This window comes from Lactuca serriola, chromosome 6 (genome assembly GCF_051521515.1).
Source record: "Lactuca serriola cultivar US96UC23 chromosome 6, Lser_US96UC23_V15, whole genome shotgun sequence".
NCBI lineage: Eukaryota > Viridiplantae > Streptophyta > Magnoliopsida > Asterales > Asteraceae > Lactuca > Lactuca serriola.
Window position 1 is genome coordinate 45,932,797 of NC_136413.1, and position 62,118 is coordinate 45,994,914.

At 34.4% G+C, this 62,118-nt stretch overlaps 3 protein-coding genes across 4 annotated transcripts; 2 read left to right on the top strand and 1 right to left on the bottom strand.

Annotated features, from left to right (window-relative positions):
- Window positions 1-41,335: 41,335 nt before the first annotated feature.
- On the top strand, window positions 41,336-43,548 carry LOC145058134 (soluble inorganic pyrophosphatase 4-like). 2 transcript variants are annotated; one of them, XM_079006050.1, is made up of 9 exons: window positions 41,371-41,467; window positions 41,599-41,650; window positions 42,161-42,305; window positions 42,382-42,410; window positions 42,499-42,564; window positions 42,639-42,746; window positions 42,840-43,026; window positions 43,115-43,196; window positions 43,288-43,548. In XM_079006050.1, exons 3-9 carry the CDS (start codon window positions 42,170-42,172, stop codon window positions 43,328-43,330), a joined length of 651 nt encoding a protein of 216 aa, XP_078862176.1. In that variant the 5' UTR covers window positions 41,371-41,467; window positions 41,599-41,650; window positions 42,161-42,169; the 3' UTR covers window positions 43,331-43,548. The 2 variants fall into 2 exon arrangements, with proteins under 2 accessions (XP_078862175.1, XP_078862176.1); XM_079006049.1 differs by lacking the exon at window positions 41,599-41,650 and having other exon boundaries at window positions 41,336-41,467.
- A 1,617-nt stretch (window positions 43,549-45,165) lies between these two features.
- On the top strand, window positions 45,166-46,525 carry LOC145058133 (uncharacterized). The gene is made up of 2 exons (XM_079006048.1): window positions 45,166-45,924; window positions 46,300-46,525. The coding sequence occupies exons 1-2, from the start codon at window positions 45,281-45,283 to the stop codon at window positions 46,319-46,321; spliced, it is 666 nt and encodes a 221-aa protein (XP_078862174.1). The 5' UTR covers window positions 45,166-45,280; the 3' UTR covers window positions 46,322-46,525.
- A 2,886-nt stretch (window positions 46,526-49,411) lies between these two features.
- Window positions 49,412-51,550, bottom strand: LOC145058611 (uncharacterized). Its single transcript, XM_079006493.1, has 3 exons — window positions 50,881-51,550; window positions 50,049-50,279; window positions 49,412-49,969 (listed from the first exon to the last, which is right to left on the bottom strand). Exons 2-3 carry the CDS (start codon window positions 50,262-50,264, stop codon window positions 49,676-49,678), a joined length of 510 nt encoding a protein of 169 aa, XP_078862619.1. The 5' UTR covers window positions 50,265-50,279; window positions 50,881-51,550; the 3' UTR covers window positions 49,412-49,675.
- Window positions 51,551-62,118: the final 10,568 nt, after the last annotated feature.

Below are 62,118 nucleotides of genomic sequence, written 5' to 3' on the forward strand. Positions count from 1 at the left end.
GCGTACTCGGAGCTCTAAGACTTCGGCTCGAGTTTCAGCTAGTGTTTGCAGCAGGGTTTCATGGTTTCTCTCTGATCTCTCGTGAGCATCTTCTAGATGAATGGTGTGGAGGGTATGCATTCTCGCATCGGCGACAACTTCGGTAATCTGATATAGGGCTATCCTGCCTTGAATCTCATTTTGGCCAATTTGCGGACCAAGATTGGCAAGACCCTATCTGCTGAGCCCCCATTGCTCAAGTCGTAAAAGCTTCGGTCGCCATTAAATGGCATGGGTTGATCTTGTCTTTGGCTCCATGTTTCCAAGCATTCCACTCACCCAGGGTCGGGCCATGAAAAGCCGGACAAGGGTTAGGAATTTGAAAGGAAGCTGCTTGGGGTAGGTTCTCAACCTCTGTTTCGGAGTTAGCATCATACGAAAGGTCTTCATCATGGTGATCATTCCAGGGGATAGGATGATCATTCTCTGGTTCTTCTCCAAACCAACCAGCTATGACTTCATTCGGAAGATACTGGTTGTTGAGGGGATGGAGTCCAGCTACGTTTTCTATGCGAGAATTTAGGGTAAGAGAATAATTATTAGACGAACTATCTAGATAATTATTTAGAAAACCTTCATTAGTTACATCGCTATTTGTGAAGTGCATACCAGCTATGTGTAATCTAAACAGGATAGACCTTCGAATAAGTGACCTTAGTTCCAAATTCACACAGAATAGGGGTAAGGCAAAATTTCCACAAATTCTAAGTCTATAACATCCTGATTACATGTGGCTTTAGTGTATCCACTTAGCAACTATCAACTTATTAATGAAGATCCCGTTTTAATTCTCAAGTATAAAGTACTTATAGTAACGACAAATACTCCTATAGTATTTTAATTTTAATGTTATGTTCTCTTGTTCTCATTGTGGTAGGGTTGGTAAGATTTTAGCATTGTTGCAACCACACACTTAAACTTAGGCACATGCTAGTCAACCCTCGGATAATATAGGTGATCAGGCTATATCTTCCCAGTTTTGACCATATGTCTCTAAGCCCACTTGTGTTGCCCAACAATCTTAATTCTTTTGTACTGTCCTAGTGACACTGATTTTAGTATGAATGCAGCACGTATACTTACTTAAATATTTTACTATTTAAAGTATAAACTCTTGGTCAGAGTATTTTTAATCCCTTATATATTTATAGTTAGTATATCTTTTATGGGTTGATATACTTAATTCACTATAAACAATGCTCTGATACCAATCTGTCACACCCCAAAACCAAGAACGGCAGAAACGTTCTGGGGCGGAGGACGTCATGTATAATATCAACAACAATGTAAAGTAGTAAACAAGCAACAACATCATCCATTGCATTAATAATATAATTATTATACAAATGTGTTCTGTCAAATTTTGATAAACACTAAAGCATAAATCAAAATGAAAGATAAGTCTTGAACAAGCTCCATCTTCCTTTCTCCTTGCATCGATACCTGTCTATGATGACCTGAGGATACAAGTAATTTTGAAAGCGAGTATCAGCTTTGAAGCTGGTGAGATCATAAGTATTTAGTGTCTTAATTTGTATGTAAGTATTTGTATGTAAGAATTTGTAAGTCTATGTATTGTAAGTATTGAAAGTGTATATGAACTGTAAGTGTTTGAAAAAACCCTAGAATCCCTATGATTCCTACTAGTATATGAAGGTGTCTTCTACCAAGACCTAACTGTTCTGAATGTATGTCTCTTGTAAGAGTATGTATTTTCCAAAGTATAACTATCATTATCCAAAAATATAGTTTCTACATTACCGTGCATCGTGTGAAAATTCATGAAGTGAATGTAAGTGGGAAAAATGAAATAGTACTATGGTGTAGTGTCGTACTACAACCGTACTAATTACCTTAAGTCTAGGGTAACTTTTATAAGTACCGTAGTATTTGTAATAAGTGACTACCCCAGTACTCCTATTGCCTTATTTGTGGGATAAGGCCTAATGTGATGACTAGATCCCAGGCTAAACGCTCCCCTGTTAAAGGGATTTTGGGACCTTTACACGACGCTTGCCTGTATGCAAACCGTGAACATCCACATTACTATGATCATGTATACCCGATATAACTACCACAATGCGTTGTGATTCATCGGTATAGTTAGATCCTGAACTTGTTCCTATGCTATAGCACCTAATGATGTCTGTCCTATCAAAGTATATGTAATCGCACTCATGTAAACGAATATGTGTAAACGTACTCATGTAAGTGTAATTATGTAAAACATATCTATGTAATAGTATAGTTGTATATGTAATGTACTGTAATGTTCTAGAAAGTATTGACTCATGAATGAACTGACTCACTGTATGATATCGCGTTCTAGTAATGATTCTAGTATCTTCCTAAACTACCCATATGGTAGTTTACTAGTAATCTAACTGGTATGTATGGTCATGGATGTATACCCTTGCTACCCAAGGGCACGGGATGAACTGGAATGACCCTTTTATAACTATATATGTACACATGATATATAACTAATATCTAAACGACCTTCGGACGAGTACCCGATATCCCACCAGACCACATCTCAAGCGCGAAAAGGAAATAGGGTGGATAGCCTTCCTAAGTATTTTAAGTATTTCTTATATAACTATACATATAGAGGCATGCAATTTATAATATAAAAGCATAACTAAGTTTTGTAAGAACATTTGAATCATAAATATTATTTTAAGGAAAGATTGACTTGATGTCAATCTATAAAACAATTTGAAGGCATAAGTTTGATAAAACAGTTTAAGTATAAGGAACATTTGTTTGAATCACAGTTGTAAATAAGTTTGAAGGTAATGTACAGAGTAAAATGTATAGTGTAATAAGTAGTTTAAAACATATAAAATGTTTATAAAAATCATTTGAAGGAAACCGTTTGGTAAAACGGCTCATGAGTAGACAAATCTTTTGAATGCTGCATATTAATCACATGTGATTGATATAATAACTAGCGTAATTCTACTTGTTAATCGCATGTGATTGATATAATAACTAGCATAATTCTACTTGTATCCCCCCCCCCCATAAAACATTTAAAAATAGTTTAAAACATTATTTAAGGGGTATGAACTCACCTGTAGTAAGTGACTGGAATTGAACGGACTGTTATCGTACGGAAGGATCGGACGAGTGCTTGGTGTTAAGTGAAGACTTAGACACACACAAAGATCCTAATTACATATGAAAACATATGTATATAGATAATTAGTGATTAAAACACTAATTATACAAGTATAAACATTTAAACGCGAGGAAAACACTTTTGGTCAAGTGCTGGGAGGCTAATGGGTTGCAACAAAGGAGTGCAAAGCCCCTAATGGGAGTTTAAGGTCTAATGACCATATTCATTGGAGTTTACGGCCCAGGGGAGTAAACTCCTGGCCGTAAACTCTCAACCAAGGCTTTAAATGGTGCTTAGAATTATTACAACTCTAGTGGTGAATTGTTTCAAGGCTATAACAAGTGTTTGGGTACCATATTGACTCCTTTGGGGAGTTTACGGCCCAAAGACCATATTCCCTTGGAGTTTACGGCCGTAAACTCCCTTGGGAGGGTTTTATGGTGTTTTCAAGTCTCAAACATTTCTAGGAACTAAACTAGGCTTTTGTACTTGTCTTTAGAAGAGTTTATGGCACATTTGGCACCATTTTATGGAGTTTACGGCCCTGGAACCTTTTGGGCCGTAAACTCCCTCACTCATGGAGTTCTAAGTGTTTTAACTAGTCCATAACTCATTTAGGTACATGCCCAAATTTTTCTCTTGGCTTAAGGAAGGATTTAGGGTGTCATTTGACCCCTTTTTAGGTGTTTACGGCCCAAGAGTTTGTCTTGGCCGTAAACTCCTTTTTCCTTGTGATTTCTTATGTTTTCTAGGCTATAAACACTTTAGGGTACTTGTCCTAATTTAATCTAAGCCTTAGGAAGTGTTTCAAAGCATTTTGGCACTTAAAACTTGGAGTTTACGGCCTAAGAAGCTCCTTGGCCGTAAACTCCCTTCTAGCCATGATTCCTAATTGTTTTGTGGTATAAGGCATGAATTGGAGGCCCCTAGTTCGAGTTCTAAAGCTTTGAGGGTCATTGGAACCCTTTAGGACCTAAAAATGGAGTTTACTCCCCAAGAACGTTCTTGGGCGGTAAACTCCCGGATCTCACATATTTGGCATGTAATCTATGTTATTAAGCTTATAACAAGTATTATAAAACAACTAGAGAAGTATACTCATGATTTGGGATAAAAACCTGAAGATCCGTGAGAGAGAATTTGGCTTTTCTCTAATTGGAATTCAACTAATGAACCAATTTGGTTCAGAATTCTATTTATAGTCCTGAGATTTTTGGCAGAAAATATTTCTATTCTCGGAACGAACTCTAATGTCCTAGAGTCTTGGAATTACAGTGTTGCACAAAACCTTAGTTCATCCACTCTCCTAATATTTCCTTAGGTGTAAAATCCTGAAAACTGCCAAACTTATACTCGAAATCTGAGTTTTCACTGTAACTGTTCTACATCTATTGGCTTGATATGGTTTGTTCAGAATGGGAATTTCGGGTTGTCACAATCACTACCAAGTTTTGAGAGATGACTTTGTTAGTTCCACGGTATGATGCAGACGCGAAGATGAATAAGCTGAGCTATCATGATATGTTGAGGGATGACATTAGAGATTTTTTGAGCTTACCAGGGTGCAAGAACCTGAATAACATGATTGCTAGAGCCCAAGAATAGGAAATTGAGTTGCAACTTCGATTGAAGCGAGGGCCGGAGAAAATTCAGACCGTAGTAGGACAGGCTAAGAGGCCTAAGACTCAGGATTCACGATTGGCAGTCCATCAGGGATCAGACTATTGCGCCAAGTGTGAGAGGACTCACTAGGGTAGTTATCGTGAGAAAGGGAGGGGTTGTTCAGTTGCAGCCAGACTGGTCACTTTAGTAGGGATTGTCCTCAAGGTTCGATTCAAAGTGTTTTCCCTGCAATTAGTTGGGCCACAAGAAGGCTGACTATCTGAGGCTAATGAGTGGAGCAGTGATGGCACCTGCTCCAGCAACATTGAGAATTACCAATGGTCGCGAGGGCAGGGCGGAGGCCCTAGTGGTGAGGAGTCGAGCATTTCAGCTGCAGGTGGAGGAGACCCGAGTTCCACCAGATGTTATCGTAGGTATGTTTCATGTTCGCTTTCTTCATGCCTTATTATATTCATGCTTTTAATCATATGTCTGTATATATGAGAAGTTATGTTCGATTTAGTTAAGTCCCCGCCTAAGAATCATAGTTCCTTTTTGTTTGCCTGATTTTATTATTGAGGGTCGTCATATGCCATCTTGTATACCGAAAGTCATGATTGGAGTGTATCCGGATGAGTTGGTCTTAGGACGTCAACCATTGTTAGTGCGAGCATTGGGTAGAAGAAAATGGAGTGTTCTAACAGACGATCATCAACTGGATTGATGTATTAGATTCAGCACCATGGGTTAGAGGGGGTTGTAGTGTAAGTTCATTGATCATTGGGATTCGAGATGGGTGAGATCTATCGTGGTTGAGAGGTGTAAGGGATTGGTCAGAACGTGAGTTTTGGGTAAGCTTTTGCCAAATTTGTAATTTAGGGAAGTAAGTGTGGTCTCGTATCATAACTTTTAGGAAAAGTACTCATGGTAGTCGCTTTTTCCCCTCTAGGATATTGAAGCCAGAGTTTGGGAGTGCGAGTTTCGCTCAGGTTGAGACACGGTTCAAAAGTCTATCGGTCATGAGGTTGACAGAGTGTAGTTGAATCCAAGTGGAGGAGACCGATTGGATTGATGGGAATAGTTCCAGGCGTAAAACAAGGAGAAGTTTCATAACCTAGGCAATTGGATATCTAGTTCTAGTTGCGGCATGGGTTGAGTTTTACATATGAAATAAGGATTTAGGTTACCTACCCGAATACGTGAAGCATCAGTAGCGACGTTTTTATGGGATCGTGGTTGGGTTCAAGTTGAAGAGTTATGTTAGAACCCCTCTTCCTGTTCTTATATGATGAAGGCTTTAGGTTTCGAAGCACGATCCAAACACCTTATTGGGGTTAGCTGGATGAGGTTTTGACTCATGAATGGATATGGTTTTATATAGTAGATGGATAACAAGACCACGGGCTAGGCCCACGGTTGTTGTGGAAGTGTTGTAAGGCTATGATGAGAGTCGTAGTACTCACTAGGATGAGTTAGACCTTTTAGGAGTGGTTGTTGGGAATGAGGATTGTTGGAGTTGGGGCGGTGTTTTAGGCTTGTATAGCTCTCAGATGGGTGAGACCCGTGGGCGAGGCCCATTTGGTTTTGTTAGTTTGGGTGAGACCTAATGGGCGAAGCCCGATTGGTTATGTTAACTAAGGAGGGTGAGACCCGATGATGTTTGGCATGGTCGAGGTTTTAGAGAAAGCTTGGAGTAGGAGAGCTCGGTGATCAACAAATTGGATATGTGTGGTAAATAGGCTAGGGTAGCCTATATCAGTTAGACTGTTGGGTGGAGTCTCGTTGCGCGACCGTGCATTAGATTGTCATTCTCAACGGATGGTTATGGATTCTGCATCCAAATTTAGTAGAAGGTCAGCATGGAATTTGGAGATCTCGGGTAAATCAAATATGTGACTCCTTGGTTATCAGAATGTGTATTATGTTTTGGTGTGGTACCTATGGGTGAGACTTGTGTTGGGAGTCGCTTTTGCTTTCAAATGAAAGGTTTCAGCAGTAATGAATGGTCAGAGATTCTGTTTTCCAGTTATCAGCAAGATAATTCAGGGTTAGAAGGGTTTTGTTCGGTTCAAATTGAGAATTGGAGTCTTTTATGGATGTAGGATGAGATAAATTTGTTTGTTGGGAAGTCATACATTGTTTAGGGTTTTTAGTTTTTGGTCAGAGTAGTTGTATTTTCTTTCGATAACAGAGGTCAGGATGATAACGTTCATTTCTTCGTCAGGATGAGTGATTTCTACAAAGGATGGGTCTTGATAGCAATATTGGAAGAGGGTCAAACAATATGGCAGTGGTAGTAGTAAGGAATGATTTCGAGGACAAAATCTAATTTAAGTATGGAGAGTTGTAACACCCTGTCTCAGGTTGTTTCTAAATTTTGGATTGTGGGTTAGAGTTCAATCATGAAAAGGATTCAGGCTTTGAGAAATTAAATTTGTGCCTTATTAAATATTAATAATATTTTTTGTTAGGTCTAAGCCCTTGATTCGTATGTTGGACCCAAAGTGAAGAAAGGTGAAAAGTTATAGATCGGGTTTCTTGCGTGTATTAAGAATTTTAGTTCGGTATGTTTTAAGTCAAAAGTAATCAGATTGGATTTTGGGGCTCTTCAATAGCTTTTCGTGCATATAAAGATCACCGAACACGGAGTTTGAATGAAGAAGTTATGATTGTTTGTAGTTAAGATGGAAATGGGAAGTTGGTAGTACATTGGGCGTACATGATGTGTACGCAGGGCGTACATCATTAAAGAAGTGGCGGTACACTTTTGAGTACGTTGGGCGTACACAAGAAGTACGCAGGGCGTACTCACGCATATCTTAAACCCTAATTTTTAGGGTTTGGACCCTATTTAAAATACCTTAAGTCCTTAATACATCCTTTACATTCAACCTCCACTCCCTCATTCATTCAATTCAAAACCCTAGCCCCATTTGAGAGATTTTAAGGCCTTAGTGTGGCTTATGTGTGTTCTTGTGAGGAAGGAAAACAATGGAGAAGCCTTAGTGAGCTTGACGCTTGAAGATCCATAAGCTTCATCACCTTTACAAGCTTCAAGAGGTATAAAACTCGAACCATTATGATTCTCTTGCTTAGATCTTGGTTAGCTTATAAAATTTCATGCTTTTGGTCCTATGGCTTAGCTCTTGTGAGTAAAAGATACTCCAGAGCTTAGGTTTAGCATGTGTGATTTGGTTATCTTCTGATTGATGTAAGTCTCTTCACTATATGTTTGGGGTCGAAGGCACCAATGCCGGCTCACTAGAATGTGGTATGTAGGATGCTAGCTATCTTTGTGACTCTTGCATTGATGTGTTGGGTTGGGCCCATTGGCATGCATTTAGGATTGGGCCCATTTGTATGAGTGGATTGTGATGGGTTTTAGACATTACAAAACAAACTTAAAACTCTTAGGTGTGCATGCAACCTAAAACAAGATCTATGTTTTCACTATTGAACCTATAACTATGAACATCAAAACAAGAACCCTAGAAACCCTAGGTAATTTTTAAAATTACTAAAGAGAGGGATTAGGGTTACATACCTTTTAGTTGTTATAGCAAACAACTAGAAATCCTCTTGTTGATCTTTTGGAAGCAAGCACCACAAGCAGCGTGGCTCTAATGGTTCACACCCAACACAAGCAAGAAGGAGATTATGGAGAAAGGAGAGAGGAGAGCAAAATTTCGGCTATTCCTTTGAATGATGGGGTGGCTGAAAAGGTGAAGGCAATGGTCCTTTATATAGTGGTACAAGGAAGCCCTAGATAACCCTAATCTGAATATTATAATAATATTCCAAATTGATAATCATCTATTCCATATTTATCTACATGGGATAATCTAGAAACCTTAAATTATCCTATAGAAACCGTCCACCCTATGTGTGTAAGGTTCTGGAGCTTTTTACTCAACTATTGAACAACTGCACTTTAGTTCATGCATTTTAATTAATTCCATTAATCTCGAAATTAATTCCATTTAATTTCTGATTAATTATTAATTAAATATTATTATTTCTTATTAATATATTATTCTCATATATTAATAAATTATTTATTTCAATTTATTAATCAAATAATAAATCAACCTCTCTCTCCAAAAATCACCCTGTCTAGTTGCTAGGTTTAAGGGCAACCCAAAAAGACTGTGTTACTATTAATTCAAGTTTATACCAGTTATAGTTATAAGCTTAGACACGTAATCCTACATATTGGGCCTATTGTTGGGCTAAGCCCATCATATGTTGGGTTAGGCCCATAGTATGTCGGGCTAGGCCTAATCGTATGCGGGACTAGGTCCATTCATTAGGAAGGGGTAGGCCCATTGGTATGGATTGGGCCTAATGTGCAGGCTAGGCCTAATTGTATGTATGGTATGTGGTATTTTGGGGAACTCACTAAGCTTCGTGTTTATGATTTCATGTTTATGGTTTTAGGTACTTCTAATACGAAAGGGAAGGGCCCGATGTGACTGCACAACATCTCCTAGCATTTTCCGCATCGTCTATTTATGACTTTGCTCTGATGTTTAAATGATATGATCACTTGATTGGTTTTGGAACAAATCCTTTAAATTGTTTATGATTTTAAAAATGAAAATTTTACTATGAATTTTTGGGGCATTACAACAACGGATACTATAAGAACTATGTTGTTTAGTGTGCTCGAGCGAGAGCATTTCCAATATGAATGTCCCTGGGATGTATTCTTGTCGGGAGTCCAAAGCAAACAATATTGTGATACGTGCCAAAGGGGATGTTATATAAATGTTTTGGAAATTAAGACTAAGGAACAAGGTTATTGTCAATGGCGGATCCAAGATCAATATAAAAGGGTATCCCTAATAAGTAAAGGGGTATCCCGACAAAAAAATTCGTGTAATACACAATAAGAAAAAAAAATTCCGGAAAAAATTACACTACTAAATTTTTTTTGAGGGGTATCCCGAGCTACCCCGGGATACATAGTAGATCCGCCTATGGTTATTGTCATCATCTAACTCCATACGAAAGTCTAATCATGACGTTACTCACTAGGCTCTCCTAGTCTAACATTATTATTTTGATATGTACTTGCAAATGAAGATGAAGTCTTTGACTAGCATATACTTGGATTTTTAGAAGGTCATGTCATGTAGGTTTTATCTTAGACTTTGTAATGATATTATATTAAACACTCTAATACTTAAAATTGAATTTAAACTTACATTAATATTCTGGGAACAAATTTTGCATTGATGTTATCAAATGAATAAATGATTTTAAAAAAGATAAACATAATTCAACTAGGTCATACAACAGGTGTTTTAGAAATGCTTATTAGATGACCAACTTTGCAAATGCTTTTTCTATCGCATCGTTGTTGTAATTAAACAAACACCCATCCGATCCAATATTAGTTTGCTTCAAATCAAAATTGCCTTCTTCCATCGCTTTGCAAGCACCAACTTTATGATTTTTTAAAGTTGAGTTTTCGACGGCGTTATAAAACTTCCTACATTTCTTGCAATTTGTCCTAATGCAAAAATCAAAATTACACCAAAGTTCCTTATTTCAAGTAGTTGATGTAATTTTCGATATAAAGAAATCGGGGTATTGAAACAATACAACCAACACCTATTTGATACTATAAATAAAAGTTCAAAATGATAATTTTGGGACTGAAAACGGATACTTTAATGGTCTCATGATTGTTTTTTATGCAGATGACCGTTTTATAATGGCTAGAAAAAATCCAACTGAAACCGGTTAAGAATCCGCTACCCATATTTTCTAAAATTCGATTAATATTCGTCTCATCGGACAAAACCGCTTCTAAAAAAACCGGTTCTATTTTTTATTGTTTAAATAAAAAACAGTTTTTAGACTAGCATAATTGACAAATAAAACTATGATCGGTCGTTTAGATGATATTAAAAAAAGAGGGGAGGTCCTTAAAATCCACCGACGGGTTCGGTGCACGGAACGCCGGTCGGCACTTTCTTTTCGATATTTGACTATCACAAATGGATAATATGTTTCTCTTTATAAATAGTTTATTATGTATAAAATCTTAAATCATTTAAGTTTAAACAACATTAAAAATATATTAAAATTGTAATTTTTTCTTTACAAATTTATATAATAAATATACTTACAATAATTATATATAATTAATGAAAAATAAGTTTGAGTTGGGTTGTTAATGAGAACAAAATTTGGGTTTAGTTTGTTTATATAGATGAAAAGTTAGGTTGAATTTTGGCTGTGAATGATTAATGAGGTTTTTCCTACTAGGCCCAGTTGTTCGATCACCACCATATCCGGTCTGGGCTAAAGATAGGAGCTAAAGATAGCCTTAATCAGGATTCTTGAATCTTGGTGAAGCCCAAACAAAAGAACGACACTAACGTGTAGAGGAGTAATGATATTTGTTTTTCTTTTAAGGCATAAAAATTGTCTTATATATCCTTAAAATTATTATTATTGTATTAAATATATATTTATGATCTTATCGTTATTATTCTTCTATAATTTCAAAAGCGAAGCATCAAAGATACACGATGGATTATTTCCATGGCTGATGCATCTTGTTATTTCCACGAATGCACCAAGGAACAAATTTGGGTGTTCCAAGGAATAAAATATCAACAATTTTTTCTTTCTATTAACTGAAAACCATACTATTTGCAACAAACTTTCTTCTTTGAACTCGGGTTTGCAGACTTTTGATCTTTTTTACTGCTTCAGGGTGTTAAAAAATCCGAACATGAAATACAAATATCCGAATTAAGAATATCCGGTTTTTCGTATTCTAATTCGGTTAGTGAATTTGTAAATTTCGAATATCCGGATTATCCGATATCCAAAAGAATATAAATATTTAAACTATTGTTAATATATTTTTTTTCTTTGAGATTTAAATATATTCAAAGTAAAAGGACGAGTTGGGCTTGGGCTTAGAGTTACTATTTTTTCATTACATCATAGACCGGAGATCGAATGATGATTTGAACCGCTAGACTCCAACCCTCCCTCATAATCATCAACATTGATGATTTGGACTTCTCAATTTTGTTTGCATATTTTTCTTTTTAAGAGCAAATGATATGAGCAACTTGAAGTGGTATTATGACAAGAAGCAACAAGAAGAGACAGTGACGGAACCAGGATCAAAGTAAAGGGGTATCCCAATTTTATTTTTAAGGTAACCAAAATTTTTTCCGATGTACTTGGGCTTCCCCAGTTCAATTTCAGTTTTAAATCCAAACCTTAATCGAATCATTAACTAACCTCAAGTCTTGTTATATAAACATGAAGTTGAAGTATATTTTTATACTTGAATCTATGTGGGATTTAAAGTAGATATCAAATGAAGTATGAGGATAAACAGACTTATATAATACACAAAAATGGTTGAGTTTACATATGTTTGGCGATGTGAGATAGAATAACTGGGAAAATAAAACAAAAATAAACAAAGAATATGCAAGGAGCAAGAATTGAACATGAGAGCTTTACTTTAATAAGGCAGCGCCTTAACCAGTAGCTCTACTATTTGTTTCTATTTATAATTGAACGGATACATATATATACATTATACCGAAAAAAATTTAAAGAATTTGTAAACAAAAATTACACTACCGAAAAAATTTTGAGGGGTATCCCGAGCTACCCTGGGATCCCCTTGGATCCGCCTATAAGAAGAGGGGATGGTGTTCATGGTGTTATAACACCATGTTAAGAGGAGAGAGATAGATAGAGAGAGAGAGAGAATTTGGGCAACCAATAGAAAATCACGTTGCATATAGTCATGGCCACAACAAGAAGCAACACAACTAGATACAACAAGAAGGGGGGGGGGGGGTGTTGATGCTTCTTAACGGCGTTGATGATGCTCCACCTCAACAACAGCGAGATACAACATGACTCATACCTTATACTCTAAGGATATTTGGATATGTCTTATACTCTTCATTCTTCTTTCATAAATTTTCAGTCGCGTCTGTGTGCCATTTCACTTTCTCCATCTATTTTCCACTAAAATTTTCAAGCTAAAGTTTTTGGGTATCGCCTAGTTGTATATCTATCACCGACTAAAAAAATATTACAACCAATCACTATAGAAAAACTCATAGATTTTTTTATGGGTCCCATAATCATTTAAACAAACTCAATATGAGAACTTTTAATAGATAAATGACAAAACTACAAAAATGGTCCTTATGGTATGTTTTTTTTTGTGTTTCGGTCCAAACTACTAAAATTTTAGATTAGTGGTCCTTTTGAGCAAGTTTACTTGTGGTTTTGGTCCTTATCCAAACTTAGGGGATGTTTGTTTTTTTGAAGCAAAAATTCATGAAGTCTGCGGACCACCTCTGCAACCCTCTGCAGTAGAAGATGTAGACCAAACGACTGCAGACTGTAATAAGAAACATGTTTATTTTTTTAACATCTGTATGTTGCTGCAGATATTAAAAAATTAAAATAAACTGATTTTATAAACCGAAATAGTTTTCTAATACCGAAAAATTAATAATGTATGATATTTCAGCAAAAAATAATGATATTTCAACAAAAAAAAATAAAGATATTTTAGCAAAAAATATTGATATTTCATCAAGAAATTATCATTATTCAATATAAAAAAATCGGAAAAAAAAAAAGAATTCAACAAGAATAAACAAAAAAACAAAAAAAAAAGGAAAATAAGATTTCAGCAACATATAATCAAAATTTCAGCAAGAAAAAAGAAGAAAAAGAGGTTGGAAGAGGCAATACAAGTGTTGCGCCAAACAGAACACGCGTAAAGGTTTTTTAGTCTGAAGACTTCTAAAAAATAAACAACTGCAAGATTAAAAGTGTTGCGTGTGTACTGCGTCACGCATCAACAAGAGGTATGAAGAGGTTTTTTACAAAAAAAACAAATAACACCTAAAAGACAAAAGTACAAAAATGGTCTAAACTAGGGCTGACAAAAATGTCCTACGGAGAACCAACCAACATGTTACCAACCGAACCAATAAAATCGGTAACCAACATTTTGGTAGTCAATATGTCTGGACGGTAATATCATGCCAATTAAGTAGTCTTGGTATGGTAACAGTACAAAATTAATTTTGAATATCATGGTTGTACCATACCAACCAATATATATATATATATATATATATATATATATATATATATATATATATATATATATATATATATCGATCCTTACATTTTCAAGTTTTAGTTAGGAGTAACAACTAAAAAGTAATAGTCGGAGTTGCTAATATAATTCAATTGATATTGATTCTTTTTTGAACGAAACATTATAGTAAAAGAAATTACTAACATAAGGTTAAGAAAGGTACATGACACTAAAAAGATTTACTAAAACAAGCGACGACCACAACTTCAACTCACGTTCATATTTAGAAAATTTTCTAACCATTCAGTGATGATTATAATGTGAAGTCTTATATAAATTATAGTCTTAAAATCTTCAAGTATAGATATTATTTAAATATTTTGGTATATACCAATACCAATATGTACCAACCAAATTTGTTGGTAACCAACTAAGTTGGTACCAAGTATCATTGGTACGGTATTGGTAGGTAAAATTTGTGCCAATTATAATTGATACGGTACGCGGTTTGGAGGAAAAAAACTTGGTACCGTATCAATTCTACCCCTAGTCTAACCCATAAAAAGTTTGGATTGGTGGTCCTTTTGAGCATGTTTGTATGTGGTTTTAGTCCATGTCTAAATTGAAAAGGCTGTTGTAACTTTCTTCCTTGTTTTAAGAGTTTTAAATATTTAATAAATATTAAAGTGAAATGGGTCCACATCTCTCTCTCTCTCTCTCTCTCTCTCGTGTCTTCTTCTCCACCCAAAAAAAAAATGTTTTTCACCCTTTACATCTTCAAAACAATTTCTTTTTCAAATCCCAAACGCAAAATTAAATCTAGAACTTAAAGCAACAATTTCATAAAAGAACCCTAGCAATTACTTCTCAAACCCTCCTTAATATGATACCTTCGATATTGACGATGAGTTTGAGGCCGATTTTCAGGGATTTAAGGATCAGGTTAAAATCAATCAGGATAACAAACCTTTTTTTTTCTTTACCTCCAAATCCTTCCTTCCTTCTTGTGGTGATCTATGATACAATTCTTCCATACAACTTTCTATTTCTTTAATGGTTTTGTTTTTTGAAGAATGAAGCTGTTGATATGATTTTGTAATTGATTCAATTTTTAATTGATGATTTAGGGTCAAGATCTATGAAATATGATGATCAGGCTTAAAGATCTGGTTCCAGGAAAAGGAAGAACCAGTACAAAGGAATTCATCGGCGACCATGGGGGAAATGGGCTACCAAGATATGTGATCCAAGGAAAGACGTATGTGTATGGATTGGAACTTATATTATCGTCGAGGAATTTGTGAGGGCGTGCGATGCTAAGGCCAGACGGATCTGTGGTGAGAAAGTAAAAGTCAACTTCCTTGAGAAATCTTCTCCAGCGAAACCCAAATCCTAGAAACATGTTCTCATCTTTTTTCAATGATTCTTATTCAAAAGAGGTTTGTGTACTTCAATCCTATATCGTTTTCATGTTCTAAACAAACTCAAACACTAAATCCTTTTCATGTATACAATATCTTATTGGTGCACCATATAACATGGCATGGCCGATTGGCCTCCATGTGAATTAAGTTCCTGATGACTCCACCTAATGAAACCCAAAGCTTGAATTCATATTAAAGATGAAAGATGGAGGGGGGTACCACCTGGACTAAAACGTCTTCATCTCATCTGGTTTGAATGCATACAAGAACACATAAAGACTATGAGTACCATATGATGAACCTCCTTAATTTCCTCTTGTTTGATTTTTTATCTTTGGTTTGATTTTTGCTTTTTTTCTTTGAGTTTTGTAAATGTATGTGTGATGTGTTTTAATTTTCAAGAAAGAAAAATGATTTGGAAGGTATATGATGGTTGAAGAGAAGGGGATGTACCAGCGTGGAGAGAGATAGAGAGAGAGAGAGAAAAAAAAAAAAGAGGGGAGAGAGAGGTGGACCCTCTTCTATTTTATTATTATTAATATAAATAAATAAGTATTAAATTTTGAAAAAAATATGAAAGAAAATTAGAAAATAAATACACCAAGGGTATTATAGTCATTTCAATTTTTAGAGGGACCAGATACGCAACGAAAGTAGCTCAAAATGACCATCAATCCAAAAAAATGAGATTTTGACCGAAACCCGGAAAAAAATGCATACCATAGGGACCATTTTGTGATTGTGTCTAGGTTTTTATTTTCTTTCGCTTTTTAAAATCATTACCATTATTAAATTAGGCCCACTACCCACCCCACGTGGTTGTGTGTGTGTGTGTGAAGACTACAGGTCCTCATTTTCTTCCGTTTATCTACTTCGTGAAAACATCCAATTTATTTTTTAATATATGGAAACCTAACTCATCTCCTTCTACTAGATCTGAACCACAGATCATCCCCTTCCTCTAGATTTACTGATGATATCTAATCGACTTCCTAATGCATCTTGATTCCAGTAACTCAACCCCAAGGTTCGATATTGACAACGAAAGTCTACGATGGATGATTTGTATACAAATGATACGTTAGAAGAAGTAATAGGATGAAAGGAGAACATTTCTACCGTGAGAGTTGTTGTAAGAGGACACCTAAAAACTACCCAAAAATGTTATGGAACTGAATTCACCATGCAAATATTTTCTCTGTGTTACTCGAAAATGAAATTAACTATCTCCGCGTACTCGTGTTGCTACTCTCCTGGACCTTGACGTCGAAATCAAAAGTCGAACTCCTTTTTGTACTTTCTCCTTAAGGGTCGGTTATCCCCCACTTGGGTTAAACCCGTTGTCTAGTGTTGCTTGTATCTACCGAAGACTAAGTTGGCATTACATACGTGATTTGTAGCTCCTTTTGAATTTGAAGAAACATATGTTTGTCATATCCGATGACCTTCGACATCCTCTTGGAAGTACTACTAGTTGTGTGTAACACCGTAAATTTCAAAACAATTTTTCGCAATTTATAAAAAAAGATAATTCATTTATTATTCATAAAAACATCATTGTTTGAAACTCAAATTCATAGCATATAACAATCCCAAGATCTCATAACATAAAAATCCCGTGTGTGTACTGATCAGGCCGGCGCCTTCCCGCGATCCTCACTGGTTCCTGAAACAAATAACACCAAACACTGTAAGCACAAAGCTTAGTGAGTTCCCCAAAATACCATATATATAACACATATTAGCCACTCGAGGCTATAACTCTTTGGGTTCGTGCACCCAACTCTATGAACCCTCAGGCTCTATCTCTGTGAACCTTCCGGTTATAACTCGGTAGCATGCACAACATAAATCACATAGAATAACGCAGTGCAACACATAACACATATATAGCATACAACACTGTATCACATAACTCTAATTACCTACTCAAGGTAAAGTATAATGAGAAGACTCACCTCGCGTATCTCGGTAACTCGTAAATCCCTGAAATCACTAGTGCTCGATCTCCCGAGCTATAGTCCTCTTATAACACAAATACATCTCTAATTAACACTTTCCCAACTAGGGTTGACTAATTCTACCAAGTCAACACCGGTCAACTCTGGTCAATGGTCAACCCAACTCGCCGAGTCTGGCGTGGACTCGCCGAGTCTCTACGGGGACCCGATTCCTCTGAATCCCTTCCGACTCACCGAGTCAATCACCCAACTCGGTTACTCAACCCCTGGTTCGAAAACACGGGACAACCCGCTCCAACTTGTCGAGTCTACCTATGGACTCGGCGAGTGCATTCCATGCACAGCCCCAAACGACCTTCTGAGGCCAGATCTGTTCCTCTAACTCATAGATCCAGTCTTTCCAAGCTTATTTATCACGTAAAGTTTATGTCTTGGCGCTCATATCACACCTATTGACTCATAAATGGTGTTTTAACCTCAAATACAGTGATCTCAAACCAAAACCTCCATAGACTCATATAAAGCTTGGACAAAGAAGCACTTTGGACCTCCAAGGGTCTAGATCCAGAACCTAACTCGCTAAGGGACCATGGGAGCACTAGATCTAGTCACAAAAAGGGATCAATAAGCCCTAAATCAACATGAACATCACCACAACAGAAAATGGTTCGAAAATAGTACCTCAAACGTGATGTTCTGGACCTCAGATCTTCAGGAAGTTAACCCTCTTGCTTCCTCTTGGCTATAGCTTCCTTTTCCTTGCTAAACAACACCTCCAAGGTCAAAAATGGCTCTTTCTCTCACTCCAAACGCTCAATCTCACTAGGGTTTCACTCTGGGGGCTGGTGATCACAAATGACGGCCATAAGGCCCTTTAAATAGGTCCCAAACCCGAGAAATTAGGATTTCATTAAACAGCACGGACTCGCCGAGTCCACCAATGCGACTCGTCGAGTCCGGTCATTAATCCGGTGAGAAATCGAGTCTCTACTCGGGGAGTCTACGCACCAACTCACCGAGTTCTTCCATAAAACTTGAAATAAAATGAATAGATATAATACATGAAATTCCGGATGTTACATTGTGTCTACCGTAAGTGATGGGTTATTAGGGTTACAACTACAATGCCTTAAGCGTAAAACAATCAAACAATTCAATTAATTAGGGCACATGCAACCTAATTGAATCTATGTCTTTCACATATAGAAACTATAACATCCCAAAAATCATGACAAAATTTCATTTTTAATTATTAAATAAACCATAGTTATCAAATCATTTCATCCAAAAATGTAAATCATCGTATCAAATCAATGTATCATATCAAAACACATGTCAATATATCAGAGTAAAACACCCCAGGCTAGCATAATGGTGTGTGAACTGCAGTCATCCCGAGCTCTTCCCTTTGCTACCGGAAGTACCTGAAACCAAAACTGAAAACTGTAAGCAAAACGCTTAGTGAGTCTCCCCAAGCTACCACATACCATACATATAATCATGCTACTAGGAGATACGGGCCCCACCCACACTCAAGGAGATACGGGGCCAGCCCACACCCGGCTAACTAAGAGCTACAAGCCTCGCTCACACTCCTCTGACTATGAGATACAGGCCTTGGCCACACTCGACTAACTATGAGATACGGTTCTCACCCACACTCCTTTGACTATGAGATACGGGCCCCGCCCACACTCGACTACCTATAAGATATGGGCCCCGCCCACACTCGGCTAACAATGAGATACGGGCCCCGATCACACTTGGCTAACTATGAGATACGGGCCCTGCCCATACTCAGCTACTAAACATACATACAAGTATCACACAGACAACAAGTATAGCCAAATCTATCAATCAGTCTTGTATCCATACTTAAATAATGTTATGAGATATAGGCCTCGCCCACACTCCGATATCTATGAGATATGGGCCTCGCCGACACTCAACTACTAATCAATACAAATAACACATACGGGTTGACCTTGGTGCCTTCGACCCGTTCAAACCAAGAGGAAACTCACCTCACACTGTTGAAGCCCTGCGAATAAATCTTTGGCTGCTGGCTGACAGATCCCCAAACTATCAAGATCAAACAAAAACCAATTAACCATTTGGGTTTCAATGCATAACTTGTTGTATTAGATGTCTAAGCCCATAACTATAATTGGTATGTACTTGACCCGATAGTAGCATGATCCTTTTGAGTTACCTTCACCATAGCAATTTGATAAGATGAATTATGGAGAAAGAGGTTAATTGTGATTTATTAATATATTATAAGAATAATATATTAGTTGATAAATCATATTATTTAATTAGTATTGATCATAAATTAATTTGGAATTAATTTGGCGATCAAAAGAGATTGATTAAATTACGGGGAATAATATTGCAATTATGTGATAGTTGTAAGTTGGGCTTAGGGATCCCTAGGAAGGGGTGAACGAAATTCTATGTGTACCCCACATAGAATTCGTCCAAAGGGGGCCTTTTGGAAGGATCTACTGGACTGCTTAAGGCTTAAGCAATCAAATTAAGGTTTTACTTGAAACCCTAGCAGCTTAACTATATAAGGAACCCATTGGCTCCTTGAAATCGGCCAATGCACTAAGAAAAACAACCCTATCAGATTTTTAAAGACTCACAACCTCTCTCATATTCTTCCAATTGCTACTTGGTGTTTTTGACTCACTAGAGGTGCAACAATTGAGGCACTAAGCTCTTGAAGGCCAAGGTCTACAAGCTACAATGAAAAGGTATTCATCTAACTTTGTTTTATTTTATAAATCTCGGAAATTGTATGCAAGTATGGTTCATGATTTGGATGATTAGAATTGCATAACTTGAGAAAAAACTAGATCCAAAGCATTAGGGTTGCATGTACACCATGGGAATGCTGTAGTACTCAAAACTCATCAGTGGTATCAGAGCTTAGGGTGTTTTTCTGTTGTATGATGCAATTGTGTTGTTTTCAAAGCTGGAAATTTTTTGATTTTTGGCGGACTGGTGGACTCGACGAGTCTTATAAAGGAACTCGACGAGTAGGACCAACTTGACGAGTCCATGCACTGACTCGACGAGTTGGTTCGTCAGATGGTAGATTTTTTGGATTTTTGGTCTAAATTAGATTTGGATAATTACCATAAACTGTTTTGACTGATAAAATTCGATTTTTCTATTATGGTAATGATTATCCTCATCTAATTAAAAGATAATGGTCAACTTTTAAGATAATTATAAGATTACGTGATAAATTAATTATTTGTAAAATTTGATTTGTATTTATCTTACCAAATTAATTAGATTAGGTCAAATTTTCATAAGGATAAAATTATATGAATAATTTATTTGTTTTAAATTTGATCTAAAAGTTCTGAAAAATTTCAATACTTGCCCTTAAGTTTTGGAATTTAAAATCTGATTAAAAAAGTTTTAATTTTGAAATATTAAATTCTAGAACCCTAGTGTTTTAAAAGTTTAAAATATAACTTTTATACTATTATAATATTAAAAGCTTAATATATATATATATATATATATATATATATATATATATATATATATATATATATATGTATAAGATGAGTCGGTCTTACCGTTACTAGGTCTCATTCACAAAGTTGGTCTATAAGGGGTGTTTAAGGAAGCGACTTATAAAATGACCGTCATTGGGTATCCACTCTTACCTACCGCACTCTTGACTAGTGGAGGGTCATTAGTTGAACAGGTAGGATAGGACATTAATTCCTCATTAATAAGTATAATGGTTATTATAAAGTAACTAAATATTTTTATAAATTCTCAATCTTAGTTACCTTAGGAAAAATGTAAAAATGATGTTATTCAATGAAACTACACTTTGCACCTTGTCAAAGTCGTTCGTAGAGCGCGTGTGCTTAACCGACAAACTAACTTGGACTAACAAGGGCGGCAAAGGGTAGATCGAGAATTATCATAGATTAATGGAGCGTATGTGGTTAACCAGCACATTGATTAGGTGGTAAACGACTCGAGAGTACCAAACTAGTTTGCATGGTTATCCATACCTTGTTTCTGATCCTCGGTATCCCAGTCACGAACTTGAAGGGCATAATCGAGATTAAATATGCCTTTGAAAAGTTCAATGAATCTCAAAAGAATCTAGGATTTTCATTTCATTTAAAACCTAATTGTTCATTTCGTTTTTTGTGGTAGAATTGGTAAATCGTCATTTACCTACCTTCATATAATTTGCAATTGGATTGAGGCATCCCTCTTCCGAATTATGAATTATAGTGTTGGGTCCTAGTCTTAATATTTCATTTGGGTGTTATATTAAGGATTGCTTATCTAATCAAAACTTTGTCTATTTTCTTTTTCAGATGTCTGGCACAAACAATGCTTCTAGCTCGAACCCCTCAAGCTCATTTTCTCTTATGAATATTTGTGGGAGGGTCACCTTCAATGGGGCCAATTTCAATTATTGGACCCGCAACATCCGCATGGCCCTCCGATACGTGGAGAAAGAATACGTCCTCGATGAAAAACTCAAATAGATAGATGAAATAAAGCTTCCACTGAAGAAATTGCTGAGTATAGGGCTCACGAAAAGGACGCGACAAAGGTGTCGTGTATAATGGTAGCCACTATGACTCCTGAGTTGCATCGGTTCTACGAGGACTATTGGCCTTACGAGATGTGCCAAGACTTGATGGAAAAGTACCATCAGATTGTGCGTCAAGAAAGGTACGAGATTGTTTCCTCATTGATAACGACCAAGATGAAAGATGGAGAGTCCATCACGAGCCACTTGCAAAGAATGCAAAGGTATGTGGATCGTTTGCTCAAGTTGAATGTCAACTTTGACGAAGAGCTGGCGATTGATACCATTCTCCATTCTTTACCTCCCTGTTATGATCAGTTTAAGATGACTTATCGTATGAACAAGGAGGAAGTCACCTCGAGCAAGCTTCAACTCTTCAAGGGTTGTTAAGAACTACTGAAAGTGGGTTGAAAGGCAAAGTTGTTACAACCACTCCTACTTTTGTTGCCCCGGTCTTGGCTATTGGACATGGGATGCCATTAGGGTCTTATAACCAAGTGTCATGGGCTACCCCCATGGCCTTTCCTTGAAATTTCATGGGCTACCTCCATGGTCTAAAATCCTAGTGTCATGGGCTACCACCATGGTCTTTATGCAATTGCCATGGGATAACCCATGGCCTTTCATACAAATTTCATGGGCTACTCCCATGGTCTTACCTGCAAGTATCATAAAGACAACTAGCATCCTACATAGTATAGCGAGAAGAATCACCTCGATCTGATGATAAACAAATCACACACTCGAGTTGCTGCTACAATGGTTCCTCACACTAAAGATATCCAAAACCATCCCTAAATAATTATTAAGGTAATAACCCATAATCAAAGGTCCAAATCATATTCTCTCTTACTAAGGAAAAAATACCATTTTACCCTTCCTATACTAGACCTAACTAAACATGGCACAAGACCCATTATGGCCCAAACCCAAAAATGGCCTAAATAGACTTCTAGTAGTATGTCATGTGTATTCCACAATTACGCCTTGCATACTGGGCTTCAAAAGAAAGGGATCCGGGGCTAAACTCGTTACGTCATGCGTACCTAAAGGGTACTCCCGACATACTCCTCTGTTGCCGAAAAATCACTTTTAAGCTTTTAATGCTTAAAGACCATATGTCCAGATCATAGATCCTAATCTTGGGAAGGTCTTAACTAATAAAGTCGACAACTTTAAGCTTTTGCATGGCTTAATAGAGCCCAAAACCAAACCCTAGGTTCATAACTTCACAAAATGACCAAAAATCCATGCACGGGTGTACTATAACCCTCAAGATCTGATTTTTATGACTTATCATCCTCATAAATGGATAGAAATGATGCTTAAGGGTTATGGAGTAGCTCATAGCCTCATACTCACAAGAACCAAAGCCATGGGACCAAAAACACATAAGCATTAACCAACAAACAGGATCTAGCAAATGAACCATCAAGCTTTTTACCTTCTGAAAAAGCTAGATGGACAACAAAATCTAGATCTACAAGCAATGGACTCCTAAGAGCTCCTTCAATTATCACCTTCTTCACAAAACACCCAAAATAACACTCTAAAAGCTCAAGAATATCACAAGGCGGCCATGGTTTCGAAATGGTGCTTTGGAACAGTGGGGGCTGGTGATGAGGGAGGCCTCAAGGACTTAAGATCCTTTAAATAGGGTCAAAACCCTTAAAATTAGGGTTTTGGGATAAGCCATAGTACACCCTGCGTACTACATAAAGGCCTCGTGTCCATTTTAACGACTTACGCTTAGTGTACTCCTCAAGTAGGCCTGACGTAAGGACCAATTTTGCAAGAAAGTGTTATTTTTAAGTCGGAAATAGAAATACATGAAACGGATGTTACTGTTGGATTAGTGTCTAAGTCCATAACTATTTTGGTATGTACTTGACCCGATGGTGCATGGTCCTTTTGGGTTGCCTTCACCAAAGCAACTTGATTGGAGAAATAAATAAAGAGAGAGAGGTTATTATGATTTATTAATATGTTATAAGAATAATATATTAAAGGAGAAATCATATTTGTTTAATTAATATTGGTCAATAATTAATTAAGAATTAATTTTGTGATCAAGTGTAATTAATTAAACTAGAGTGGCTGAATTGTAATTATGTGATAGTTACAAAATAAGGTAAGGATTATCTTATTAATAGTTTGGATGAATTTAAGGTGATAAGGCCTTAGAATTCGACTAGGATAAGGGTTTCAAGACTTATCTTATGGTTACTTGGTGGGCAAGCAACTAGATAAGGATAAGGACTAAAACCCTAATCTCTACACCTATATAAAGACCCCAAGGCTCATGAATTCGTCCATGCCTTCCAAAGAGGTCCTAGAAACGAATTCAATACCTCCCATCTCTCCTTATACCTTCTCCATTTGCTCTTGGTGTTTGTAAGCCATTAGAGGAGTGACACTTGTGACTCTAAGCCTTCCAAGGTCAATTCAAGGAGGAATTGGGATTGTTATTGCTACATAACAATCAAGGTAATATCATAAACTTAATTATATGTTAATATCGATTTCATATGCTAGAATTAGGGTTTATAGTCTTGGATTCAAAGCATGTACAATAGAGAAACCTAGATCCAAGCATTAGGGTTTGTATGAGCACATAGGATGTCTTATGCCCATAACCCATCAGTGGTATCAGAGCCTAGACTGGTTTCAATTGTATTGATACATTACATGTTCAAAAAATTCGATTTTTGGTGTTCTGGAGGCTGGACTCGCCGAGTCCATAGCTGAAATCGCCGAGTCCAAGCTTGACTCGACGAGTCAACTCGTCAGATGGGGATATCTTCGCGATTTCTTGCTGTTTTTGCTTATGGATAGTTACCTTATCATATTAGATCAATATAAATCCGTTTTTTTATATATATGACTAAATTTTTGATCTAATTGAAGATATTTATCAATTAATAAGATAATTGTTTCCTTATATGATAATTGTTTAATTATTTTGACTAAATTGATAAATTGTTTTGCAAGAAATCATGAAATAAATCAAATATGGATAATTATGTGATTAATTGTTAATTTAGATTATTTGTTATTTGATCCTTGTTGTTATGAAATGTTTCATATTTTCCCCTTTAGGTTTTATAGTTTAAATTTGAACCCAAAAGTTTTGTTGTTTTGAAATTTAAATAGTTAAAACCCTAATGTTTTGAAATGTTTCAAAACTTGCCCTCAAGTTTTGGAATTTAAATTTTGATTAAATGGTTTAATTTTGATGTATGTTTAAATTCTAACCCCTAATGTGTTGAAATGTTTCAAAACTTTCCCTCAAGTTTTGGAATTCAAAAGTTGATTAAAAGTTTAATTAGGAATGTTAAATTCTAAAACCATAGTATTGTTTTGAAAAAGTTCAAATCACACCCTTATGGTTTTATTAATTAATTAAGGTGTATAATTAAAAGAGGTTTAATAAATCCATAAAAGTTTAGGTTTACAATTTAATTGAATTAAAAGTATAATTGTTAAATTAGACCACCTAGTATTTTGAAAGTATAAAATACACCCTATACTATATATAACATTAAAATTCTAACATTATATATATGTATGAGTAAAAGTCAGTCTTACCGTTAGTAGGCCTCATTCACGAAGCTGGTCTATAAGGGGTGTTTAAGGAAATTGCCTATAAAATGGCGATTGAATGGGTATCCACTCTTACCCACCGCACTCTTGACTAGTGGAGGGTCGTTAGCCGAACGGGTAGGATAGGACGAAACCTTCCATTATAAGTATAATGAATTATTAAAGTAACTAAATGTTTTCATAAAATTCCCAATCTTAGTTACTTAGGCAAAAGTGAATTGATGCAATTCCATGAAATTACACTTTGTGCCATTGCAAAGACGTTAGTGGAGCGTGTGTGGTTTACCGGCACACTAAATGGTTCTAAGCAAAGGTAGCAAAGGGTGACTCAATGTTTGTCATAGTTCGGTGGAGCGTGTGTGGTTTACCGGCACATCGAATAGGTGACTGTAACATGTGAGGGCACCATGTAAGTTTGCATGGTTATTCACACCCGCTTTGTGATCCTCGGCATCCCAGTCACAAACAAGAGGGGCATATCGAGATTTAAACATGCCATTGAAAGTTCAATGAATCTCAAAGGATCTAGGAGTTTTCATAGATTTAAAACTTAAAATTACTTTTTCGTTTTTTGTGGTGGAAATTAGTGAATCGTCATTCACTTACCTTCAAATATTCTACAATTAGGGTTACGGCATCCCTCTCCCGAGTTGTAGAATATTGTGTTGCTAGCCTTAGTATCTCATTTGGGTGATTTGCTAAGGACTCATTCAATCAACTAACTTGAATTCGTTTTTCTCCCGTATAGTAGATGTCAAAGTTCGACAACTATGGTCTTCCCAAATCCCGTGGAACAAGCATTCCACATGAAGATGATATTCCACGATTCGATCGAGGAACAAGAAATCATGCTTCACTTCCTCCACCTCCTCTAATTATTCTCCCTAACCCACAAGTTCAAAGGCTTGAAAAGTTCAAGATCACTCAAGCCCGTTTGGCAAGTAAACATAAAGAAGGAAAGCTGGTGTGTGCACACGTCCTAGGGATGAAGTCACACATTGATAGGTTAAGAATGTTGGGATCTGTTGTTTGTGAGGAAATGGCTGTTGATTGGGTTCTTCAGTCACTTCCTAACTCATATAGTGAGTTCGTAAGAGAGTACTATATGATAAACCGCGACGTGACCCTTATAGATCTCACCTATATGCTTATTGCTGCTGAATCAGAAATGTTTTGGCGCAATGGAAAAGCAAAGTTGATTGGTGAATCTGCCTTCAAGACCTCTATGGATATGGACAATGGCAACGAAAGACATGCTATGATCGAAAAGTTTGATCATAAGAGAAAGGCAATGTCTGAAGTAGTTCCATGTCAAGTTCCAAAGGAGTCAATTTGCTTTTATTGCCAAGAGAGAGGGCATTGGAGACAAAGCTGCCCCATTTACCTAAGAGATCTAAGAGATGGGAGAGTCGAAACGTATGGCTCTAATATAGGTAAAATCCATTAAATAACTTTTTTAAGCTTCTGTTCTAGATTCTTAATACATAATGTGATAAGATTACAATTGATGTTTTGTAGAATCGAAGAAAAGAAAGGGAGCTTAAAGGAAGAAGTGAGCAGAATCTAACCATGAAGGAATGGATTTCGATCGCATTTCTCAAAGATTAGATTCTTAAGCTACTACTTAGAGTTAGAGTTAAATTGCTAAGAAATATGTATTAGCATAAGTTTTTCAATGAGTTGCATTGTAAGGACAAATTTTTCCGCAATAAAATAAATTTTGATTTTAAATTTTATTTATTTATCCTTGCAATGGCATGTATGAAAAATTGATGTTAAAATGTTTCTATTATTAGAAATAATGGATTTGGTTCTTATTATGTTATTTATGGAAGGTCGAGAGTTTACCAAATAGGGAGAGTTTCTCATCGCCCAAGTTTCAATTGGACAGAAATTTGGAATCACGCAACTTGGTTGCATGATGAATGAGAAATTTCATATTTGGAAATTAGACTAGTTCGTTGAGAAAGTGTCAAGTGAAGGACTAGGAGATCGAGCACACAAAGTTGCGTGTTGATCAAGTCCATCATAAGAGTAACGAAGATATTCGTCATGTTTTACTAAAAGTTTAGTAAATGTGATTATACTTACAAGATTAAGTGTAATTATGAATTGATTAAAAAGGTTTAAATCAATAGCAAAACGAATAAGAAGAATCAAGTAGGCAGAAAGATAAAAGGTTCTCCATTCTAAGAAGAAGGGAGAGTAGCTTTTATGCTTTATGATAGGTCTTAATGATTAAGAACCATATCTCAATTGATCCTCTAAGTAAGTCTTAGTACAATTGTATGTTTAAGAAGAGGAATCAAGAATTGAAGAAATGGTTAAATCAAGAAGTCAATCATACTTCGTTCCAATAACAAGTCTTAAAGTTAAGATTGTGACATTGAGTGAAAAGTATTAAGAAGGTTTGTAACATTCATCAAATGTGGAAAGTTGTGATGTCTTGGATAAGACAAAGACCAACTAGGACCAATTTATGAAGAGTTTTGATAAAATCTACACTAACTCTTGAATATTTGTTTTGTCAAGAAATGGTTATTGACAAGAGAATCTTATATTTCAAGGAGTCAGTGGGAGTCTTAATGGTTTTGAAAGGTTTCAAGAACAAATCAAATAAACCTTATCGATCATCACTAGCACACGATTTGAGGTTTACAACATATCGTGCTGACATTATTTTGTTTCTATGCCAATCCAATCGAGTTAATTATGCATGTGAGTCCTATGAGTTCTCATTTGAATGCATAAAAGGCAAGGACCTTGATCAATGGAAAGTACATTGATAAGAAAAGGTGAGCTGCTCAACTACTTGGAAGACATGGTGGGCACACTACTAGAAAAACAACCTTTAAGGACGCGCAAACAATGACACACAGTGATAGAGGACGCGCATGTGTACGTGCCCTAAAAACTAATGTCAGTTTTCCAAAATTTTAAGGATAAACGACACGCATTTATGCGTACCCTAAAATTAGTGTCAGAAATGAAAAAAAAAAAAGAAATGCGGAGGGCGCCTTTCATAAAATGTGCGTCATGTAAATGTGTAGCTTTATAATTTTTAAGTGAAACACGCGTTTTAGGCGGGAAATGAAATCAACGAAAATTATCCCCCAAAAAAATTAAACCCCCGCCTCTTCGTCTTAACAATAAAAAGCCCTAGGGCCTTCATCTTCATCTTCAGCAGTGGGAATGCCTAGGTCGATTCTTCCGGTTTCAACAACAGATTTGTAAATATTAAACATATATGATTCTGGATCTCGGCCATGATTATGGCGCTTTGGAGCCGGCGACAAGAACATCATTCGTGAATATTTGTCATTTTCTTCTTTCAACATTTCCATATTTTAGTCTTCACAAATCGACAAGGGGCCTCCGCAATCAAGTTGTTTCATCTTCATCTTGCTTTGGTGAAGAGAGCGATAGATACAGAAGCGGTTGAGAGAAGAAGAAAAAAAGGAAATCTTATCATTTTTGCGTGATTTTGGATAATCCCTAAGACCCGAGTCCCCCAATCCTTCGCAAGACACTCACAAACATGTGTATAATTCAAAGAAAGATTATTGTAAGTTTTCATTCTTATCAGTTTTCCTTCTCCTGTTTATGTTAGTTCTATAGGGTTTTTTTTTTCTAAGAATGGATTTCCCCAACAACTGGTTAAATGGATGGTTAGGGTTCCGTATTGAGTTTCTGCAGGTACTTAGAATGGATTACGAGATTTTCTCTCTCTCTCTCTCTCTCTCTCTCTATCTTGTCAATAGAAGACATGAACTTCAATTTTGCTGTAATATTTTCATTATAAACGTGAGAGCTTCTACCAGCACCACCCACAGTACGATTTTGTTTTCTGTCAATTGAATCATTTGGAGGTTATTGGTGGTTGTATTGGAAACGTTTCTTATTACATGTAATTGTATTTTCTTTTGCACGCCAGGTATTCGATGAAATGTCCGATTCAACAAATGCTGTAAAATTATGTTTTTCTTAAATGTGTGGATAGAAGGAATTGTTACATGTCAATTTTTTGGTAAAATATGTTCAATTTCTCCACAAAACCGAATACAAGGTCAGTGTTATCAGTTATCACACTGCTGAAAAGCTTTTTATTTACATGCCTGATTATCTGTTTCATATTTTTTATTTAAAAAATCACTTAAGACTGCATTATGTATGTTATTTAAGTACAAACAAGTTGATGACGAAGAGGTAAAAATACAAAAGGGAAACTTCAAAACAATGGTAACAAACTTTGGTTTTTATTATTATTGTAATTATTATATATATATATATATATATATATATATATATATATATATATATATATATAAAGATTGTGAAGAATAGGAACAGTAAAGTTCCTAGGCAATTCGCGAAATTGGTCCCTTCTTTATTTCTATACGGTGAATTTGGTCTGTTTAGGAATTAAGGTTATCTACGTATGTCTAAAGTTATGTAAAACTTAATATCTTTTCTAGATTAAATAAATAATCAGATAATACTTTATGATGCTTAGAACTTAGCTAATCCTTTTTTTAAACCTGTAATTAGGTTAATAAAAATACATCAAGTAAGGGCATATCATACAATAACAATCTGAAGAAGGGATCTAGCACACTTATAACACGAAGGTATGCTAATCTTTGCTGGTAAATAGATAGAAAAGTTGGATTGCTTTATATTTAACAATTAAAAAATAACTATGAATAATTATATGTTTAAGATTTCATGGGATTGGAAAGAGCAGTTCCGGAAGAAATAATCAAAGTAGTTTCATCGATTTCTTTCTTTGGCATGCTGAACTTTCTTTTGATTTCTCTGTGTTCGTATGGAATTGTTTCCACAGAAAAAAGAAAAACGATGGGCTGACAGATTGAGAGAGATGACGGAATCAATCAAGGGTGGTTTAGAGTTTGATGTGAGTTTGATGAAACAGAGGGTCGGCATATGAAAGAAGGTTACAAATTGAAGCATCTGATCGTTTAATTTAACAATGCCTGACCTTTTTATTGCCAGGTTTGGGATTTTTCTGTCCTAATTTGTAATAATCTAATTTTGCCTAACTTTACATTTTACAATTTTCCTTCATCCTTATTGCTTTCTTCTATGTTTCTTTTCACTTTCACCCTTCAAATGCTTTTTACCCAGGTTATTGTCACAACACAAATCCTCTCCTATGTTTTGTCATGTATACTTTGTATTTGTTGTTTTGGCTTTTCAGATTGATGATCTATAAAAGATCAGAAAGGTGCTTTGTTGCAATATGTATGTTTTAATTTATGTCAACAAGCTTTTGGTAACAATATTCAGTTTCAGTTTATTATGACATTGCATAAGATGAACCGAATTGTTCATATTTTATCTACCGTAAGGTGAAAGAATATCATGATGAAAAGACTTGGATCAAAAACAAAATTATTCACAATCCTGCTATTAATAAGGTATTATTATGATTGATTTCTATATGATCTGTATCTTTATTTTAATCTACGGTGTGAATTTTTCTTTAAACTAGATTTCTGTAATGCTAGAGATAAGAAGCAATTGTTGGAGATTAAGTTGATACTTTTGGAAAGGGGAATATTTAGATAGGTCAAAACATTGAATAATCCTCTTTTTTATCATATGGTTCATTTTACTTACTTTAGCTTTTCATATTGGTTACATTAGTTTATTTTTTAAGTTAATTTGATGTTGTTTGGTTTATAGATGATGCCCTCTTCTCCTTGCAACACATGCTCTCTATTTGACACCTACTGTGTTCATCCTTTTATGTTTATGTACTCAACTTTAAATCCTTACCAAGCGATCATCATATGAAAAAGACAAGTTGACCCTTTTAGCAAAATTATGAGAAACAGTTGTAGTCAGAGCTCGAAGATGAAAAGTTCTTACTATGGACTTTCAATTTGAGGTAAATCAAGCAACGACCCTTTTGTGTTCTTATTTTTTACATATGGAGCAATCTCAAGCAACGTTATTTTTTCTTTCTTTTTCTAATTTCTTTCATATTTTTCATTTTTTCCATACATTGTATTCTTATTTTTTTAACATTTTATGGATTTAACAGGTAAAACCGAAATAAATGGCTGATGTAAAATGGTTTTTCTTTTTAGTCGGACAAAATAGCAACATAATTTCATTGAAATGTTTATTATACCATCCTACTTTCAGTTTTTTGTATTGCAATCGTCATAGCCATTGCTTTATTTAATATTCGAGAGGTAATACTTTACTTTTTTTTTTAACAGGGTGTTGCTCCTGCACTTGCTATTTACTTTGCAACACAAAGGGGTCATTATACTATAACATACTACAATATATTTGTGTATTTGTAAATGGGCGAAACGTAGACAATAGCAACATACTTTACTATAGCTACCAATTAGAAGAATGTACTAAACTTCCACACAAAAGTGGCACCTTCCGACCCCCGCAACGCGGGGGTCACCTTTCTAGTTTAACTTAATTTAATTTGTCCCATTTTTTATTTTACCAATTTGAGTTGAAATTTATATGTAGGAATGGGCTGTAGATTCCAACAAAGATGCTTGTGAAAGCTTGAGGTTAAACCATCCAGAGACACAAGTCAATAGTAACATTTTGTTTTGCTAAAATCGTTTTCATGAAATTAAAATTGTATGATTTTACTGATTATCAATTCTTGTTTTACAGATTAGAAATGAATTTGCTGGAGACTTTCTTGACCTAATAAAGGAGTGGGACACAAGTCAGTAGTAACATATATGTTTGAGTAAATTATCATCCAGATCGACACAAGTCAGGAGTAACATATATGTTTGAGTAAATTACAAATATGGTCCCTATGGTCATGGTTTCATATAGTTGCAGGCTTGGTCCCTTAGTCGTTAAATCTAACTACTTAGCTGCTAGTTTTTTTTTAAATGACGATTTTGCCCCTGGACCAAACCTGAAAGAATTGTATACTGTATACCCTAGGGACCAAATTTGTGATTTACTTATAATCTTATTTTCTAACTTGTAATGTGTTGTATTAATATATTATATAATTCTAACATATTTTTTTTAAAGTTTGAATTTTTATTTGAATATTATATATACCACTGGCACTGGCATATTAGTTTATTTGAATTTTTGCATTTTAATTTTGCACATGAAGATGCAAATAAATAAACGAATGTGCTATTGCGATATATATATATATATATATATATATATATATATATATATATATATATATATATATAAAAGTCAAATAGAACGCTTATAATTTAATGAAGACAGGTCCATCAAAGTCTAGCTTAGAAGCACAGTTATTCGGATAAAGCTTGGTAAGAGGAAGGGGTAGTTCACCATTCAGATGTATTGGGAATTTAGTCCAACAGATGAACACAGAGAAGGACCAGGAACTATCATTGGCCAAGGCTCGTCTACATGAGCTAGAATCAGTAGCATCAAGTCGACAAAGCTTGCTTTACTTTCTGGTGAATAACTAACATTGTAAGGTAATTATTTCATTTCCTTTCTTATGTATTGTATATTTTCACAATAGATTTAACATTTAATGCCTTTATTTTACATTGATGCAGGATGGTAAAGCTTATGAGGCAGTGAAAGAATGTGAAGAACTAAAGAAGAAATGTTTGTATTTGTGAGTATTGCCTTCTCTTTCATTCCTGCTTCGTTAGTTGTTGCTATTATGAAGGTAGGACACTCTCCGATTGTATTTTTCACATAATTGACAAGGAGATGATGTACCTATTCAGACTAGGCTTAGAGCAATGGTTGCAAGAGATGAGTTTAGAAGAAGAAGAAACAAGGTTGCAACTATATATGGTTCAAGTACTATGGATGAATTATGTTTGTAAAGTATTTAAGAAAATGATTAGAAACAAGGGTGAATTTGTACAGATTAGTTAGCTACTTGCAGGTTGATCTTGAATAACCAAAGGGGCAATGGATTGTATTTTTTGTATCTAATTCATTTGTAAATTTTTGTTACAACTTCTATTGATTTGTTTTATCTTTCCATGGAACGATTATTTGTATGACATTAAATTTATGCAATGGATTCTATTTTTTGTATATGATATTTTATTTTCTATTATGAAACATTAAATGCAAATTTAATTTGAAAATAAGTAAATCTATAAATAATAATTTTTTTAAACATTTAAAATTATGATACGCAAAATTGTGTGTCGTGTTCATTTATGACATGGCCTTTCTTGACAGGGGCTTTCTTGATACGCATTGCGTGTCATTAACACGCGCGTCGTAAGGTTACGACATGTGAATGCGTGTCATCTTCCTTTATGACAGGGCCATCCTTGATACGCAATGCGTGTCATAAATGCGCGTCGTAAATGAGCGTCGTAAATGCGCGTCATCTCTCTTTATGACAGGGCCTTCCTTGACGCGCATTTGCGCATCGTCTGAGCCTTTTACGACGCGCAATGAGCGTCGTAAAAGGCTGTTTTTCTAGTAGTGGCAACTGTGCTACCATAAGGCAAGAAATCAAGATTAAGAAAGTTCGGTCCATTTGAGTTTGAATTTGTCGTAAACTTTGGTTTTAACAAATTCACATGGATAGGAACAAATACACCGTTTAAATCTAAGTGTCATAAGATTTCCTCCTTCATGAAAATGATTGTGAGGAAATGGTTTCACTAAGAAAGATTTTAAGAAGATAGTGATTGTAAAATTGCATTCTCGAATTCGATTATGGTAACGGTATCCTTTTCCATAATTTGAATTGTGAGGTTTGGCAATTGTTTACATACACATATGAACTATCTAAGGCAAAGGAGTATTAGTTCAAGAAGCCTTGATAAAAGATTATCAAAGCACTAAGTATTAGAAACATGAACTTAAGAAATTCAATAAGTATTGTTTTCTGAAAGTTAAGATGTTTATGAATACATGTCGAAGCTAGTGGGAGCATAAGTGTTATGTTTTATAATAATCATCATGATAGTGGGAGCATAAATGTTATGATTGTATGATTATTAAGGAAAGTATTGCAAGGTTAGCAATATTAATTATAGAAAACAAGAGTCATAATTTGCAAAGTTGTAAGAGTTGAAAGGTTGTTTTGCTATAATTAAGGGAGAGAATATTATGCTTCATTTCAAATCTAAAGGCTTAGGTTGTGGAATGTTAATAAATTTAGTCAAAGGTACATAGTGGGTTCTTAAAATTTCGATTATGATTACGGCATTCCTCTTCACAATTCGAATTTTGAGAACATAGCAAATAAAACATTATGCGTACATTTCGGGTATAGGATCGATTGCAAATGCTTTAATGTTTGACCATTCTAAAATTTTCCAAATGTCAAGCGCATTTAGAGAGAAAAGGGGCTAGAATTGGTTTTGACTAAAATAATTAAACAACTATCAAAGGACAATCCAAAGTTTGACGAGGATTGGTCGCTTGTGAGTAGTTGGAAGCATGGTATTGGATGGACCATATCGACATTATTATAAATAGAAAAGATTCTATTAAGAATGAGTTGTCATATGGAAATTATGGAAATGTTTCCATATTGGATGGACCATATCGACATCATTACGAATAGATAAGATTCTATTAAGAATGAGTTGTCATATGGAAAATATGGAAGCGTGTCCATATTGGAAATTGAATATTGAAAAAATCTATGACTAGATTAGAAACCTTTATGCAAAAGGATGTTCAAAGGAATGTACTTTGAGTGAGAAACATCATATCTAAGGAGTTGTCTTGTAACAATCTCCGATAGAGAACTTTGTAATATCATTGGCAATAGTCTTTGTGACGTTGGTGCAGTGACATTACAAAAGGATCATTGCATAAAGTGTTAGAATCTAGCATATTTTATAAGTAACAAGAATTTGATATTCTCACACTTATGAAAAAGGATTTAAAGTTGTGAATTGAGAATGATTGGAAATGTGTTCAATATGATCTATTTCACGAAGTAAGAACCATAGGTAAACATTGTGTGCATGCTAGGAGCATGGGACAAGTGTAATAATTCAAGTAAGAAGTTGATTACCCGAAACGACAAATAATGAGTAATCGATATGGTGATAAATAAAAGGGGTTTTATTTATACTCAAAGGTTTGAGGCCATATGGGATTAGTATTATTCTTGTGTTTCACATTTGCATGTTTTGACTTCCAGAATAATTGAGTTTATTAAGAATAATCGAATTATTCAAACGGGCCACAGTCGTTCATATGTTGGAAGTAGATATGAATGAAGATTGTCGTGAATTGGTGTGTGGATTGTCTAAAGAGAATTAGACATAAGCAAATGTTTGCTGCAACGTTCATGAGTGCTTATGAATATGATTTGAGCATTGGATTAAACCCACGCTCACTTGGATCACTCCATGGATTGTGTCACGAGTGAATGGTGAGACGATAACATCTTATATTCTTGAAACCGAGATGTGTGAGTTGTATTTTGCGAATCGGTTGCACATTGATAATATGTAAACGCACCAGTAACTTGGTGTTATAAAACATATTATTGTGTGTGATTCGGTGAGTGAGTGCAAGCAAGCATTGTATCAAAGTTTATCCATTCCTTTTATTCAAAGTAGGATAAAAGCGATATCTTTGGGCCCCTCGATGATTTAGTGATGACAAACGTAAATGCTCAGCCGGGCTAGGGCTAATTTGATTTGTTCAATTAGTCAGTCGTCATAAATCGGAATCGAGATATAGTACAAAGAGAATGATTTGAAATCATATCTCATATGATATCCAGAATGGAGGAATATATGATCCCTTTTCTTAAGGACACGCGTATCTAATAGGATCAGAGTCGACAGCGGCTTTGGAAAGCTACGATTGCAGATCAGGATCTGAAGTCATACGCATAATAGTTGTTAGACTTATCCAAGTGGGAGACTGTTGGATTAGTGTCTAAGTTCATAACTATTTTGGTATGTACTTGACCCGATGGTGCATGGTCCTTTTGGGTTGCCTTCACCAAAGCAACTTGATTGGAGAAATAAATAAAGAGAGAGAGGTTATTATGATTTATTAATATGTTATAAGAATAATATATTAAAGGAGAAATCATATTTGTTTAATTAATATTGGTCAATAATTAATTAAAAATTAATTTTGTAATCAAGTGTAATTAATTAAACTAGAGTGGCCGAATTGTAATTATGTGATAGTTACAAAATAATGTAAGGATTATCTTATTAATAGTTTGGACGAATTTAAGGTGACAAGGCCTTAGAATTCGACTAGGATAAGGGTTTCAAGACTTATCTTATGGTTACTTGGTGGGCAAGCAACTAGATAAGGATAAGGACTAAAACCCTAATCTCTACACCTATATAAAGACCCCAAGGCTCATGAATTCGTCCATGCCTTCCCAAGAGGTCCTAGAAACGAATTCAATACCTCCCCTCTCTCCTTATACCTTCTCCATTTGCTCTTGGTGTTTGTAAGCCATTAGAGGAGTGACACTTGTGACTCTAAGCCTTCCAAGGTCAATTCAAGGAGGAATTAGGATTGTTATTGCTACATAACAATCAAGGTAATATCATAAACTTAATTATATGTTAATATCGATTTCCATATGCTAGAATTAGGGTTTATAGTCTTGGATTCAAAGCATGTACAATAGAGAAACCTAGATCCAAGCATTAGGGTTTGTATGAGCACATAGGATGTCTTATGCCCATAACCCATCAGTTACATGCTGCTTGCACATAAATAAGGTTGAATATTATTCTCGATCTAGTGTTATTTTTTAATAAGTGGTATGATCGAAGTATTTAAAGTTTTACTTATGTAATCATCTTTTAGTTTCGATGATAGATATATATATTTAAATAATTTTATATTACTTTTTTTAATATTATTGTTAATTAATTTACAAAATCACTTTGAATAATATTTTGTTACTGTATAAATCTTTTTGGATATTATTGTAATTAATTTGAAAATTCAATTTTGGTTTGTATTTAACACGTTTAAACATTTTAAATATTTAAAAAAAATGAACGTTTTTTAAGTTTATTTGAGATTTTGGTTTAAGTTTTAAATATAATACCATATTTAGATTAACTAATTACATAATACATATACTATATTGATAATTTAAAAGTTGAATATGGACAATGTATTTAACATCATATTTTATTTTATTATTTAAAAAAAAACTAAATACGTTATATTAATAATTCAAATAATCTATCAATATTAATGATAATATTTTATATTTAATAAGTTAAATAAGGTTGGAAGTTAAAAATTCATGAGTTTCAAATTAATATACTGAGAGTAAAAATGATTCAATTATATATATATATATATATATATATATATATATATATCTTATTTTTATTTATGACAAATAACAAAAGTATGAAAATATTATAAGTTTTACAAACATAAAAACACTAAAACATATATTTTAAAACTTGTATTCAAAAAACTTATTAAAAAGTCATAAAATTTTACAAAAAGAATACATAAACTTAAAATACGTTTAATATAATTAATACATCGAGAAACATAACAAAATTCTCACTTTTTTATGCAACAAAATCTATTTTTTCAATTTTTCATATTTCTTCAACTTTTTATATATGAATCACAAACCACTTTAAACATATGAATGTTTTTTGTAAGGAGATCTTACTTATATATTATTAATATGGCTAAATATGTATAAATAAAAGGAAAATAAAAAGTCATTAGTAAATGTAAATTAATTTTAAGAACATACAAATTCATTTAGTTATGTAGTTATAATATATAAATTAAAAATTCATACGTGACTATTATTAAATGATTGAAAGTTGAGAGATTATGAAAGTTTCAAATGACTATGATGCATGTATATGACATATTATGAAAGTTCCAAATGACTATGATGCATGTATATGACATATTTTGAACTATATTCACCCAAATGATTTTGTTTATAAGATTTATAAAGATAAAGATGAAAATGAAAATAAACATATAAAGATAATGATTTGGGCATGAATTGGGATAATGTCATTTATCTATGCATTTGAAACAAATTATTTTGCCTATGATTTTTGTGTGAATCATCATATTTTTTTTGGCAAAAAGATTGTAGATTTACTTTTTTCCCCTTCACTTGGATCGAAAATGCAATCTAGTACCAGCCACAAGGATAATTTCCATTAATGTCATTTTTTGGCAAAAACATGAATGTTCATTATGATTTTGGTTAATTTGCACGTTTGGTCCCTAACTTATATTTTTAACTCAGAAGGTCTTTACAGTTTGTTTTTGTTGCGCGTTTGGTCTTTGTCTTACCTAAAAAGACTATTTTGCCATTGATTTTTTAATTCATTTAAATAAGGTGACGTAGGTAAAGGTGTGTTTATTTAAATAAATTAAAAAAAACAATGGCAAAATAGATTTTTTTAAGTAAGACAAGGACTAAGCGCGCAACAAAAACAAACAGCAGAGACCTTCCAAATTAAAAAAATAAATTAAAGATCAAACATGTAAATTAGTAAATTACCTCAAACAATAAGGACCATTCGTGTAATTTACTCTTTACTCTATCTCTAAAGATATTTGTTTCTTAAACATATATATGTAATATGTTAGGCACTTGACGTGGTTAAAGTGTCACTTATCACCCAAGTTGGATGCTAAAGGTGTCTTTAAGGGTGACAAGTCATAGTCATACTTCTATAATGGTACAAAGAATATTCCTCAAAATTAGGCCTCCCCATGTGGTTGACAAAATCAAATTCTTGAAGGCGTGAAAGGTTCGTCGGTGATGTTATATATTAACGAGACATGGAATATGCCATTTTAAAAGATACTTTGAATGCATTAATATTTATTTTAAAAATACTTTAAATGAATTAACTGATGCAAATTATGGTAGGAAAAGACTTGGTAGATAAACAAAATTAACCAATTTGGTTGCTATTTGCTTAATATTCAGGATACGTATCCAAAAATATCATTAGTTTTATATATTTATAAGCATTACAATGATAACTAGAGTATAAACTTATAACGTATATTTTTCATTTTTAAAAAAGATTTCAAGCAGTAGCTTGACAAAATATCCAAAGTCGTGAATGAAACAATGATAAAAAATATATATACAGAAAAAAGCATTCAAATATGTTGTTTAAAATATTAATTCAATTGTTGAATATAAAATCAATTATGTAAACGTAACATGGGAATATACAAATTACAGAATACTATAACTAGTGAATTATCTGATGCCCGTAATTAATTAAATATTACACACGTCCTTTAAGTTGTGAAAACTGCAACGCACGTACTTTAGGCCCCGATAATTATTAAAACATGAGTCATCAACTCAATCTATAACATTTGTATTTAGTGTACCATAAATTTATTTAAAAAAAAAAAAAAAAAAAAAAAAAACTTAAGAACTTTTATAAACTAAATGACGATGATATTCGACTTTTATTTCTCGGCTTGGCTCACGTTGAGGGCCAGTATTTTACTACTATTGTTTATGAAATGTGATAACAAACAAACGAATGAACGATTATATATCATTATCATTATGTATTAAAAATATATATAAAGACCCTACAATTATTTAATTTTTTGAATTTTTTTAAAATTTCATGTTTGACAAACAAAATAATAGTTTATAAATTTGGTTTTTACTTTAAATAGAGTAAAAAATAAAATAAATAGTATTTAATTTTCAACCATATTCTATTTTTTACTCTGAAAAATTTATTTCTAATATCAATATTTTCTAAACTTATAAAGATTGTCAAAAAAAACCCTTCAACTTATTAGTTTTTTAAATATTTATTAAATTTTATATTAATTCAATACATAAATATGTTGTTTTAAATTTATGATAAATTAAATATCATTTAAATAGTCAAATTAAAACAAAATAAAAGATGATAAACTAAAATTGAAAGACGGTAAAAGTTACAAACCCTCACTTTTTTAAAAATCATTTTCAAAGTCTTTTAAGTAGAAATTGTTTTAAAAGGCTTTTTTCTCTTTGTTAAACACTTTTTAAAACTCATTGACTTCTCAAAGAAACTAATAAGAAATTTTTAAATGAAATCTCAAACTTTTTAAAACTTATTGACTTCTCAAAGAAACTAATAAAAAAACTTTAAATGAAATCTCAAACATTATTATAATAGAGTAAAAAATGAAGTTTGAAGTAGGGTTGTGCACTAAGCTAGTTTTTTCCTCTTTTTTTTTAACTACTTAGATTTAGATTGGTGTTTCAAAAAGCTTATTGAGTTTTTTTTAATTCTTTCAAATAAAACCTTTATTAATTATAAAAAACTCAATTATATATATATATATATATATATATATATATATATATATTTATGTTATTTTACATATTTACATACATAACATAAATACATTATCATTGGTTTCATCAAATGTTGTTTTTTATTTTAAATAAAGATTAATTTATAATTGAAATACTAAAACGCTTACATTATAATTTTTCTGAAAATTCTTTTATTTATTTATTTTAAGAAAAACACTTCTCTTCAGGAAAAAGATAAATCATATTCCTTAACGAATAATTCATTCTTTCTTTTTATATTCCTACGTATCAAAATAACAAGTCCCATATTCTAGTTGGACAAGACGGTAGCGGTGGCCCACACCGCCGGCCCACCACCGAAAGCCACCGTGTCACACACACGTATCTCATTCTCATCTCTCAACAGGTATCTTTTCCCGATTCCATAATTCCAAATGGCATTTTCCCCGTTTGAACCGGTGAACCTCTTTTCCAGATCATAAACAACTAAATCCACAACCACAATCGCATAACAACTTGTACTTCCCGCATCGTAACTTGGACATTAATCTGGAAAATGAACATTTCTGTAACGGAAAAGGTCCGACCTTTGAAACGCGTAACTCAGAGACTTTCTTTTTTTTCCCTTTGCTTTAAATGGCGAAAGCTGGAGATAGCGGGAACAACAACAGCGTGTAGCTTCCGCCTTCTGCTTGCTTGCTTCCACTACTTTCTCTCTCTTTCTTTTGGTATGTTCTCTCTCTCTCTCTCTCTCTCTCTCTCTCTCTCTCTCTCTGTATCGATAGATATACAGGTATGTGTATGTATATGTTTGACTTGATTCTTACGCTGTTTGATTTTGTTGTTGTTAAATACCTAGATCTGCAGTTCATTTTCTAAGCGTCAAGTCCATAGAGCATAGAGCATCTTAGGTTTGTTTGTAACTCTTTTGCTTGCGTAATGTTTATGAAGTTCGATTTTAGGTGGTTTGATGCTGTTATTTAACTTCTACACAGCCATCACTTCGCATTATAGCTTTGAATACCTTTTTTTTGGGGTCCAAATCGAATTTATTCGACTTATATTTGATGTTTTAGTGCTGTTTTTGCTGGATTTGTTCTTTTGTTTGGAGTTTCTTTGTGTGTGTGTTTGTGATTTTACAATTTACATCACTAAAGCTCTCGATCCGGCAATGTGTTGCAGAAAACACATGCCTGCATAATGCGTTAAGTAATTATGAGCTTGATCTTATTTGTTTCTTCTATCTTCTCTATGGAGATTTCATCGTGTTCTTCTTGCTTATACAGACCTTCTTATGTGAAATTTTTAAAATTTTTCACAACATTGTTTTTGGTTTTCTGTTCTGTTTTTTGTTTACAGTTTCATGAGATCTAGTCTATTTCATAATCTGTATATATCTGTAACATGTGATACCTATGCAGATTACAACAATGACTCCACCTATTGAGGCTCAAACCAAACACACCGAGTATCATCACCATTCACATGCTCCTCTGAATGAAAGAATACTCTCATCCTTGAGCAGAAGATCAGTTGCTGCACACCCTTGGCATGATCTTGAAATAGGTATTTCATTCATTCAAACCTAAATTCATATAATTTGATAATCAATCGTCTGACTTCTCTAAATTATCAAATGCAGGTCCAGGAGCACCAACAATATTCAACTGTGTAAGAGCTTGGAACCAATACAGTTCATGGTGTTTTTTTTTTATAAAACAAACGATTTATCATAAAAGCTGTCAACACCTTTTTTCAGGTGATTGAAATTAGCAAGGGTAGCAAGGTAAAGTATGAGCTTGACAAAAAAACAGGACTTATCAAGGTAAAATTGAGATGATATATATTATATGCTCTCTTTTGTGTAATTTACTAATTTTGTATTATGTGATTTATCAGGTGGATCGTGTCCTATACTCATCAGTTGTGTACCCTCACAATTACGGTTTTGTCCCTCGTACTCTCTGTGAAGACAATGACCCTCTTGATGTCTTGGTTATCATGCAGGTATGCTACTTTACTTTCTTTCTACTACAATTTTGGTTTAATAAATAAGTAAATGAAAGTACATTGCTATATGTTTTTCATTTTGTGAAATAGGAACCAATTCTTCCAGGGTGTTTTCTTCGTGCAAAAGCAATTGGTGTGATGCCTATGATTGATCAGGGAGAGAAAGATGATAAGATAATTGCAGTGTGTGCTGATGATCCTGAATACAGACATTATAATGACATTAAGGAACTCCCACCACATCGATTGGCTGAGATTCATCGCTTTTTTGAAGACTGTATCCTTTCAGAACTTAATTATGAAATTTGTATTTTATCATTCATGATGCAAAATTTTGTTTGTTAATCTTAACAAGTAATAATTAGACAAGAAGAATGAGAACAAGGAGGTTGTGGTTAATGATTTCTTGCCAGCTGCTGAGGCTATTGAGGTTGTCAAACATTCCATGTAAGTTTTTTGTCATTTTCTCAATTTTTATAATTTTATTAAAATGGTAAAAAAAAATGTTACATTGTTTGACTGATTTGATAATTTGAAGGGATCTGTATGCGGACTATATTGTGGAAAGCTTAAGGAGATAAAGGAGAGAGGATATAATGATGATGTCATATATAAAGTCAAGTGATACAAGTTCTATATTATATTTTTTGGGCAAAATTGCACATTTCCATGTGTGCCTATAATATGTTGTGTAATCTTATATTATCTCATCGACAATGACGACTATTATGAAAAAAAAAATACTCAAGAAAAGAAAAGTGGTTCGATTATTACATATATATTCTATTTTATTTTTTTATATTTTGTTTCCCATTCAATGTATTGGCAATGTGTAACAGTGTAAGGGAAGGAGTTTTTGTGCACTTTAAAATTTGATATACTGTTTGTTTTTTGTTCATTTGATGGTGTATAAATTGATTTTGTTCAGTGAATATGACGATTCTTTTTAAAAATTGACCATGTAAGAACAATATATGTTGCCGAATTTCAGTGAATCAGTTAGTTTTAGAGAAAAAAAATGCACCACTGGGTCAACGGCAAGAAAAAGGTCAAAAGAAATCAAATACAAGTCAGGGTTCTTTGCGTTTACAATAAATCATCAAGTATGTTCAAAGATCTAGAAGCAATGTTGATTTAAGAACAGAAACACAAACCTTAACTGAAACGTGCGAGGCCCTGAATTGAAACGTGCGAGGCCTGAATTGAATGAAAGTACTTGAATTTGATAAAAGTTGAGGAATAGAGAAACTCATTGGAACCGTGAACCCATTGAATAAAACCGACAAATAACATGAGTTCGTTCTAGAGTGACTGCTTTGGGGCTACACAAAACCGTTAGATAACTAAAACCATGAATGTGAACGTATGGGGAATTTGTTTTTGGTGTTATCTGTTTACGACTATTACGTCTTTTTTTTTCATTAGCAGTTGAAATTAGGCCTCATCAATGTTCGGCTCCCAATCCATACATTTTTGCCGTGATCTTGAACGAGGTCTATCATGAGATCTAGAGGAAGTGTCTTGGTGTATGTTTTTTGTCGATGACATTGTTTTGGTGGTTGAGTCTATGGTTGACAGGTTGAGTTAAATGCTCAGTTGGATACATAAATGAGGACTTTAGAAGAGAAAGGGTTAAGAATCAATACTACTAAAACAGAGTAGCTTTGGTGTAATTTTAGTAACACGAACGTCAGAAGGAGTACATATAATTTTATAGGTGCAAACTTTTAACCCAAATGAGATATTCAAATGTCTAGGATCCATGATACATAAGGAAGGGGGAGACATTCACCCAATGAATAAAGACGAGTTGATTAAAGTGGAAGGCGGCTTCAGGAGTATTGTTTGACAAGAGGGGACCGTTGAAACCTAACAGGAAGTTCTTTAGGGTAGCGGTTAGGCATGTCATGTTTTATGGCCGACCAAGAAAGACCATGAAAAAAAGATGGAAGTTATAGAAATAAACTCGATAAGAGTGACACGAAAAATGAGGGAATGACGAATGAGGTGGTATGGGCATGTCCTAATAGGGCTTCCTTCAACAACGGCAACATTCAGATCCATATGTAATTTCAGATTTAAAACTATACGGATCGAAGGTCTAATTTCAAAAAAATAAAACTACAAGGATCATAAATGTAATTTATGTAAGCTAAAAACGTCAAGGGCCAAAATATAATTCTAGAAAATGTCTTAAAACTATAGAGACCAAAAATGTCTTTTGCTTATCTCCTCCTTGGCTCCTTCTTTTCCATACCTTTTGCATTAGAATACCAAACCTATAAGAAAACTTTAGTTTATGGTCAAGCGAAGAAATTAAATTCGAAAGGACTAGAAATGGAGATGAGAGAATAATCCAAGGACCATTTTTGTCATTGCACGAGTTGTTCTAAAAGATTTATTAGCGTCAGTTTGCATAAACCTGATAAACCCTCTCTTTGCCACATCTCCTTCTTCCTTTTCATACCTTTTCAAAAACCCTAAATTAGTGTCGCAGAAACAACGAATTGAACCCTCAAACTTCTGTTGAGATGAGTTCCTTCACGAATACATCTAATCTCGATAACCTCCTCCTTCAAACCCTAATGGGCAGGCTTCAAATTCGCCCCCCAAATCCTCTTCAACCACAGTTATCACCTCTTTTTAATCAAACCCTAGAAGACCTCCTTTTGGACTCCATGAACAACATCTCAGATACCGAAGACGATCAAGACGATGACGATGATGACGAAAACAACAGGAGGAGCAAAACCCAGCTCGCCAAAGAAGAATCGAAGCTGGAAAAGGCGGTGATCAAAATTATTCTCAGCGGAAACGGGGATGAAACCCTAAAACCCAATTCGGGTCAGGCAGTAACGATCGGCGAACACCATATTTGTGTCGGGTATCATGTGGAAACGGGTTCGGAGTATCGTGTTTGGGAATGGCATGGTCATATCATGTTGTTTGATGACGAGAATGGGTATAATCCAGAGTATATTTATGGAAATTATTTCGAGAGGATGAGAATTATGCCTGGGAAGATGAAGGAGGAGGCGGCAGCGGCGGTTAACGGTGGTGTAGGAGATAAGGAAGAGAAGTCCATTAATTCCGGTTTGAAGGAGCTGATTGGATCAAGTGAGGATGCTGGGTCGGGTCGGATTCTCCATCGCAATGTGAATGTCGGATCCTCAAGGTAACCCCAATCTCTTATTCAAGTAAAATCCCATTTGGATTCTATTGCAAACAAAACATATATGTTGCCAAAATTGAACAAAAATGGGAAGTTTTCCCTTTTTTTCAGAAGTTTTTGATAATTCTCTGCCTATGAACTTGTTATATATGTAAGTATTGTTTGCTTAATTAGCTAGTAATGAATGGGGGCAAATTTGTAGAAAGTCACGACTTGAATAAGGAAAAGTCGATATGTGTTAAGTAGTTCTTTTTGTATTAAGTAAAAAAGAAACACTTATATATGGGTTTTTTCTTTTAGAAAAATATAATTGTTATGTTTCTTTTTACAATATTTTCTTGAAATAACTAATATTTAAGCATTTTGTATGATTGGCAGTCTAGATAAACGATCGGCTTGAATCAAAAAAGCAACAAGGACTCGTTTTACACAGCTTCGTGGTTGGAATAACAAATCTTTGAAGTAGATTTCTAATGTAAAGAGAACAAGATTTTGATACTTGTGTTGTTATGTTTCAAACTAGTTTTACATTACTCAAAATGATCAAAAGGATGTTGTTTTCTGCCATTGTTATGAATGGAATCTTTGTTTACTTTTTGGTTAATCATTTGAATTTTGCTTATGAGAATCTTGTATAGCTTGCATGTATAAGATACAAGTCATTAACTCATTATATCAGTTTTACTTGTTTATTTCTTTTGGCCCAAACTTCCATATTTGACTGTTTGATTCCATTTTGTTTGGATATGTACTCTCGCCTCTTATCGGGCAGTCTTCATTGTTCAATAGACTCTCATTACTTTATCATTTGGATAGACCCATTTAACTTGCAATGGTTGCAATTTGGTTTCATGCAACTCAAGTTTACCTCAATCAACATTTCTCTTGTTTAAGTATATGTAACAGTTTTTATTTAGGACTCTTTTAAAATTGTTGGTTATTATAGTGTGAAGTGTCATTTAAGTGTAATTGGATTTATACTTGTTTCATAGGGGATCAATATTTTGATCTAATGCAAGTTTGTTGGTGGCTTGGTGCAGAGCGTACACTTGTGGAGGTAAGGGGGTTGCGGGTGATATAGGTCAAGGGGTGGTGCACTCAACAACACATACACACAATTCTATAAGGCAATGTTCAAGATATCTAAAGTAGACATAATTATAAAGATTAAATTAAGTTCATTATATTAACATACACAGTTACGAGAAACACCTAAAGAGAGTTACTTTTTGGAGAAATATTGAAAGAATTATTTCAAAAAAAAAATTGTAATTAAGCATGTAATCACACATCAAGGAGCTTACAAAGCCACATACAAGTACTACAACATTCCCCCGAGATCAAAGTAACATTCCCCTAGGATCAAAGTCTAACGATTGAGGAACAGGATTTCATAAAAGAGGTTAAAGTTAAAATCGTGTAGTCCAAAATATTGTTAGTGCTCTATGATTACTTAAGTTACTTAAGAATAGCATGACAAATTAAGTCTAAAATGATGATGAGTCAAGCCTAAATATGAGTTATGCAACTAGAAGCAAACCTTCTTTTCAAGTATCCCAACATAAGCTACAAGTTACTTAAGAATAGCATGACAAATTAAGTCTAAAAATGATGATGATGAGTCAAGCCTAAATACGAGTTATGCAACTAGAAGCAAGGGGTGTCCGAATTATGGTGATAAATCCTAGCTTAGAGATGACAAGGAGTAGGGGTGCAAACGCGCTAAGATATTTGGAATTAATTCGTTAAAAGCTCAACTCAAGATCAATTTTAAACAAACTCGAACTTAATATTAGGCTTTTTATTAAATGAGTTTGAGTTCAAACCTATGTTACTAAGCTCTACTAGGTTGTGAGCATAAACGAGCTTATATATATCCTCTCTAATAAATGAAGGTTTTATTGTCACTTGTCAAATTCTTAAGAGTTTTGTCACTTGTAATTTTGTGGGAGTTTTAGAATTTTTATTTTCCACTTGTCATTTTTTAGGAATTTCCATTTTTTTTAAATAAAATTTCATATAAGGAAAGAGAATCATTCTATTAATTTGATAATAAAGTCTAATAAATGCTCTAAAGAGTATTTGATTTCTTTTATAAATGTTCCAAAAGATTACATTATGTTATGTAAAAGTATTATTTTATAAAATATTTAATGTTTAAATATTGATATTAAATTTTTATTTTTAATAAACACGTGTAATACACGGGTCTCACACCTAGTATATATATATATATATATATATATATATATATATATATATATATATATGAGAAATTTTATTTTATTTTTTTATATATTAAAATAAATAATTTTTTAGTAAACACAATTTTAAGGAACTGGGGTATACCATATACAAGTCGAGCCCAACCAAAGCCTTGAACCTGTACCCGTATAATTCTTCACAAGGTGATCTCGAGCTCCGTACCATAAGGCTTGAAATGAGCCGAGCTCAAGCTTGGTCAGCTTCGACTCATTTGCATCCTAAAAAATGTAAGGTAAGAAGCATAAGGTGGAAGCATTTCTAAAGAATAAGTTAAACTAAAAACACGATGATAAGCTAAACTAGAAACATGATGTGTAACATTCTCATGAAAGTTTACTTTTGTAAACAAAATGAACAAGGAAAAACAAGCTACCTATGAATAACATGTGAAGTGAATCTTTATTTTCATCCAGGGCCGGTCCAGACGGTGGGCAACCCAGGCGACCACCCATGGCCCACGTCTCCAGATGGCCCAAATTTTTTGGGCTATATATATATATATATATATATATATATATATATATATATATATATATATATATATATATATATATATATATATATAATTATTGTCTAAATGCATTGCTCTAAAGATAGACAATTTGGATTGCTTGTTATTGCTAATTGAACACGTCTATAATGATTAATGAAGAATAAATAATACTATTTTTTGAATCTTTATTATATTAGTCTTTGAGGGTCCATTTTTTTCTTTTTACCCCAGGCCGCATATACGTTTGGACAGACCATGTTTTCATCCCAAAGTTATAAACACGCCAAAAAGATTAATAATATGAACTGAGATTAACAAGAAGCTTAGAATTTTATTACATACATATTGTCATGTTTATTTATTCAAAATTATGTTACAATTATATAGTTAATACGTAATGTATGCCATATTATGATACTAGCATGTGTATTACACATGATGTTTGAAATTTATATGCATGTTAAGTATGCCCTTTAACATCCAACATACAGGATATTGAATGAATGGACGTCTTGTAAAGGGACCTTATAGGACAATCGTATATGGATCCCCTGAGGTTAGCTAACTTCCTAGAAGTTTAGCCTAATTAGATATAGTTATAAAATTTCAAAAGAATGTTTTTATGCCTGAAAGATGTCCACAAGAAAGAATGCATTAATTGTTATTGATGCATTAGATTTGATTAAACATTTATGTTAAATCATAAAACCATAACTAGCCACTAACAAACACTTGTAACAATGTTTTTCTGTATTGAAACTCAAATCCAAATACACCCTAGGTATACGGTATACCGGTTGCCTTGATGATTTGGCATGTACATGTCATCCTACATGGCAAAAAAAAAAAAAAAAAAAAAAAAAAAAAAAAAAAAACACATCATCTTGTTCATCATATCCTTAGCAATTTTTAATGTCTTGATGTTTTGCATTCTATAGTTTTATTACTAATATACATACAAAGGGATGTGAGTCATTCTCTTCACTTTTACACAAATCAAAAATCCAAGTCATAAGATTTCCCACTTCTTTTACGAGTACCATGCTTCTTGTCTTTCCCTTTACTTTTACTCCCTCGTGATGATTTACTTTCGCTACTTTTCTCCTTACTACTACTCGTGCCCTTCTTTTTACCATGCTGCTTACGTGGCCTACTTATTACTGTGTCCGATGGCAAAGAGGGAACCGGATCATACACATCCGGGGCCCACTTCACGCTCAACTTCTTAGGTGGATCCGCTCCATGTTTCTCACGGCTGCCTTTCATGGCAGATACAGGCTTCAAACCCTTCTGTAACAGTTTATACCATTTTCAACATGTGATAAAATTAATATCTAAAATAAAAATGAGTTTTTAAGTTGATACTTACAGGTGGAAATGGAGCATTTGAACTTGAAACTCCTTGTATGTCAATGTCATCTTGGATATTCAGAAACTTAGTTGCTCCAAATGCAAGTTCATCCACAGAAAAACCACTTGCAAGTCCATAAGTGGACTCAAAGGTTGTATCCAAACAGAATCCATGAATGCTGCTGCTAACATCATTAACTGGGAAACTGATGTGAGAACAAACGTCCATTTGCATCAACAGGGAACTCAACTGCAAAAAAAAATCTAATTATTCTCAATCTATGGTAAAACAGGATTTAATAGCTAGAACCAATCCATGATTGGTGGCATTGTAGTAAGTATGATTTCAATGTATATTGTTAGTATCTCTCCCAAATATAATCAGCAAGTCAAATACATGAAGGAAATGTTTGGGACGTTTATAGATTTCAGTCAAGATCTTAATGGAAGTGAATCAATAACAAACAAGCCTTGCTAAAAGTGCAGGCTGTTCCTAACAATAATGTTCAAAAACTTAAAATTTTAGCAGGTAGGCAGATAGTAGATCTTCAAGTCACAATTTTACTAAAATACTTTGAATCAACTGGTATGATGTTTACAAAAACAATTTCACTGTAATGGTTTGATCTTTGTAGGACAAAAAGAAGCTTACTTGAGTTGACAAATTGACTTCAAAAAACGATTTTAATGGATATCGTAGTACAACGAGCTCAAAAGTCAAAATAAATAAAAATGAAAAGCTGAACCATATTTTTTGAATTTCAATTCATGAACGATGAATAGGAAGTACCAGTAGAAAAAAGAGTAGAGTAGATCTATTCTATCATCTATGTGTGCAATAATAATGTTACCTTTTCCTTCAAATCAGGGATGTCCAAGCAAAACTCTGTGCAGCGTGAAACCAAACGATCGGGATGTCAAACGGAGGTCTCCGATCAACAAATAGAGTTGATTTACCGCGAAATAACAGAATTATGATGACAACGATGAAAAACGCGAGAGATAAAAACACAAACAAAAGAAGAAATCAAGGAAACTAAATGACTGATTCTGATTCTGATTTAGGCGCTAGTGACTAGAAGAATGTGATTTTTAGCTAAGATTACCACGACGATTACTTTTATCAAGACGATGTTTCAAACGATGAGAACACGAAAAACCGCCAAATAGCAGGGTAAGTAATTCAAGTGAAGGCACCGGATGCATTTCCGATGCTCGTCAAACCCTAATTTCCTCAAAAATCAATCACTATTCACTAAACCCTAAATATAATGTATTCGATCACCAATTCGAATTGAACCGAATATGATCAAACAAATTCAAACGAGTACGGGATACGTGATTGTTAATCGACCGAATATCATAGGAACTGCTTACATATATTGAGGATCGGGATTCGATTATCGGAATGGAAGAACGTGGCTATGAAATCGACAGAAACCGGTAATGGTGAATGAACTTTATCTAAATTTAGAAAAAGGGGGATACTTTGTGTGTATAAAAATGAAGAATGGATAGGGTAGATCGTAGATGTGTTGTGTATATATATGGATGGTTTGCAACTTTCCCCTCAAACTATGGACTATTTTCAATTTAGGGCGTGTAACGTCAATGTTTCAAAAAGCTAAACAACATTTAAATTGAAAGTTTGGTCCCTATGGTTTGTAAAAATTGGATGTTTGGTCCAAAAAGTTTTGGGGTTGCACCGGTAGTCCAAAAGATTTGATTTGTTGTGGAATTGGTCCAAAAGCTTAACAGTCGTTTGTGCCCTCTGTTTGTGTGAGGGTATTTCCGTCAATTCACACCCCTTTTTTTAATATCTTCTTAAATTAAACCCCCTTAAGAGTACCCCGTTCGGGTGATTTTGGTGAGCCGCTCACCACCTATAAATTAAAAGAAAATCAAAACTAAAAGATATTTGGTGACCTAGGCCACATACACAACCCAATATCACCAAAGTTCACTCTTTTTAATAATATTATTTAGTGGTGGAGTTAAATTACTTCGTAATTAAAACTAGTTTTGTTAATAATTGTTTTTTTTTATTTTGAGTAAAAAAATAAATAAAGTATATCAAAATACGTGATTAATTTTTCTCTACGATATGATACTAATATTAATATATCTTTTTTAATATTTTTTAGTATAGAATTAGATTGGGTTGGATTGCTAATGGGAGTAAAAAATTGGGTTTAATTGAGTTGTAGATATGGAAGAGAGAGAAATTAGTTTTTTAATATATGATTGGGTTGGATTAGGTTGTGAATGGGGATAGTCTAACGTCTACTCCCTTATTAATAGATCCAACGTGTGTTCCCCCTTTTCCCTAAATCGATATCTCTTCCTGCTAAAATTGAAATTGTCTCCCCTACACTCAAAATCAACAATGGTGAGATGTTTATGTGGTCAAATGGCGATAATGTGAACGATTTGGACTGATAAGAACCTTGGGCGACGTTTTTGGAAACGCCCTGAAGAGGTTAGTATTCATGTGGTTGGTTATAAAGATTTTTCACCAATCACTCAATTTATTCTTATATTTTGCTAGGATTCGACATGTGGGTTTGTGGGATGGATCGACCTTCAAATGTGTGAACGATAAAAATCAATATGTAACACCGGATTCCTGGTATGTATTTTATTTAAGAATTTTATGTATTTTCTCTGGGACTCAACGAGTTGATGGTCCAACTCGTCGAGTAGAGACAGGATCCACGGGAAGTTTAAGTGACCTACTCGACGAGTTGGGGACCGACTCGGCAAGTAGGTGTTGTTTGGACAAAACCCTAAATTTGAGGGATTGCACCCTATTTAAACGTCTTTATAGCCCCAAACCAGCCCCCATCACCCCCAGAACGTTCCTTCCAAAACCCTAGTCTCCCCGTAAGTGTTCTTGAGTGTTTCTCACCTTTGTGAAAGATTTTTGGTGCATCTATAAGCTAGAAGAAGAAGAGAGAAGTTGAAGATTCGAAAGGGGCAAAGTAGATCCAGAAGCCATCTTCCTTTTTGCACCTTTTCTGGTAATCAAGTTCTCAACTTGACCCTTTTATGTGTTAGATCTTAAAAGTCCCCAATTTGATGGTTTTGAGCTCAAAAACCATGAATCCTTAGGGATGAAGCAGTTTTATCAATTCATATCTCAGATCCAGGTCTTAGAATCGAATGCATGACATAAAGATGTAAGCTTTATGGCCATGATAGGCCATGCACCCCCTTTAGACTCCATTTTGGGTCCATTAAGCTTATACTCCCATGCATGCACGTAAAGTTCGTAACTTTACGTGCTAGATCGATTTTAAAAGATCAAATCTATCTTTTGGATGAGTGTTGTACATCAGAAATCAAGAAAATAAGACTTGGACAACATCGACTCGACGAGTGTTCTTGGAACTCGGCGAGTCCGAGGCTTGAGTCCTCATTTTGTTATGGTTCCAAAGGAACCCAGTTGAGTGTTAGCAGAAGATTAGAAAAGTCCCAAGGATTGTTGTGACGTTTTGAGAAGAGCCATGATCTGGAAGTCATAGGACTCGACGAGTCCAAGGCGATCTCCCAACTTTTGAAGATGAACTCGACGAGTTGTTCATACAACTCGGCAAGTCACAGACTGGACATGTTTATAGGATGAAGGTGAACTCGACGAGTTCTTCATACAACTCGACGAGTTAGATGAAGGTTCATTTGATGGTATTATAGAAGGAGAACTCGTCGAGTCGTTGCTAAACTCGACGAGTAGAATCGGGAAGGATCAAAAGAAAGGAAAGGGACTCGACTAGTTGGCGACCCAACTCGGCGAGTCAGGTCAACTGGAAGTTGACTTCGACCAAGGCTTTGACTTTGACCAAGGGTAAATTAGTCCTTTTACCCAAAGATTAGTTAGTAGTGTTTGACTATGTGTTTGTATGGGAATTGTAGTCGGGGAGTTGCCGGAGCAGCAATCAGATATTTCCTGATCAGCATTTCAGCAGTCAGCCTTACGAGGTTAGTTACCTTCCAGTAGCGGTGGGTCTACGGCCGCAATGTCGGCCCACCAGTAGGAGTTGTATGTTAGATGATTGTCTTTGTGATATTCATCTAGGTTTGCTACTCCCTGATATGTTTATTGTTGGATTAGTGTCTAAGTCCATAACTATTTTGGTATGTACTTGACCCGATGGTGCATGGTCCTTTTGGGCTGCCTTCACCAAAGCAACTTGATAGGATGAATTATGGAGAGAAAGGATTAAATATGATTTATTAATATATTATGGGAATAATATATTGAAGGAGAAATCATATTGTTTAATTAATATTATTCAAGAATTAATTAGTAATTAGTTTTGTGACTAAAAGAGATTAATTAAACTTAAGGGACTGGAATTGTAATTATAAGATAATTGCAATTTGGGCCATGGATTGTCTTATATTAAGGAGTGGACAAATTCTATGGGGAAACCCATATGGAAATCGTCCAAGGCCTTAAGGAAAGGGATCCATGGGTTGCTTAGGGCTTAAGCATCCAATTTAGGGTTTCCTTGTTAGATAACCCTAATAGCCTCACTATATATATGACCCTTATGACCCAAAAACGTGGACAAGCTTTATTCTAGGGTTTCACACGTTTTAGGGCAGCCTCCATCCTCTTTCCTCCTCATCCTCTTGCTCTTGGTGTTTGTGAGCCATTAGAGGAGTGACATTTGTGACTCTAAGCTTTCTAAAGTCAATACAAGGAGATTTGGGATTGTTATTACTACATAACAATCAAGGTAACATCTTAAACCTATTCTCATGTTAATATGATTACTTGTATGCTAGAATTAGGGTTTATAGTCTTGGATAACTTGCATGTACAATAGAGAAACCTAGATCCAAGCATTAGGGTTTGTATGAGCACATAGGATGTTCTTAGGACCAAAACCCATCAGTGGTATCAGAGCCTTGATTGGTTTCTATTGTATTGATGCCTTGTGTGCTTATTCAAGTTGCAAATCGATTTTTGGGCTCCCTGGCTAATGAACTCGGCGAGCAGGCCTCAACTCGGCGAGTACAGTGTGGTACTCGGCGAGTTCGAGCGTCAGATGGAGCTATTTTCGGGATTTCTTGTTGTTTATCTTTGAAATACTTGCCTTTATCATATTATATCAATAAAAATCCGATTTTATGATATATTTGACTGTATCCTTGATCTAATTGAAGATATTTATCAATTAATAAAATATTTTTTTCCCTATGTGATAATTGATTAAGTATTTTGATTAAATTGGTAAATTGTTTTGCAAGAAATCATTAAATAAATCAAATATGGATAATTATGTGATTAAATGTTAATTTAGATTATTTGTTATTTGATCCTTGTGCTTTGAAAAGTTTCATATTTTCCCCTTTAGATTTTATAGTTTAAATTTGACCTCAAAAGTTTTGTTGTTTTGAAATTTAAATAGTTGAAACCCTAATGTTTTGAAAAATGTTTCAAAACTTGCCCTCAAGTTTTGGAATTTAAAAGTTGATTAAAAGTTTAATTAGGAATGTTAAATTCTAAAACCCTAGAAATGTTTTGAAAAGTTCAAATCACTCCCTTATGGTTTTATTAATTGATTAAGGTGTATAATTAAAAAAGGTTTAATAAACCCATAAAAGTTTAGGTTAACAATTTAATTGAATTAAAAGTATAATTGTTAAATTAAACCACCTAGTATTTTAAAAGTGTAAAATACACCCTATACTATATATATATAACATTAAAAGTCTAACATTATATTTATGTATGAGTAAAGTCAGTCTTACCGTTAGTAGGCCTCATTCACGAAGCTAGTCTATAAGGGGTGTTTAAGGAAATTGCCTATAAAATGGCGATTGAATGGGTATCCACTCTTACCCACCGCACTCTTGACTAGTGGAGGGTCGTTAGTCGAACGGGTAGGATGGGACAAAACCTTCCATTATAAGTATAATGAAGTCTAAAAGTAACTAAATGTTTTCATAAAATTCCCAATCTTAGTTACTTAGGCAAAAGTGAATTGATGCAATTCCATGAAATTACACTTTGTGCCCTTGCGAAGACGTTAGTGGAGCGTGTGTGGTTTACCGGCACACTAAATGGTTCTAAGCAAAGGTAGCAAAGGGTGACTCAATGTTGGTCATAGTTCGGTGGAGCGTGTGTGGTTTACCGGCACATCGAATAGGTGACTGTAACATGTGAGGGCACCATGTAAGTTTGCATGGTTATTCACACCCGCTTTGTGATCCTCGGCATCCCAGTCACAAACAAGAGGGGCATATCGAGATTTAAACATGCCATTGAAATGTTCAATGAATCTCAAAGGATCTAGGAGTTTTCAAAGATTTAAAACTTAAATTTCTTTTTCGTTTTTCATGGTGGAAATTAGTGAATCGTCATTCACTTACCTTCAAATATTTTGCAACTAGATTACGGCATCCCTTTTCTAGGTTGTAGCATATTGTGTTGGGTCCTAGCCTTAGTATCTCATTTGGGTGATTTACTAAGGACCCAATCAATCAACTAACTTGAATTCGTTTTCTCCCGTTTTGTAGATGTCAAAGTACAACAACTATGGTCTTCCCAAATCCCGTGGAACAAGCATTCCACATGAAGATGATATTCCACAATTCGATCGAGGAACAAGAGATCATGCTTCACTTCCTCCACCTCCTCCAATTATTCTCCCTAACCCACAAGTTCGAAGGCTTGAAAGGTTCAAGCTCACTCAAACCCTTTTGGCAAGTAAACATAAAGAAGGAAAGTCGGTGTGTGCACACGTCCTAGGGATGAAGTCACACATTGATAGGTTAAGAATGTTGGGATCCGTTGTCTGCGAGGAGATGGCTGTTGACTAGGTTCTTTAGTCACTTCCTAACTCATATAGTGAGTTCGTAAGAGAGTACTATATGATGAACTGCGGCGTGAACCTTATAGATCTCACCTATTTGCTTATTGCTGCTGAATCAGAAATGGTTTGGCACAATAGAAAAGCAAAGTTGATTAGTGAATATGCCTTCAAGACCTCTATGGATATAGACAATGGCAACAAAAGACATGCTATGATCGAAAAGTTTGATCATAAGAGAAAGGCAATGTCTGAAGTAGTTCCATGTCCTGTTCCAAAAGAGTCAATTTGCTTTTATTGCCAAGAGAATGGGGCATTGGAGACGAATCTGCCCTATTTACCTAAGAGATCTAAGAGATGGGAGAGTCAAAATGTATGGCTCTGCTTTAGGTAAAATCCATTGACTAACTCTTTTAAGCTTCTATTCTAGATTCTTAATACATAATGTGATAAGATTACAATTGATGTTTTGTAGGATCAAAGAAAAGAAAGGAATCTTAAGGGAAGAAGTGAGCAGAATCTAACCGTGAAGGAATGGATTTCGATCGCATTACTTGAAGATTAGATTCTTGAGCTGCTACTTAGAGTTAGAATAAGATTGCTAAGAAAGATGTATTAGCATAGTTTTTCAAAGAATGTTGTAAGGACAAATTTTTTTCCGCAATAAAATAAATTTTGACTTTATATTATTTATTTATCCTTGCAATGGCGTGTATGAAAATTTGATGTTTGAATGATTAGCAATAATAGATTTGATTCTTAGTTATGGAAACGTCGAGAATTTACCAAATAGGGAGAGTTTCTCATCGCCCAAGTTTCAATTGGACAGAAACTTGGAATCATGCAACTTGGTTGCACGATGAATGAGAACTTTCATATTTGGAAATTAGACTAATTCATTGACAAAGTGTCAAGTGAAGGACTAGGAGATCGGGTACACAAAGTTGCGTGTTGATCAAGTCCACCATAAGAAGTAACAAAGATATTCGTCATGATTTACTAAAGGTTTAGTAAATATGATTATACTTATAAGATTAAGTGTAATTCTAAATTGATTGAAAAAGTTTAAATCAATAGCAGAACGAATAAGAAGAATCAAGTAGGCAGAACGATAAAAGTTTCTCCATTCTAAGAAGAAGGGAGAGTACCTTTTATGCTTTATGATAGGTCTTAATGATTAAGAACCATGTCTCAATTGATCCTCTAAGTGAGTCTTAGTACAATTATATGTCTAAGAAGAGGAATCAAAAATTGAGGAAATGGTTAAATCAAGAAGTCAATCATACTTCGTTCCAAAACAAGTCTTAGAGTTAAGATTGTGACATTGAGTAAAAAGAATTAAGAAGGTTTATAGCATTCATCAAATGTGGAAAGTTGTGATGTCTTGGGTAAGACAAAGACCAACTAGGACCAATTTATGAAGTGTTTTGATAAAAAACTACACTAACTCTTGAATATTTGTTTGTCAAGAAATGTTTATTGACAAGAGAATCTTATATGTCAAGGAGTCAGTGGGAGTCTTAATGGTCTTGAAAGGTTTCAAGAACAAATCAAATAAACCTTATCGATAATCACTAGCACACGAGTTGAGGTTTACAATCTATCGTGTTGACATTATTTTGTTTCTGTGTTGTTCCAATTGAGTTGATTATGCATGTGAGTTCTATGAGTTCTCATTTTGAACGCATAAAAGGCAAGGCACCTTAATCAATGAAAGGTAAATTGATAGGAAAGGGTGAGCTGCTTAACTACTTGGAAGACGTGGTGGGCAGCTGTGCTACCATAAGGCAAGAAATCGAGATCAAGAAAGTTCGATCCATATGAGTTTGAATTTGTCGTAAACTTTGGTTTTGACAAATTCACATGGATGGGAACAAATACACCATTTAAATCTAAGTGTCATAAGATTTCCTCCTTCATGAAAATGATTGTGAGGAAATGCTTTCACTAAGAAAGATTTTTAAGAAGATAATGATTGTAAAATTGCATTCTCGAATTCAATTATGGTTACGGTATCCCTTTCCATGATTTGAATTGTGAGGTTTGGCAATTAGTCTTAATTGTTTAGACACACATATGAACTATCTAAGGCAAAGGTGTATAAGCTCAAAAGGCCTTGATAAAAGGTTATCAAAGCATTAAGTATTAGAAACATGGACTTAAGAAATTCAATAGGTATTGTTTTTCTGAAAAGTTAAGATGTTTATGAATACATGTCGAAGCTAGTGGGAGCATAAGTGTTATGTTTATAATAATCATCATAGTGGGAGCATAAATGTTATGATTGAATGATTATTAAGGAAAGTATTGCAAGGTTAGCAATATTAATTATAGAAAACAAGAGTCATACTTTGCAAAGTTGTAAGAGTTGAAAGGTTGTTTTGCTATAATTAAGGGAGAGAATATTATGCTTCATTTTAAATCTAAAGGCTTAGGTTGTGGAATGTTAATAAATTTAGTCAAAGGTATATAGTGTGTTCTCAAAATTTCGATTATGATTACGACATTCCTTTTCACAATTCGAATTTTGAAAACATAGCAAATGAAATATTATGGCGGAAGATTGATAAAGTATCAAATCTTTATGTAAGACATTATGCATCGTGTCCCATGCGCTTCGGGTATAGGATCGATTGCAAATGCTATAATATTTGACCATTCTAAAATTTTCCAAATGTCTAGCGCATTTAGAGGGAAAAAGGACAAGAATCGGTTTTGACTAAGATAATTAAACAACTATCAAAGGACAATCCAAAGTTCGCCGAGGATTGGTCGCTTGTGAGTAGTTTGAAGTATAGTATTGGAAAATATGGAAATGTTTCCATATTGGATGGACCATATCGACATTATTATGAATAGATAAGATTCTATTAAGAATGAGTTGTCGTATGGAAAATATGGAAACATGTCCATATTGGGAATTGAATATGGAAAATCTATGACTAGATTAGAAACTTTTATGCAAAAGGATGTTCAAAGGAATGTACTTTGAGTGAGAGACATCATATCTAAGGAATTGTCTTGTAACAATCTCCGATAGAGGACTTTGTAATATCATTGGCAATAGTCTTTGTGACTTTGGTGCAGTGACATTACGAAAGGATCGTTGCATAGAATGTTAGAATCTAGCATATTCTATAAGTAGCAAGAATTTGATATTCTTTCACTTATGAAAAACAATTTGGAGTTGTGAAATGAGAATGATTGGAAATGTGCTCAATTTGGTCTATTTCACAAAGTAAGAACCATAGGTAAACATTGTGTGCATGCTAAGAGCATGGGACAAGTGTAATAATTCAAGTAAGAAGTTGATTACCCGAAACGACAAATAATGAGTAATCGACATGGTGATAAATAAAAGGTGTTTCATTTATACTCAAAGGTTTGAGGCCATATGGGATTAGTATTATTCTTGTGTTTCACATTTGCATGTTTTGACTTCCTGAATAATTTAATTGGTTAAGAACAGTTAAATTATTCGAACGGGCCACAATCGTTCATATGTTGGAAGTAGGTATGAATGAAGACTGTCGTGAATTGGTGTGTGGATTGTCTAAATAGCATTTGACATAAGCAAATGTTTGCTGCAACGTTCATGAGTGCTTATGAATATGAATTTGAGCATTGGATTAAACCCACGCTCACTAGGATCACTCCATGAATTATATCATGAGTGATTGGTGAGACGATAACATCTTATATTCTTGAAACCGAGATGTGTGAGTTGTATCTTGCAAATCGGTTGCACATTGATAATATGTAAATACACTAGTAACTTGGTGTTATAAAACATATTGTTGTGTGTGATTCGGTGAGCGAGTGCAAGCAAGCATTGTATCAAAGTTTATCCGTTCCTTTTATCTAAAGTAGGATGAAAGCGATATCTTTGGGCCCCTCGATGATTTAGTGATGACAAACGTTAATGCTCGGCCGGGCTAGGGCTAATTTGATTTGTTGAATTAGTCAGTCGTCATAAATCGGAAATCAATATATAGTACAAAGAGAATGATTTGAAATCATATCTCATATGATATCTAGAATGGAGGAATATATGATCCCTTATCTAAGGACACGCGTATCTGATAGGACCAGAGTTGACAGCGGCTTTGGAAAGCTACAATTGTAGATCAGGGTCTGAAGACATATGCATAATAATTATTAGACTTATCCAAGTGGGAGACTTTTGGATTAGTGTCTAAGTCCATAACTATTTTGGTATGTACTTGACCCGATGGTGCATGGTCCTTTTGGGCTGCCTTCACCAAAGCAACTTGATAGGATGAATTATGGAGAGAAAGGATTAAATATGATTTATTAATATATTATGGGAATAATATATTAAAGGAGAAATCATATTGTTTAATTAATATTAGTCAAGAATTAATTAGTAATTAGTTTTGTGACTAAAAGAGATTAATTAAACTTAAGGGACTGGAATTGTAATTATAAGATCATTGCAATTTGGGCCATGGATTGTCTTATATTAAGGAGTGGACGAATTCTATGGGGAAACCCATATGGAAATCGTCCAAGGCCTTAAGGAAAGGGATCCATGGGTTGCTTAGGGCTTAAGCATCCAATTTAGGGTTTCCTTGTTAGATAACCCTAATAGCCTCACTATATATATGACCCTTATGACCCAAAAACGTGGACAAGCTTTATTCTAGGGTTTCACATGCTTTAGGGTAGCCTCCATCCTCTTGCTCTTGGTGTTTGTGAGCCATTAGAGGAGTGACATTTGTGACTCTAAGCTTTCTAAAGTCAATACAAGGAGATTTGGGATTGTTATTACTACATAACAATCAAGGTAACATCTTAAACCTATTCTCATGTTAATACGATTACTTGTATGCTAGAATTAGGGTTTATAGTATTGGATAACTTGCATGTACAATAGAGAAACCTAGATCCAAGCATTAGGGTTTGTATGAGCACATAGAATGTTCTTAGGACCAAACCCCATCATTTATGTGCTAGCATGATATGTTATATGTGATAGTGGTAGTAGGGGGAGAATAGTCTCCAAGTTCGGTCATTAGGACCGAAGGGTAGGTCGGGCGCTCCAGAATTTCCTGACAGTATGTTTATGTTATGATATTATATGGTAGTAGTAGGAGGTGAAATAGTCCTCGTATGTCGGTTGTAAGGACCGACGGGTAAGTGAAGCACCCCAGAATGGCTTGACCTGGGTAGTCAAGCACCCCATAATTTCCTGGCAGTATATGTGTGTTATATGGTAGTGGTAGGGGTGAAATAGTCCCCGATAGT

Coding starts and splice junctions, on each gene's coding strand:
- LOC145058134 (XM_079006049.1), top strand. CDS start 42,170: ATGACTCCACCTATTGAGGCTCAAACCAAACACACCGAGTATCATCAC. Junction 42,747..42,839: donor ATGTCTTGGTTATCATGCAG/GTATGCTACTTT, acceptor TTTGTGAAATAG/GAACCAATTCTTCCAGGGTG. Junction 43,197..43,287: donor GAGGTTGTCAAACATTCCAT/GTAAGTTTTTTG, acceptor GATAATTTGAAG/GGATCTGTATGCGGACTATA.
- LOC145058133 (XM_079006048.1), top strand. CDS start 45,281: ATGAGTTCCTTCACGAATACATCTAATCTCGATAACCTCCTCCTTCAA. Junction 45,925..46,299: donor GTGAATGTCGGATCCTCAAG/GTAACCCCAATC, acceptor TATGATTGGCAG/TCTAGATAAACGATCGGCTT.
- LOC145058611 (XM_079006493.1), bottom strand. CDS start 50,264: ATGCAAATGGACGTTTGTTCTCACATCAGTTTCCCAGTTAATGATGTT. Junction 49,970..50,048: donor CAAATGCTCCATTTCCACCT/GTAAGTATCAAC, acceptor AAACTGTTACAG/AAGGGTTTGAAGCCTGTATC.